General features: G+C 39.3%; 1 long non-coding RNA gene across 2 annotated transcripts; it reads left to right on the forward strand.

The window, feature by feature from the left end:
- The first annotated feature begins 3,917 nt into the window (after nucleotides 1-3,917).
- On the forward strand, nucleotides 3,918-38,716 carry LOC118883217. 2 transcript variants are annotated; one of them, XR_005016970.1, is made up of 4 exons: nucleotides 3,918-4,245; nucleotides 19,467-19,538; nucleotides 19,976-20,084; nucleotides 38,539-38,716. It is a non-coding gene; the product is annotated as an uncharacterized LOC118883217 (long non-coding RNA). The 2 variants fall into 2 exon arrangements; XR_005016971.1 differs by lacking the exon at nucleotides 38,539-38,716 and adding an exon at nucleotides 23,457-25,021.
- The last annotated feature ends 33,373 nt before the right edge of the window (nucleotides 38,717-72,089 follow it).

Below are 72,089 nucleotides of genomic sequence, written 5' to 3' on the forward strand. Positions count from 1 at the left end.
CATGGAAAAGAACCACCAAGGGGAGTTTCGGAAACTAAAAGTCTGTTGATGTACCAGTTGGCGGTACATCCTACCGGGATTGAGAATATGCATTTACGCACTAAGGTCTGCCGTGCACACCTGCCCCCAGCCCGATCCCTGCCCTCTGTGAGGAGACACAAGCCTGCTATTCATCACAGTCTTTGCACGCCATCAAGAATGTGCTGCTGCTCCAGCCCACTGGAACAGGAGGTTGGTTGGCAAAGCCATCAGACACCTGTTGAGGCTGAGTCATCCCTATTCACAGGATGTGCCTCACTGCCTGGGTGTAGAGTGTTCAGTGAAGGCTGAGATCCCTGGCCAGCACACACTGGTGCAGCTGATGCTCTCATTCACTGGCAGCTTTTAGGGGAAACCAGAGAGCCATGGTCTAATTTCACTTGCTCCTCATCTTCTGACAGATGGATGTTCGCAGTGGAGTGGTCATGCACATTCGTTCAGGCTCAGGAGCCTTACAAGGAATTATGCTGGGCTTGAAGGAAATCCACTGTTTCATGGAAATTAAAGTGAGTGGTGCTGGCATTGATACGGTATCTCCTTGGTTCCCTGGCACTTTCTTCCAGCATACCCAGCTTTGCTAGCACAACTACTGAAGCAAAAGTCCAGGCCACTATGTCAATTCCAGAACCAGCAGGTCTTGTAGATTAAATTCATTCCTTAGTCAATAAACTCTTGATCCTAACTGGCACTTTTGTGTTTGTTAAACAAATCCACAGGTATTGAAGGGTTTATAGAAACTGACTGGTCATCAGTATTGGGGTTTCTAGGACACTCTACATAGTTAAGCCTGTCTCCCAATTGCCTCACCAAAATTTCTATTTAGAAGGAGTTTAGGAGCTACAACACACATGGGAGGAGAGGGTAAGATTCTTGAAAATAGTTTCCGATGAGTTTTACATAATACTGAGACAGATGAATTTCTAAAAATGGTGACTGTCTGATGATGACCCAAGTCCTTACTTTACTACTGGCATTGTCTTTCTCTCTTTGGATGCTGAATTTACTGAAACATAGAAATACAAATAAAACAAGAATTGACAAATTCGCCTTGTTCCTGACCAAGCAAGGTTAGAATATGCAGTATGGCTTGGCACTGTATACAAAATGAATCTTTCTTCTTTCCTGCTGAATTAAACTCACCAACCCAGTCACAGATACAGTGGTGGAACTTGCAGGGTGTTCCTCACAGAGGTGCAGTCTACAGTGGTCAGAGCTTACCTCAGGCAGGAGAGTGTCTGGCCTGCAGGCAGGCAGGTAGGTCCCATAAAAGAGATCCAAAAGAAGTCACAACGTGATTCTTTTCAAAGTCTCTAATTTGTCTTATGGAGGGCAGTGCATCAGAGGTAAAGAGAAAGGCAAAAGTTCTTGACTCAATATTTGAAATAGAGCAGAAATATGGGTCAGTGACATTGCTGGGGGAAAAAAAAAATACAGCTCCTTCCTACATTGCCCAGGATTAAATAAAACGGCAGGCATGGTATGGGAGAGTGAGAAAAGCCTTGGATTTGGAACGAGATGAGACTAAAGTTGAATCCTACTTCTATCATTTACCGGCTTTGGATCAATCACTTTATCTCTGTGTGGCTTATATTCTCTTTCTTCCCCCTAAAGAACCGAGGGTGCTGAGATTCCTAGGTCTGTGGTTGAGTTGAGATGCTGTGTGGTTGAGAGTCCTGGCTCTGGAGCAGGAAGGACCTAATTTGGTGAATCCTGCTTTCAGTGTTTTCTGAGCACCAAATTTTACATTTGCAAAATAGAGAATATGTGGGAAGAACTTAAGGCGTAATAACTGCTAAATAAATAATTGTCACCAAAAACACCAAAGAACTGCTGTTTAATCTTACTTAATCATTGCCAAGTTATGGAGTTTAGAGGGTGTGATATTGTGATTTGTAATAAGAAATGTATATTTGGTCTCTTTCTAGCACAGAGCACTTAAAACCCTTGAGATTTCTTAAGTGATGAGAGTGATAAATGTATCTTTTGTTAAGCTAATGAGGTGACATTTGGGATGCCCCTAGATCACCTAAGGTTGGGGGTCGGTCACCAGAGGAACCAACCCTCTGTTTAGCAGGTTGGAACTTTCAGTCCCATTCTCCTAACCTCTGGGGAGGGGAGAGGGGCTGGAGGTTGAATCAATCGCCAATGACCAATGATTAATCAATCATGCCATGTCATGTAATTAAAGCCTCCATAAAACCCCCAAAAAACAGAGTTCAAAGACCTTCTGGGTTGGTGAACACATGGAGATGCAGGGAGAGTGGCACACCTGGAAGGAAGCGTCGTTTCTACAAGGCCATTACACACTCTATTAGCAAAGGAAGTCACAAAAACTTGACCAGATTCAAGGTCAGGAACCAAAGACTCTACCTGGGGGAGTGGCAAGGGTCTAGAAGAGCATGAAAATACTGTTACAACCATTTTTGGAAAATACACTGTGCCATACATGCATATCAGAAGACAAGGGCACTATCATTCTTTCAGGTAGTTGTTCAAGCCCCAAATCAAAATATTATCCTGGGTCTCTGTCTCTTATTTTCACAATCACATTCAATTAATCAGAAAATCCTGTCAACTCCAAACACATTACAGACCTGTCTTCATCTTTAGGACAACCATCCTAGTTCAAGCTGCCATTATGTCCCTCCCTAGATAGCTTTAGTAGCTTCCATCTCCCCTTCTTTTGTTCCTACATTCCATCCTTCGTAAAGCAGCCAGGATAATCATTTCAAGACATGATTCAGATTATATCCCTCCCTGCTGCCAAAATCTCCAATGACAAAGTGGATCACAGTCTAGTGATAAATGGAGCAATTCACCAGGAAGATATAAAAATTCTAAATGTCAATGAATCTAATATCATCAGCACAAAACATGGAAAGCAAATACTGACAAAATTGATTTCACAATTCTATGCTTACAAATGGAGAATTTTTTCATAACCCTTTCAGTAATTCACAGATTGGGCAGAGGGCAAGTATTAATGGCACTTGCCTGAATGGGTTACAGGTAGGCTGAGATGCTCATCCTCCTAGCCAGATGGGCTGTCTCACCTGAACTGTTATAAGTATTTGTAAGCATATTGAAAAAGACCGGGAAGCACTGCCTTAGACCACCTCTCAAACAATGACATGTACCAGAATGTTCACTACAATATTTTGGGAGAGTGAACATTTTGAAATAACTAATCTATCCATTGGCAGTAGAATGGAAAAAAAAAATGTTGTATGTCTACACAATGGATTACATATGTATATTAACATAGATAAATCTTATAAATATAACATTGAGAAAGAAACAGTTGCAGGAAACATGCAATATGATGTTATATATGAAAATGTTAAAAATTCACCACACAATATTGTAATTATTCAAGGATTCATACATATGCTTTAAAAATATAAAGAAAAAAATAAAGACAAGCGTGACAGTAAAAGTCACCAAATTCATGCTAGGAATTATGTATTAGAAGGCTGGAAGTAGAGATGAGAGGAAGAAAATTGTAGTAATGAGATCATGAGGGAAATAAAATGGATTTAGATTATTTTTTAATGTTTTATCTCTTAAGGGGCAATGGTACATAGGTTCTTATTTTACTGTTATTTTTACATATGAAAAATAAAAAGAAAGGAAAGTTTTAGCTCAGAGCTTATAAGCTTTTATAAAAGCACATGCACATATACACAAGCATACATGCATACCTCTTTAGTGGTTTCCCATCAAACTCTTTACTCTGGTTTCCAAAGCACACATTATATGACCTCCGACTTCCTTTCAGACTCAGTATCATATCACTCTCCCCATGCCAGCTTATTCAGGTGCTCTAATAGGTCAACTTCATTCCTGCCTTTGAACATACTTGCTTTCCCTGGTAACTGTCTGCCTGATACCTTACCATTTAGAATTCAGCTTCAATGTCACCTAATTAAACAGCCTCCCTTGAACACGCAAGCCTCCCCTGAACACCCTTGAACACCAAGCTTACCCAAGCTAAGGTAGTTGCTGCCATTCTCATCACTTTACCCTAGTTTACTTCTCCTCATAGTCTATATATTTACTGGAAATGTTTTACTTATTTGATTCCTTCTTGCTTTAACTCCCCTTGTCTAGAACATGAGTTCTATGAGAGCAGGGACCTTATCTGCTTGCATCCAACTGGTCTCCAAGTACCTGGAAGAGGTCTCAGCCATTGAAAGCAAACAATAAGTGAGTATTGAACTGCTAAATGAATGAAGGTTAGAAAACCACAGGGAAAAAATTCAGCGTGCTAGTATTATGTAGTTAGTGTTAGTTTCATATTAAGAAAATTGAAATATTATTTTATTTTAAATTTTAAAAAAGTTTAAATTCTAGTTGACTGTCTTGGCACTGAGATTTTATAAAAAGTGGCTTTAGTTCTGTGAACTTTTATATGTAAATTTGTTGACTTAAAAGACATAGCAGCATGATAAATATGATTAATACTGCTGTATGTTATATATGATTGTTAAGAGAGTAAATCCTAAGAGTTCTCATCACAAGGAAGAGATTTTTTTAATTTTTATTTTATATCTGTATGAGATGGTGAATGTTCACTAAACTTAGTGTGATAATCATTTCATGATGGATGTAAGGCAGATCATTATGCTGTGCACGTTAAACTTATATAATACTGTATGCCAATTATATATCAATAAAACTGGAAGGAAAAAAATTTTAATTTTAACCTGTTTTCAGTATTCACACCATTGTTAATGATATCGATATATATATAAATGCAAATGTTGAGAGACAATGAAAATAAGTAATGATGTTAATGACATTTGAAGTCAAAATTCTCAGTCTATATTCTCAAATTTTTCATTTTATCCTACCAGAAAGTAGGTAAGCTTTCAAAGACTACTGGGGCCATGCCAAAACAACACAAGGGCCATATTAAAAAGTTTGTCACTGGGGTAAATTGTATCCAAATATGGGACACTTTTAGTAAAAGTAAGAATAATAACTGAGCTATACTGAAATACATCTAATATATCAAAATTCATGAGTTCATAATGATACTAAGAAGAAAAAAATCAGCTGTTACCTTTGGAAATGTTACAGCCATATTATGAAAACTGGAAAATAAAGGGAAAGACGAACATTTAATCTGTCCTTCTTGTATGAAACATATTTTAGAGCAACTAAATACTTAATAAAGGAAAATTTTTCTTTCCACGTAAAAAAAAAAAAAAAAAAAGACGCACAAAATAATAGTTGTGAGTTTCAGTTTTACTCAGGGTCTTACTGAGGACTACAACCTGGGAGACAGCCACTCGGTTACCTCTGAGGAAACTGCTCTAAAGAGGCAGCGAAAAAGTCCTTTTATATATGATTTTTGGCTAAGGAGTACATGCATTCAAGCATACATCTTAGTGAAACTTACTGCTAATCACAAAGAACAGATATCTCAAGTTAACGCTTTTAGTGCTTTCCTAGGAATGGGAAGATGCAAGAATCTGGGTTTATTAAAACTGTTCCTGAGATACACCTCTAACCAGCTAAGGGGCTGCTTAGTCAAGGCACAGTGTGCCCCATCCTGTTCTTCATCCTGAACCTCCCCCCTCAGGCAACTGCAGTGGCTTATGACTTAACCCTAGTAGAACTGGGGGGTTCTTTGTCCTTCTTTGTTCACACATTATATAAGGCACTCAACCAGGGCCATCCCAGTCCCCAACCGAGATACATGCACATTGTCCTCGAGAAACACTCATTAGAAAACTATCTGGTACTCAGACCATCCACCCTCTTTATCTTTGGGGAATGTGCCTCTGGTTACTTTTATTTCTCAATGTTTAACAAAGGTAACTCCTACATGAAATATGGAGGTTTTACCTTCAGGAAGGATTCTGTGCTGTAAAATTTGGGGTCCTTAATCTCTACAAAAACACAGACCTACAAGGAGAAAGTAAATGTGTATTACAACTGTATTCCTCTGCCTCCAAGCCACACTTGCAGCCAAGTCATCTAAGAATGATGGTTTATTTTATCCTCAAAACTGTGTTGAAGATTGGATGATCCTACATCCTGAGAGAACGAGAGACACTATCCTATAATAAGTTTTTAGTTAAATAATTTCTCCCTAAAAGCTAACCTCAGTCTTTCAAGTTAGTATTACTCAGCCTCTGTGGACAAACTTCCTGGGTTTAGAAATTGCTCTTCCTATTAGTAGCCGTGTGAGTTTAAGCAAGTTCCTTAACCTCTCTGTGCAAAATGGAGATAGTAATGCTAGTATCCACACCACAGGATTATTATGAAGATTAAAAGAACTACTGTATATAGAGCACTTAGATCAGTGCCCAGAGTACAGTAAATACCACGTAAATGTCAGCAATAAACATTCTTCTCCTATTAACTTTGGGACATTGGCTTTGACCTTTGTGGTAATAAGCAAGAGTTGGTCACCTTCACTCACAGTTTACGTAAGATTCTAAACAACTTGACTAAATCTCTTCTGGCTTTTCTGTTGGTGAACTTGTGGAGATGTGGGGAGAGTGGCATTCTCTGAAAGAGTATAGAAGCTCTGTGTCCTTTCCCCACACCTTGCCTTAGGTATCTCTTTTATCTGGCTGTTCCTGAGTTATATCCTTTTATAATAAACCAGTAATCTAGTGAGTAAATGGGTTTTCTGAGTTCAATGAGCTGCCCTAGCAAATTAATTGAACCCTAGGAGAAGATCATGGAAACTTCTGATTTATAGCCAGTTGGTCAGAAGCACAGGTAATAGCCTGGACTTGCAACTGGGGTCTGAAGTGGGGGGAGGTGGGCAGTCTTGTAGGACTGAACTCTTAACCTGTGGAATCTGAGGCTGTCTACAAGTAGATAATGTGTCAGAACTGTGTTGAATTATACGACACTCAGCTGGTGTCCTGAGAATTGCTTGGTGGTGTGGGAATGCCCACCCACCCCCCTACACACACACACACACACACTGAAATTGGGTCCAGAAAACCGGAAAAACCGCCTTAGGGTATTTCTTCATGGTGTCAACAATAATACTTGAGCACTAACTGTGACTGCATACTTTGTGGTAAAGAATTCCTTTTATATAACTTTTCCAGTGCATCTTCAGTTACTTCAACTAGGGTGGCTAGGGGTACTATACATCTGGTTCTAAACTACCTCTCTACTCTCTCCCCTTCTCACTTCTCCCCTTATACTCTGTGCAATTGAACTGTCCTCGGAAAATAATGTTTCCAGATCATGGGAATTCCCTAATAAAGTTGTATTGAACTGAATTGAAATGCTGAAATGATTATGATATCATACAATTGGGTTTTATTATATAAGCCCAACCACTTCTTTTTTTTTGGTTTTTTTTTTTTTTTTTTTTTTTTACTAATAAGTCCATCATTTTATTGCTTTTTATTTTATTTTTTTTATGTTTGGCCGCACCTCGTGGCTTGCGGGCGGGCTCTTAGTTCCCTGACCGGGGATCAAACCTGCATTCTCCGCAGTAAAAGTACACAGTCCTAACCACTGGACCGCCAGGGAATTCCCTAAGCCCAACCACCTCTGATCTCTGAATCTTTACTAAGCTTTCCCTTTAATTCCAAAGCATTTTTATCTCTAAAACCAGATATGGATGGCAGTTGGAATAGAGAAATTTCTTATGGCTCTGTCCTATTATCATGCATTCTCAAGTTTTTGCAGTTTTAATTAATTACTCACATACTAAACAGTGAACCTTTATTTTGTGCCAGCCTTCAGGTGTACCAGTTCGGAAAGAAAAGTCTTCTCTCTCCTGAGGTTATTTCAAAATCTAGTGGAAGAGACAGATATATGAAGAGAGAGAGAGTGAAAAGAAGATTTTAATGTAGGAAAATAAGTGCTATGGCAGAGATAAACGTAAGGAGTTCATACATCGAGTTCAGAGATCCAGAGGAGGGGCAACTAATCCAGTTTTGGGTTAAAGTAAGATTCGGCTGCCACAGAATACAGAAAGCTTCCCAGTAAAGGTGACACATGCTGAATGTCAAGGATATGGGTAGAAGTAGTCCATACCAACAGAGGTAACATTTCAGACAAGATGAGTTATATGTGAGAAGGCAACTCACTTGGGATCTGCAATAGTTGAAGGATGGATCATTCTATTTCCCTTTTCCAAAGGAGAAAAAAATAGCTCATTATCCATGACAGAGAAGTAACATTCTGAAAATCCATCTGGTTCAAATGCCTAGATTAACAAGCGAACCATAGCCAGTCCCAGAGAAAGAAACTGATTTGCCATTGGAATGCCCCACTTGGTTCCCTACCCAGACTTCCAAACAGAAGCCATTTAACTTCCTCCAACAGGAGACATTCAGTGAGATGATCTGGCTTCACTTCCTTTCCAGGGATAACTTCAGGACCTGGCGTAAGAGGAGCCTGGAAGTTCTGCAGTAAGTCGATTTGGCTGATGGTTCTGTGTAATCAGGTCATTAAGCTTTAGTAACCGGACTCTTACCACAAACCCAGGACCATGCCTCAGGCTCAATTTATAGTGCAGCTTTCCTTCATTCAATTGTTTATTCCACAAATATTTTTTGTCACCATTGATATGCCAGGTACTCTAGTAGGCATGATTGCTACAGTGATAACTAAGTTTTGTTCCCTCTCATTTAGGAAATCACAGTCTCTCTTTGATTCCTCTGAACCTGATGCCTTGTCTTAGTTTCCTAGGCAGTTTCTCTGCAAACTTTTCCAGGCTCTGTTGAGACCTTCTTGAGCTCTCAAATGCCATTCTAGGATTGTGGTTCCTATGGCTAGATCTCTTCGACCTTCTGCCAGCACTCTAACATTGCATTTCACCCATTTATTGCTGATCTTTTCTCTAAGCAATCTGAATTTCCTCTTTTTGTATTTATCCCAGAGGACTTGTCTAGCTTTCAAGTCATGGTCCTCTTCAGGTTATCCCCTCCTACCACAGATCAATACCTGGTCTTGGGGCTCAAGGTCATTGGGTGAGTTAATGAAGATTTGGCATTATTATTTCATTTAACATCTATTTACTGAGCACCTGGTGTGTGACAGGTGTTTGTTACATGCAAACTTCAGTTTCTCCAGATGGAATATTAACATCTGTCCCTTGGGTTGTTATAAGAATTAAATAAGATTATATACTCCTGTTAGGTCAGGTCCCCTAGAAGCAGAGCCTGAGACAGGGATTCATATACAAGTGATTGATTGATGGAGTGCTCTCTGGTAAGAGAATGAAGAAAGCAGGATAGAGAAGGGAAAGGAGCTATACAGAAAGTAGTTTCAGATGAGGTCTAACTATGGCCTAATCTTTTAAGGAGATCAAGAGCATAAACTGCACCACAAAATCCGTCTTGGACTCTTTCCTCAAGTCAGGACTTGAAGGCGAGTGGTGATGGGGGAGATCATAACCTCAGGATCTCCAAGAAGTAGCTGCAGGTAGAGAAAGCTGTAGGTGAAAGCTATGAGCTGAAACACCCACAACACCTGGGGGATGGGTACACCAATCCAACAGGTAAAAGGGATCCCAGGGAACCTGGGTAGGGTACCAACATGATTTGTGATAATAATCTTACAGTGGAGACAGAGAAGGAAACAGGTTATTGTAAATTGGTGGAACTGATAGACATAAGCATAAAAGTGGGAGCTTTCAATGCTATCTGCCAACCAAAGGCGAAGAGCGGCTTCTTGGAGGATGATGTAACTGAATGGAGCTTTGAAGGATAAACAGGAGGTAGCGAGGCAAAATCAAGTGCCACATGTGGTCCTTAAAGGTTTTGACCAAAACCATCATCCAAAATTGACTCCTTTATTTCATAGCCCTACCTGACAGCGAGACAGGTTTCTGTTGTTAAAAATCCAGAACTTGCCTTCCGAGTGTCATTAGGGTGCAGCATGACAAATCAAGATTTGATGTTGTGAAACCAGGGTGAAGTTCACTTCTTCCCAGGCAGTCATCCAAACACTCTGTTCATGCTAACACTCTTCCAGCAGGGCCCAAGAAGGGCATACCACAAATGCGTAGATTGATATCAGCATGTGCTGGGAACAGCTCCAAGCTCAGCTTTCAGCAGTTTGTAAAGATGTCCACGAGGCACAAAGCAAAAGATATAGATTGGCTTGACCCTGGAAGAGGGAACAAACATACTGTTCTTGTAGGGTGTTGCCATTTGATTTTGTTTAGGGGCCTCTTGGGCAAATGCAAGGACTGAGAGCATCTCATGATTCAAAAGGTGGGAATCAGAGTGAGGATATCTTTTTAAAACCCCAGCTATTCTATGGATAAATTTATGGCACTTTAAAAATGAGAGCAAGAAGCAGAGAGATTAAGCTCAATCATCAATGCTTCCGACTGGGGAAAAGGCATTGATTCACCCATGAGATTGCTAATAGCAGGTGTCTTGTGTGACTTATGCCAGCAAACAAAGTTGTTTGGGCCCTAATCCTTTTCCATCTGTTCCATAACAGGGAGAGGAAACAGGAGAGGTTGTGAATAATTCTAGAACTTCAGGATCCTTTTCACCCTGGAATGTGGAAGTCCCACTTCCCCCTCACTGACTTGGTGATCTCTCGAAGATGGTGGGGCTTTCTGGGGAGGCAGGTTACTCCTCAGATGTGGATTCTTTCTCATCTCCTGTGATCTATGCTGATGAAGCTTCCCAGATTTGAAAGGAGACAGGGGGGTGCTAAGCATTGCTCTCAGTAGGGACATAATGGAAAAATCCTTCTGTTCCTCCTTTCCTCTGCTTACATGGAGTTGTGCCCAGGTTTCCTCCTGAAAGAAGCTTCCTGTACCAGCCTGGGCAGAAGTTTTGGGAAGAGCAGAGCTGGAGGACTGCGGCAGAGAGAACAGTAACTTCAGCACACCTACTCTATAGGCATTTTCCGAGTACATTAGTATTTGCCAGACCTGGTGCTTTTTCATGAGTCTGAACTTCCAAGCATATTCCAGAACTTGGGAAGGGACCATTGGTTAAAAATCCATTTTAAAAAAGTATTTTGACTGCTTACACTGTGCCCGCTATTAGCTGAGAAGGGGCTCTAGAAGATTAGGTCTTCTTGATGGCAAAGATTGGCGAAGGTAGTAGGAAGAATACCAAACCCAAATCCATAGTAGGTGTCCAAAGCCCATAGCACTTCCTCTGCCCGCGATCTGCCCATGGATATAAACTGCCTATGAGTCCCTAGGTGGGTTGTTCAACTTCTCTGACCATCAGTTTCTTCACTTGTAGGACAAAGATAATGATATTTGTGCTTCCACCTCTACAAGATTGCTGTATCATATTAGACAACTTTGAAAGTGTGACATAAATGTTGTTTTATTCTTATTATTATGCAAAAAACCATACAAAATACAAGGAGACATATATAGACATACATATTCTAAGTGGTACTTGGTTCTTCAGCAGGTAGGTTACTATGAACTGAGCTCCTGGGGTACTATTTGAGCTGATCCTTGAAGAAGAGAGAGACTGCCAGCAGGTAAAGATAAGAGATAAATGTAGCTCAAGTGAAAGGAAGTATGCGTGTTAGTTTCCTAGGCTGCCTTCTAAAAAAAGTACCACAAAATGAGTGGCTGAAAACAATAGTGATTTATTTGCCCACATTTCAGGAGCTTCCATGTCCCAAACCAAGGCACCAGCCAAACCATGCTGACTCAAGGTTTTAGTTGAGTTGCTGGCAATTCTTGACCATCCTCGGCTTGTAGATGCCGCACTCCGGTCTTTGCCTCCACCAACACGTGGTGTTTCCTTGTGCATCTGTGTTCAAATTTCCCTCATCTTATAAGAGCGCCAGTCATTGGATCAGGGGCCACCCTAATCTTGTATGACCTTATCTTAACTTATTTACATCTCCAAAGACCCTAAGTAAGGTCACATTCATAGGTATCAGAGGTTAGGATTTGAACATATTTGGCAGGGGGCACAACTCAACTTGCAACATTATGTGAACAGAATTCAAAAAGAGGGAGGCACAAGATGCATTCAGAGGAACAGTGAGTAAATTAGGAAAAGAGCAGAAAATGTGTCGAATGAGTGCGGAGCGACAATTCCAGAACTGAATTGCAGTCAACAAACAAGTACCACGCTAGGAGCTGGGAGCATCAAGATGAATAAGACCACATCCTTAGAGACATTTTATGTAGCATGGAACACCTTCCTATATAGAGATAACTATACTCCAGGTGGTCAGGGCTCTCATGGATTGTGACACAGGAGATATATGCTCTGGGAACACAGATTATGCCTCTTCTCTCTTACTCATGACTGAATGTCTAGAACCTAGTTTCTGATACACAGTGGGCACTAAATAAATACTGTTGAATAAATGAATGGACATCTGCTTTTATAGATGAAGAAACCAATTAAGAGAGTAACTTGTTGAAGGAAGCAGATAATGATAGTAAAGCTGGCATAAAACCTGGCCTAATTGGCTTCAGAATCCATGTTCTATTGACTATTTTGCTGTCTGTTTGAATACCTTCTTAGTTCAGGAAAGTTTATCGGCCTGGCCATTGTTGTCTATTTTCCACTGTATGTTGAGGTCAGATAATACATGGTATCTTGACTTCCTGAGACCAAAGGCTAGGTTGTTCATCAGGCATGCCATTTGACAGAGCAGTGGCCTTGATCTGGCTCCACTCCCTCAAATGACATGCTCACTTTCTCCCACAGATGTTAGGCAGAGCCTAGAGGACACAGTGACATTTGGCATCTGCAAAAGGCCATTGTAATTCCTCCGTCACAGGCACTGTCTTTCATCCTTTTAATATCCATTCAGAATAGTGCCACATCCTGACCCTGTGCCGCTGGAGATAAACAGTGTTCAGCAAGATAGGTTTGCCCCCAGGTATTCATTACTGAGTTGGGAGATAAAATGGAATTCAGGTTCATTAGGTAACAAAATCTCAGGATCACAAAGAAACTTAAAGTTCATCTGATTTTATCTGTTTTAAACAATGCTTGAAGCACCACTCCCCCATTACCACTGAACAAACACACGCACATGCACACAGACACAGACAGACAGGCACACACACACACACAAATACACATAGGACTGTCTGCAAGACTCTTCCAAATACTTAGCCCACAGACATAACCACACACAGAATCTTGGCCTTTTCCCTTTGAAGACAAGAATAGAATTCTTTTTGACCTAATAAGAGTAGTTATTATTAGGAGGGAAATTTAATATTCCCCCCAAAAATTTGAACAATAGGCAGATTTACCCAGATTTAGCAGAGGCAGCCAGGAAAAAGAAAAAGGCAAAAAAAACAACAGAGCTTGTTCAGCATAGATAGTAAAAGAGACAAATTAAGAAGAAAGAAATGGTCATTACTTCCAAATACTAAAGAGACATCAAATAAGATTAGGAAGAAAAAGAGAAGAAGAGGAAGGAAGATGTTAGTGTGAATAAACACTCATCCGAACCTGCTCCTTCCTTGGTGAACCTCGTCTTAGCTAATGGTGACTCCATTTAACCCGAGCTCATGCCCCCAGTTAGGAAATCATCCATAACTCCTGTATTTTCCTTACATCTGTAATGCGACCAGTCAGGAAATCTTGTTTTCTCTAACTTCAATATACCGTACACTCATCACCCAAACCCCTCTCGCCACCCACACGGCCACAATCCTCCCCAGACTCCCCATCTTCTCCTTCCTAGACCATGTAGCTGTCTCCCCACTGGGCTCTAGCCTTCCGTTCTGACTCAGCTGCAGCCTGTTTTATACAGCACAGCCAAGCCAGTCCTTGAAAACGTAGATGTTAATATATCACACCTTTACTCAGAACTCCCAACAGTTTTCCAGCACAATTAGAACCGGGTCCATCATTCAAGGCAAGGCCGACAAGACTCCATAATGTGCTCTGGCCCTTGTGTTCCCCCCATTCCGCTTTCCTCCCTGGTCCCCCTGCACCGCCCACTGTGGCTTCCACCACTGAACACACTGCTCTCACCCTCCTCCATCGCGACCCTGGGGCTTGTGTTGTCCATGCTAAATCACACCTCTCCCACGTATCCAAATGGTTCACTCCCACACTGTGTTCAGATCTTAATAATCATGTCATCGCAAACCTCCCCTAAGCACTGAAAAAAGAAAAAATAAGAGCGTCTTTCCCCCATCATTCTCTATTTCCTTATTTTGCTTTATCTTTCATCATAGCACTGATCAGTACCTGCATATATATTTGTATGTAATCTCACACAATTAGGATATCAGCTTATGAGGACAGGTATGTTATCCATTTCGTGTTCACTCATGAAACTCCATTGTCCAGGAACTGCTTGGCAATGATTAGCACAGAGCGATTGCTTAGTGAAACGAAGACTGCGTTTAGGAGCCAACATGCAGTTCTTGACTCTTTTTTTTTTTTTTAACATCTTTATTGGAGTATAATTGCTTTACAATGGTGTGTTAGTTTCTGCTTTATAACAAAGTGAATCAGTTATACATATACATATGTTCCCATACCTCTTCCCTCTTGCGTCTCCCTCCCTCCCACCCTCCTTATCCCACCCCTCTAGGTGTTCACAAAGCACCGAGCTGATCTCCCTGTGCTATGCAGCTGCTTCCCACTAGCTATCGATTTTACATTTGGTAGTGTATATATGTCCATGCCACCCTCTCACTTCGTCCCAGCTTCCCCTTCCCCCCTCCCCGTGTCCTCAAGTCCATTCTCTAGTAGGTCTGTGTCTTTATTCCCGTCCTTCCCCTAGGTTCTTCATGACCTTTTTCTTTTTTTTTTTTTTAGATTCCATATATATGTGTTAGCATACGGTATTTGTTGACTCTTTAACTTCGATCTTAGGTGAGCTTTTCCTTTTCGATGGTGAGAATGTCCCCAGAAGTTACAGAGCTATTTCCTTCCTTTCCAAGAAACTCAGTGGGAAAAAAAGATGTCTTTTTTTTCCCATTTTTTCCAATGTTTGAGTACCATTGGACTAATGGGCCATTTGCTTAGTCCGGAAACAATCTCTGTGGTCAAAAGATGAAATTCACTGATTGGTTAGACCAGATCCTGCTTTCACCACTGGAGGTGGGACTGGTCAATCCCCAAGCCACATGGACTTAGGGAATGGGAGTGCTGTGACTCCCCAAAAGAAAGCAGAGATGTTGCTACCAAGGGGAGATCCAGGTTCTATGAGGTCTAAAACTTAAATTAAGAAAATGAGTATAAAACTGCAAATGCAACATTAATCATAGGGCACTGGAAGTGGCCTGTGTGTGTGTAACAGGCCCCGAAACTGAAAATTATAGCATCACGGCAAGTCTATTTTTGGGAAAGAAAAAGTAAAAAAGAAAACAGACGTCTTCACAAGGAGACTGAAAGGGAAGAAAAAATGTGGACCAGACAGAGAGACCATGCAAGAGGAGGGCTTGATTAGAGACAAAAGAAGGACAACTGTCAATTAGACATGACAAAGCTTCCCTGTCTTCAGCTGAACACTTTTCCTGCTCAATGCAGGAATTTTCAGAGCGATTTCCAGCCAGGAAGAGAGGAATGCGGAATTTGGTCTTAAGCTGTCTGTTCTTACCATTGTCTGCAGCTTGCTCTGAAGTGACTTGTGGAAAGAACAGCTGTGTGTCCCTAGTACAGCTAATCCTTTTGGAAAAAAAAAATAAGTTACATAACATAAATGTGTTTAGCTCAATCTCCGCCTCCCCCATAATTTAAAACATCCCGCAGGATGTCATGTTTGGGTAAGGTGTGAATATTAATGATGAGTCCTAGCACTATACATCCAGTATCTCAACACACGGGGAGAGGGGTCTCGCTTCCTGGGTCATGGATGCTTATCCTGCAATTCTGGGGGAATTGGTGGAGCTGAACATGTACCTAGAAACACAAATGGACTCGGCGCTCAAAGTCTGAGCAGTTCTGTCCTGGTGAGTTCATAAAGTGTTACATTGGTGAACTTGTGTAGGCTGTGAACGTAGTCCTACAGAGGTTGGGTGAGGCTGCAAGGGTATTGATAGGGACCTGGGGGAGAAAGCAAGGAAAAGAACGTGCGTGGGCCAAGTGTGAGGGCTGCACTAAGAACTGGCCCCTGCAATAATGCCTGATGACAAGCACCTTCTACATTTGCTGTGTTTTTCTGAGCTCTTTCAGATTACAGACATTAACGTCACACACTCACGAACAAATAGAGCTCAGAGATCATGTGGGTCAACTTCTTTATGCAATCAAGAATAATCTGAGGTGTCGTGATGGTGGTCCCATGTATGAAGTGTCTGCAATATGCCAGGCAATATGCTCAGTGCTTTCCATGAAATATTTCTAATCCTCAAAACAACCCTCCTCCTAAGATATTATGATGCCACTGTAAAGCAAGCAAGCAAGCAAACAAAAATCTGTCCAGAAGTCACAGGGAGAGTAAATAGTTGACACAGAGTTCAACCTCTCATCTAACCCCAAAGCTCCTGATTTCCATGAGTAATAGATCCTAATAATAGCTTTATTATTATGATTATTATCACTATCTATAATTAGTGAGCTCCACTGTATGCCAGATACTGTGCTAAATGCAATGTGTGTGTGTGTGTGTGTATTTACACATGAGAAGACTGTGACTTTGAAAATCTACCCAAGGTAATTTATCCAAGGTCATTAGTCAATATTTGATATGTGAACCCTTGTTGTTCTGATTCTAGCGATTAGAAATGAAATGCTTTGCTTATATTCACTCACGGGTGATGTTGAGGCTCAAGTGTTCCTGAGGACTTGGTGATGTGGACAGCTGGGCTTTTCATGGCCAGCAGCCTGGCGGCCAGTGCTACAGAATTTATGATAGGGTAGCTTAATGGGGAATGCCTCCCCAGAGGACAATTTTACACTTGCCTGATGATTCCAAAGTAGTTGACTCTGAACCGGACCAGTGGGCCCCTAAACCACGCCATGCCACAGCTACATGTCATGAGCTTTGCTTACTCCATGGTGTTCAAGTAACCACAGCCCTTGGGGGGATGTGTAGCCGATCCCACGAGCTGGCTTCCTTTCCACTCTCTTGACTGTTAGCTCTTCTGTGGTGGCCAGAGAACAGACTGCCTCAGCATTTAGATTCGAAAGTGCACATTAGAGTCCCACGTGTGCTGGCCAAGGCACGCATAGCTCTGCCAGTCTTGTATTTCGTGTTCGTCCAGCTCAGAGACGGCAACTCATCGAAGGCAATGGAGGACTCATTGGACGTCCTGGGTCTGAGGAGTTGATCCATGAAACCCCAGAGAGAAACGTGACATGGTCTGAAGTACAGAACCTTGGCCGATGCTTTTTCAGGAACCTCCCTCCAAAGAGCTGGTTTGAGATAAAAATGGTATCCCACTTGAGAAACCCTTATGTTGGGTCTGGTCAGGGCAAGAGTCCAGGCATTCCAGGAGTCTGTGGAAGAAAAACTAGATTTTCACTTACTTGAGGCGTGGGTTTCAATTCTCATTTCAAAAGAGTCCAAGATGAAAGAACCCTACCAGCTAATTTTAGAGCAAATGGTTTTATCCCCGATTGACTCAAACAGGGAAGAAGAAAGGGAATTGAGAAAAAAAATGGAGATCTTGACTTTAAAACCAACTAGGCCTATGAAGCCGGTGCATGCTATGATTTTATTCTTCAACATTTGAGGTAGAACACTCCATGATTGGTGCTATGCAGTAATTTTGCTAACTCATATGAAAACAAAGCCCCTCGGATGTGCCTGGGCTAACTGATTAACTAACTAGGAGGTGGTATAAAAATCCCTCTGTATCTTTAGACCTGCTTCCTCTTCTCTAAAATTGGAAGATGGAATCAGAGAAAGTTAAGGGAAAAAGGAGCTTAGAAATCATCTCATCCCCAATCCTTAAGAAGCAGAGATGTCTGAAGGTTACAGGATTTGTACAAGGTCATATAGCTAGTTTGTGGCAGGGATCGGACTAAAACTTTGGTGTTCTGAACCAAATTCATTACTTTGGCTTTTTTTCTTTAAACCAAACAGCTTCAGTCCATCTTTTTTCAGAATTCTGCGGCATGATTGGAATAATATATTTAATGAAGTCACTACCATGGAAGATTTGAAAATCTGGATTTTGAAGCACTTTGCAGATGGAAGCAGTATTTGCCACAAACCACAAGATTAGAAGGGTGATACCTCCTCCTCAGCCTTTGGGAGGTCTGGCTCTGGGAAGCCCGGCCACTGCCTCTGGAGAAACCAGGACAGTCAGCCTCAGGCATCAGGGAGAAAGAGCCACCAGCAACTGCCCTCTGACCGCCCTCTCACCCGACACTGCGGTATTGGGGACGGAAAGAAACACAATCCTACCCAGGCTTCTCCATCTTGACTGCGTTGGATCTGAGCTCCCTTTATCTCTCTAGGGCTTAGAGTCTAGGGCCTCTGGGGATGACTGAGGAAAAGATGTTTCCAAAGGATTAGCGGACATGAGAATTGAGAACCAAAGAGGGGCGAGTGTTTCTTCACTTGTTTTTCCCCACCTTCCACTGTAAGGTGGAAATCTGATCAGCAAACTCCCCATAACAAAGTGCCTCCCGCAATGCGCATGCCTGGCCCTGGTTCCTCCAGGTTTACCTTCTGCCTTTTCTCCCTCATGATGTTCCCCTCCTGGGAACTTCATTCTGCTCCTTACAACAGCCCTACTGTACCTTGCTCAAAACTCCTGGGGAGCTCTTGCTCCCTCTGCCTGGAATACTCACCCACCTCCTCCCCAGCACTACCACCAGCATGCAGCTGTCTACACATCACCTCTTCAGAAAAGTCTTCACTGACTACGGGGTCACCGCCCTCCTCTGATCCCCAGGGTGCACTTGTGCTTACCCCTGGCAGAACCGATACCACTGTATTGCTATTATCTATTTAACTTAAGTTTTCTTCAATATACCGTAAACTCCATGAGCTCAGGGGGCAATGTGTGTTTCGTTTAACATTTCGTTCCCAGACCTTAGCACAGTTCTGGGTGTGATATATATATTAGATATATAATATCTAACCCTTGTTAGATATTTAGTGGGTAAATGGATAACACCTGACATTTATTGAATGCTTACTGTTTGACTATCACTGTTTTAAAGGCTTTAAGGTTATTATCATCAATTCTTTCAACAACCTTTGAAGAAAATGTCATTATTATTTCCACTTAGTAGAGGAGGAAACGTAGGCTAGGGGCCTTTAAAAAGTGTCCCTAAAACAACATGATTAGTAGTGGAGAAGGGAATGGAAAGCATGAAGTTTGCCTTGAAAATCCATGCTCTTACTCACTTTATTGCCTGGTTCTCTCATAAACTCTGTGATTTCCCTGGGACTTGGTACAAAGGGAACGCTGTGCTAGAAAGGGTCCCTTTCAGTACTACCATGCTATCTTTGTATGACTTGATGCTGGGGCGTGGGGTGTGGTGGCAGTAGAAACAGATGCTTCTTAAGCATCTTCTAATTGACAGAAATGGGTCTCATGTTTCTGCCTCCAGGCCCTCACTTCAGTGAAGAACTCCCCCAATTCCAGTTCTGATGATTTCTGTGAAGAACAAACTGTTATCAAGGTAGGCCCGGGGCATCGTGTGTCCAGAATTTCCCGATAGTTAACAACAAACTCCATCTTGTTCATAAGAGTTCACCACAAAGAAAACCCCATTGCTTTTATGGTGTTAGTCAGGGCAGAGATTTGGGTCAAATAGGGGTGGAAGTACTTTATAAGAGAGAAAATCAGATTAGTTAGGCCTCTATACACTTTGGCTTTATTTCCTCAAGGTTTGTTGAAACCTCTCCCATTCCTTTCTATCTGACCACTCCTTCCCTATTCACCTGGATGGGACTTGCATGGTAAAGGTGAGACTTTACACAAGCCCAGAAACACCAGGGAACTGAAGCAATCATCCCTGAAAAACAAAACACATGCCCCGAAGAAGCAGACTTCATGGGAGTCAGACAAATCCGGTTGGGTGGATGTGGTAACTTTTGTTTTTTACTCTCTCCCCAGCATGCTTTCCCACCCCCATTCTCCTGGCTCAACATACATCAGGGGAATGAGCTAACTCCTTTTGTACTTCAAGGCCTGGTATCCATCAATTACTGGTGCCATCAAAACCGTAAGTACATAAGAGCTCATTTACTTAATATATATTTATGAACACCGATTTCCTGCCAAGGGTGTCCGTCAACTGATTGGGATGACGGTGCATTTAAATCCTGGGAGACTGGTGCCCAATCAGAATATAATTACAAATCTACGTCCAAGGAAGAATTTCCACAGTCAAGCCTTGGATTCCAATTTTGAGATTTACATTGTTCCTTTTAATTACATACCAACTCTGTGGTATGTAGGTGTGCCAATCTGGATTAAGTCAGACACCAGGTATAGACTTTTTTCACCATTAATATTACTCCTCAGTGTTAAGATAGTTGATATTTTAACAAATATTTTCATAAGAAATATCCTTCTAGATGTCAGACCTGCCCAAAGGTAGAATAACCTGCCTTGAGGAGTAGTGAGCTTCTAGTCACTGGAAGTGTTCAAGCAGAGACTGGATGACTGTTCGGTTGAGATAACTGTACTGGGAATTCCAGCATTAGCCACTTCTTTAGACTGAAATAATGAAACAATCAAGAACTAACAGATTCTGTGTTATATCACGATTTCATTTAGCTGCAAGAAATGCAATGCCTAACAGCAACATAGAGAAATACAAGGTTATATGTTTAATATTTCAAGAAGTCCACAGTTAGGTGGTGGATAAGCTGGTACATTGATGCTATCGGGGACTCGCGAAGTTTCTGTTTTTTTGCTCCATGATCATAAGTCAATAGACCTTATCCTCATGCTTATAATAATGATAAAGTTGTTGATGATGATGATGATAGCATTGACACTTGGTAGTTTTAACCATGTGCCAAAACTGTTCTAATTGCTTTCACGTATTTACTCATGGTTATAAGAGGGCAGTAGTACCACAGACCTCACATACGTGTTCCAGTTAACAAAAAAGGAGTGTGTGTGGGGAGAGAAACTAAAGAGGCAAAAGAAATATTTTATCAGTACAAGTATTTCTAGAAGCCCACCCAAAAGAAGTCTGCTTTAGTTCTACTGGACAAAAGAGTCTCATATGACCATCCTTAGCTGGAAGGAGGCCAAGGGAAGAGGGATCCTGAATGGAGGCTGGGTCAATGCATGAACTGCTCCTTCCACGTGAGGTAAGCCTTTTCACATCCATAATGTCAACTGATCCTTACAACAACTCTATACACTAGATACCAAAGGAAACTGAAGAACACAGAGTTTTAAGTAACTAGTCATTTAGGTATTAATTTCCAAAGCTGAGATGTGAATCCACCTACACTGACCTCAGAAACTGTGCTTCCACACTTGTCACTACAACACAAGGCTACCTCCCTAGATTGCTTTTAGTTCCCCTCCCTCCCTGAAATTCGATAACGGAGATGTGCTAGTCACCTTGAAATAGAAGACGGAGTAGAATTACACGGTGGCAAGCCCAGAGTCAGTTCTTTCCCTGTAATGGCTTTCCATGAATTTGCTGGATCCACCAAAGGTCTAATAAGGTGAATGCTCAATGCCACTTAACCAGGCACAAGTTCAGGCTGGCGCCAGAATGAAGAGCACTCACTGTTCCTGCCACTGCTGAGCGAGGCACAGATTCTCTAGATGAAAAGTCATTCTCTGGGAATAGGTCAGATCTCTTCAAAAGTGCGTTGCACATACCGGGTCATAAGAGGATCACTCATGCAGCCCCAGATTAACATCATATGTAGCAGTTCGGTCACCTGACGGCGATGCTCTTTCCTAGGTTGTTTCATCTGGCTTCCCATGAGTGGCATAAGCACTAGGAAAATCCAGATCACTGTCAGATGGAGACACTCCCTTTTTGGCAGAGGCAGAGGTATCAGCTAGGCTATTCCTGCAGGATTTGTAGGTTAATAAGGCTAAAGGACACGGTGATGACTCTCTGTCTAAAATATTTGCTGTTGCCCTAGAACCACTTCTCCCCATGGGGAGGCAGCACAGCGCAGACATAAGCACAGGCTGACTTGGATTTGAATCCCTGTCCCCCAAGCCCCACAGCCTTAGCTGTGCTATGTAAACTCTCTCAACTCATATGGTTATTTTGAGAATTAAACAAGGTACTACCTTGAAACCACTCAGCAAGGTGGTCAGCTGCATGGAGTGGAGAATCAATAAATGTGGGCTGCGATTCACTATTATTACTGTTGTTGTTGGTTCCATTATTATTTTTCAGAGTAGGTCTTGAGTTTCTTACCATCTGGAGGACAAACCCTGGAAAGATTCCCAGGTATTTCCAAGGTGAACGTGAGGTCCGTGGATATGGATTGCAAGGTTGAGGCACCTAAACCAGTATTTCAGTAATTGAAAATTAAAGCTGGAAGTCTGTTTATGCTGAGGTCCACAGGCTACTGGACCTATGAATACTTGTCCAGAATCTGAAAGATCTTTAAAATTAATTCTCTCTACTAAAATGACCCAGTAGTGGGAGAAACACTCAGGACCAGGTGATAGGGGTCTCAAAAATCAACCCCTGGGTCTGGTCTATTTCTTCCTTAAAAAAAAATGTTATTGCCCCCACTGAGATGAATAACAATATCAACCATTAACCTTTTTTAAAACACTTAGACACTTAACCCTATATTCCGCTGACATTCTAAACCTACATGTATCAGCACACGTGAGTCTCACAGTTAGTTCCTTGCTGTAGGTTCTATTAGCCTTCCTCTGAAAAGAGACAGAGACAGACAGAAATTGAACAACTGGTCCAAGGGTACAAAGCCTGTTAAGGGGCAAAGCCAGGCTTTGGACTCAGTTAGCGATGCTCTAAATGCAGCCCCTCTCTCTGTTTTAGTGCCTTCCGAAGGTAGGATGAGAAGCAGACCTATATGAGCTCCCTCTACTCATCACTCTCTTCTTTACTCACTTCTCTCCAGCCATTTTGGCCTCTCATCATTTCCTAGGACCCATCAAGTTTATTCTCACCACTGGATCTTTGCCCTTCCCTTTTCCTCTAACCTAGAATGAATTCAGGGGTCCCTCAGAGGAGAGAGTGACTCCTGAGAGGGTACATTTGTCACAGAATCCAAACTTTAAAATATAACAAAAACAAAGGAACAAAAATTCTTGTGGGCAGTAGTATAGTATAATGTGCTTGTTTTAAAATAGGAATACATTTCCAGTTCTTAATCCCCCACCTCCCATCTCCCAAAGAAACATAAAAAATCATCTGTAAGCATCCTTTAGGTTATCTATTCATCTCAGTTTGCCCAGGACAGTCCCACTTTATGCCTGTATCCTTTGTGTAATTATTAAGAGCACTCCCTTTCACTCTCAAACAGGTCTCAGTTTAGAAAATATACAGTCACCCTGTTTATAATGGGCATTTCTGTCTCCACTATCAGTTTCCAAAGTAGAGTACCTCATTAGTTGAAATCCTTTCCAGATAGCAAGCAGGAAAAAAGAATACACCTGTTTGTATCCAAGCCTGTGCTTTTCAGAAGTCTAGATGGCTCTATCCTTAAGTGATTGGAAAATCGTTCCAGCTCTGACACCTCTCCACTCACCGCCCACCAGCTATTCTCAACTCTTCTATCAGTTATTGCCTCTACCATGAAGTTGATAACAATGGACTCACATTTACAAGTTTATTTTACACACGTTTCCCTTTTGTATATATACTTTTATTGTTTTCATTTTAAGAAAAAAGATTAAGAGCTAGGTTTTCCTACTTCTTTTTATTGCCCATGGTGTCTAGCACAAAGCTACACACAAACTAGGGACACTATAAACATTGATGGAAAAGACAATATATAGGAAGGAGAGAGAGGGACAAAATATAGAAACAGGGAAGGAAAAAAGGGAGGAAGGGAGGAAGGAAGTTCAAAATATATTCCTGCAACACCAAGACTAAAGGGAAACCAGCAAGTCCCTTATAACAATGACTTGTCTTCATTCAGTGCAAACAGATGCATTCCTAACCGTGGTTATTCTCTGTGCTACTGTGAGCAACGTGCATTTCTAGACCGAAGAGTCCAGGCAGGCTGGACTGTATCAGGGTTCATCTTATATTAGCTACTTAAGACAAGCAATGTGCCTTTCTATTTGGAAAATCTTAGAAGCCCCCCAACTGAATAAAGGATGAAAGGCAATTTGTTTAAAAATAAGGAGTGCTTTCACCAGGGACTGCTTTCTCCAAGAGAACTAAGTTTCTTCACAAACAACTACAACACAGAGGTTCTTTTCTAAACCAAAAGCCTTACTGCTGCCTGAGTCTGTGCCTTCTCTTGACTAGTGTAAGAAAAATAAGGATTTTCCATTTTTTTATAAGTTTGATTTGCAAATAGGATGAGTGTTTATCAGATGAAAAGTGTTGCTTCCCTGTTGATATCAAGTTAAGCATCTCCAATGAAAAAAAAATAGCATCTTTTCTCAAATGTTGATGCTTTGTGTTTATAACAGGGTTCTATATCAGATTGAAAAAACACAAAATTTTGTAATTTATGTCTATTTCTTTATACTACATGAAAAGTGGAGATTTAAGTAAAATCACTTAAATATGATCATCTATTTTTCTCTTTACCCTTCAACCATTAATGAAATTGTTTCTTCATGTAACTCTGATTTTATTAATTCATTTGTATGCATACGAATTGCATTTATTATTTAATGAGTAGTTACTATATGAAACTAACAGTATGTAAGAGCTGGGAAAATAAATAAAAAGACAAAATTCAACACTCCTTCATGATTAAAACACCAAACAAATAGGAATTGAAGGGCACTTACTCAGCCTGATAAAGGCCATCTACAAAAAGCTCATAACTAACAGCACATGCAAGGGTGAAAGAATAGAGTTTTTCCCTCTAAGATCAGGAAAAAGAAAAGGATATCTTCTCTAACTACTTCTATTCAACACTGTGCTATAGGTTCTCATCAGAGCAATTAGGCCAGAAATAAGATAGCCTCCAGATTAGAAAGGGAGAAGTAAAGCTATCTTTATTTGCTCATGAAATAATCTTACATATAGAAAATCCCAAGGAACCCACTAAAAAATTATTAGAATTAATAAATGAGTTCAGCAAGGTTTCAAGATACAAGATCAATATACAAAAGTTAATTATATTTTTATACACTTGTAATAAATGATCCAAAAATGAAATTAGTAAAAAAGAACTCTATCTACAATAGCATTAAAAAAGAATCAAATACATAGAAATAAATCTAACAAAATAAGTGTAAAACTGATATTCTAAAAACTACAAAACATTATTGAAAGAAATTACAGAAGCCCTAAATAATTGGAAAGGTATCTTGCATTCCTGGATTGAAAAACAATATTGCTAATATGGCAATACTCTCCAAACTGATCTACAAATTCAATGCAACCATAAAGAAAATCCCAGCTTATTTCTTTGTATAAATTGATGAACGGATTCTGAAATTCATACGGAATTGCAAGGAGCTCAATAGCCAAAGTAAACCAGGAAAAGAACAATTAGGAAGACTCACATTTTCTAATTTCAAAACATACTACAAAACAATGGTAATCCAGACAGGGTGGTACTGGCACAATACATATAGATCAGTGGAATAGAATTGAGAATTCAAAAATAAATCCATGTGCCTGTGGTCAGCTGATTTTCACCAAGTGTTTCAAAACCATTCAATAGGGAAAGAACAGTCTTTTCAACAGATGGTGCTAGGACAACTGGATAAGCACAGGCAAAAGAATGAAGATAGACCCTGACTTCACACCATACTCAAAAATTAACTTAAAATGTATCAAAACCTAAACGTAAGAGTTTAATCTATAAAAGTCTTTGAAGAAAACATAGACTTAAATCTTCATGACCTTAGGTTAGGCAGTAGTTTCTTAGATACGACATCAAAAGTACAAACAACAAAAGAAAAGAATAGATAAACTGGACATCATCAACGACTCTAGAATAACTAAATCCTGGACTACAGCCTTCTGACAGCCCTGAGACAGAGGACCCAGTTAAGCTGCACTAGGAATCCTGACCCAGATAACAAATATTTGTTTTTTTAAGACGTTTTTAAAGAAATGGGCAAAGGATCTGAATAGACGTTCATCAAAGGAGGATATACAAATGGGCAATAAGCACAGAAAAGATGTCCAACATCCTTAGCCATCAGGGAAATGTAAATCAAAACCACAATGAGACTACTTCACACCCACTAGGATGACTATAATAATTTTAAAAAATAGATAATCACAAGTTTGGAGAGGATACAGAAAATTGGAAGTTCATATACTGCTACTGGAAATATAAAATAGTGCAACCACTTTAGAAAACAGTCTGGCAGCTCCTCAGAAAGTTAAATACAGGGTTACCATATGACTCAGCAATTCCATTTTCAGGTATGTATTCAAGAGAAATAAAAATAAATGTTCACACAAAACCTTGTACACAAATGTCCATACAGCATAATTCATGATAGCCCAAATTGGAAACAACCAAAAAGCTTATCAATAGATAAATGGATAAACAAAATGTGATATATTCATATAATGGAATATAATTCAGCTACATGGATGAACCTTAAAAATATTATGCTAAGTGAAAGAAGCCCACCACCAACGACCCCATATAATATATGATTATGTTTGTATGAAATGTCCAGAAGAGGCAAATCTATAGAGACAGAAAGTAGGTTAATGGTTGTCTGGGGCTGGGAAGAGGAAACTGGGGAGGAGGGCAACGGGAGTGACTACTAAAAAATCTCTTACTTTTGGGGATGATGAAAAAGCTCTAAAATTAATTGTGGTGATGGTTATACAACTCTGTGACTATTTGAAAAACTACTGAACTGCATACTTTAAATGTGTAAATTGTATTGTGTGTGAATTCTCTCTCAATAAAGCTCTTATAAAAAAATAAACAAAGAAGACTTACCATCCCTACATGCAAGGAATTTACATTAGAGAGAAGAAAAACACATCCAGTTGTTCTAAAATATAGGAGAGAGGGAATAGTGGAGATTGTATCATCAAGAACAAAGAGAGACACGATCTAATGCTAACAAAATATGGGACCAAGATGTTATTTTAAAGATTCACAAAAACAACATAGATATGAACAAGTGATTCTTGGGGATGAACCTTAGAGGCATAGAAGGAATTCTTATGTAAAAGAAATGCAAGACTAGAGAGTGTCATACAGAGTGAAAAAAGTCAGAAAGAGAAAAGCAAATATCGTATAATAACACATATATGTGGAATCTAGAAAAACGGTATAGATGATCTTATTTGCACAGCAAAAATAGACAGACGTAGAGAACAAATGTATAGATACCAAGGGGAAAAGGGATGGGGTGGGAGGAATTGGGAGACTAGGATTGACACATAAACATTATTGGTACTATGTATAAAATAGACAATTGATGGGAACATACTGTATAGCACAGGGAACTCTACCTAATGCACTGTGGTAACCTAAATGGGAGGGAAATCCAAACAGGAGGGGATATCTGTATATGTATGGCTGATTCATTTTGTTGTGCAGTGGAGGCTAACACAACAGAGTAAAGTGTAAACACAACCATACACCAATAAAAATTAAAAAAAAAAAAAAAGAAATGCAAGAACATTCCAGGGAGATGTAAAGCTATAAGGAAAGACAGCTTCTGATTCAGAGTTCGACTAAGACCTTTGCTGGCTTTTTCTTTCATTGGTTTTCAAGCACAACAGCACACACTTCAATTATACAACCATACTTTTTATTCAAGTGACTTGGAAATAATCAGAAGATCATTATACTTGAACACAGGTGACATAAACCCACCCACACACACATACACAAGCAAACATATCATTTCTTTTCTGTGGTGAATGATTTTTCTATAAGCAACGTCAGGTATAAATACTGTATGAGAGGCACTAGAAATGAAGACCTGACAGCCAAAGACTTAACTCACAAAGATCCTTTAATCTAGTCAAGAAGAGAGACAAGAAAGCCTGTAATTCAGCGTTCTATGATCAATAACATGTGACTACTACGTAGACCCAGAGCACAGACTCTGAACTGGAGTGGATCAGGGAATCCCCCTAAGGACCATGCTTGAGAGGACCACTGTGGGATGGACGGGTGAGTGTTAGCCAGGAGGATGAAGGATGAGCAGAGCCTGCTGTAGTACATTTAGGGAACTACTTCTAAGTCAGTTTGACTGTCATGGTCAGTGTATTTGGGGGTACGGGATACACTAAAGGAAAGATAAGCCAAGGACAGAATATAAAGCCAAGAATAGTGTGGAAACACTTCCTTAAATAATCACAGCCAGGTGCAGGAGAAAAGAATTCATATACCTAGGTTCTAGCATCAGAATATCCCCTAATCAAACATGGATCTGTAAGGCCTTTCGATCTCAATTTCCTCATATCTAAAATGAGTACTCAAACTGATTACAAGATTTCTTCAGCCTTACAAATTTAGGATCCTGCACATTTGCAGACAGGCCTCTGGCACAGACCTTTAAAACAGAACATTGTATTTATTAGAAGCACACCATTAAAACAACCACCACCACAACAATGCCCTTTTACTTATAAAACAAGTTAAACAAGAATGCAGAATGATTTGAAAACAAAACTGATACTTTCAAGAAACTTAGTTTATTCGTTTTCCTCTTCCCCCCCCACCCCACACTCTGTAAGATATCTTGCCAAGCCTGCTAACCTCTGATGCAGAAATACAGGAGGCCTTTGCTCCTGCAGCACTCTGCTTCAAGTATCAGGGAATGACCCTCTGCCAGACTTTTATGTCCCCATGGAGCCAAGCTCAAACCACAAGCAGAACCAAGCAGAATAGCACGGTAGAACGCTATTGCACTGATGTTAGGCATGGAACTGCCAGGTCAGATCCCATGTTTGAACAGCTGTGTCACGGTTGGAAAAATCACTCTCTCTTTCCCAGCCTGACTGTAGAACTATATAACTATACCTATGATGCATATGTATGTATATATATACACACACACATACACCCACGCATGTATATGTCTATATTTATATCAACTGTGTCTTTTCAGTCTGTACTTCTGATATTTTGATATCTTGGGGGTCTGTGCTGACCCTGGAGGGCTGCCTCATGCAGGGCTAGCAAACAACTGCCCTACAAGTGCATCTTTCATTCAAATTGACCAATCCAGAGCCCATCCTCCTAACCACTTCCTCTATCCAGCTCTTACATTCCACGCCACTCTCCACCTGCCCTAACCACCCCAATACCAGGTACTAGTCAACTAAGGACAGCTCCTACACTCCAAAGCCTGCTGAAATTATTCCAACCTGCTTACCTTGTCTCACCTGCCCATTCCCTCCTGCAGAAGCCACAATAAAGGCTGTGGCCACAATCTCCCCCTCTCCCTCTGCCTCCGGATTGACCTCAACACTTCTTCAGGTGCCCTCTTCTCACTCCATGCTTTTGGATAGGATAACACAAATTTAAACACATCAATTCTCCCCCAAACTAATCTACAAATTTCAAGCAAGCCCAATAAAAATTTAACTTGGATGATTTTTATATACTTGGTAAACCTTAAATGTATATAGACTAAAATTAGCTAAAGTAACCTTAAAAATATTAAAGGGAATATGCTTATTCTTATCAGGTATTAAGACATGCAGCAAGACCATAGTAATAAAAACAGTGTTTTACTGGTATAATAACAGGCAAATTGAATAATGGAAGATAATAAATAGCCCTGAGACAGACTCATTAATATATGAGATCTAAATACATAATAAAGTTGACACAACTAATTATGGGAAAACGACACTTTTTTAGTAGATGGTGTGAGCAAATACTGGTTCCTTTTAGCATGAAAAATGAATCCATATCCTATCTAACACCACAAAAAATTGTGAATTCTAGAATGATTAGAGACATAAATGGGAAAAATAAAACCGTAAATTTAATGGGATTCCCCCCGCCCATGTTTAAAATCAATTAAAAAAATTGATACCTGGAACATAAATTTATCTCCTGCCAATCAACACTACCCCCTCCAAAACAAAACTAGATAAAAGATACAAACAGGCAGTTTACAGAAAACAATAAAAGCAAACAAATACATGATAAGATAGTCAAAATCATTCCTAAACAGAGATTTGCACATTAAAACACAAGGAGATAGTACAATGCACTTATTAGACTAGCTAATTGCAGCTTTCTAGCCCATATTATTTCTCCATCTTTTAGAGGTACAGAGTTTTCTTTATTAAAGTCCATCATTAATAAACTGCATTTTAAGCAGAGCTCAGAGTAAGCTTTCTTAGAAATTTATTATGAAATCATTTCCTTTTCTAAATAAGTTCCCCCTCATTAAACAAAGTTATTAAAGTCTCGATAGAAATGCCTTGGTATAACCATTGGAACTGATTACATGGGCTGTTACTCTGTTCATCACAGTGATGCAAAAAAGGCTGTGCCTAAATAGACATTTCTCCAAAGAAGATATACAGATTGCCAACAAACACATGAAAGGATGTTCAACATCACTAATCATTAGAGAAATGCAAATCAAAACTACAGTGAGGTATCACCTCACACCAGTCAGAATGGCCATCATCAAAAAATCTACAAACAATAAATGCTGGAGTGGGTATGGAGAAAAGGGAACCCTCTTGCATTGTTGGTGGGAATGTAAATTGATACAGCCACTATGGAGAACAGTACGGAGGTTCCTTAAAAAACGAAAAATAGAACTACCATACGACCCAGCAATCCCACTACTGGGCATATACCCTGAGAAAACCATAATTCAAAAAGAGTCATGTACCACAATGTTCATTGCAGCTCTATTTACAATAGCCAGGACATGGAAGCAACCAAAGTGTCCATCAACACATGGATAAAGAAGATATGGCATATGTATACAATGGAATATTACTCAGCCATAAAAAGAAACGAAATTGAGTTATTTGTAGTGAGGTGGATGGACCTAGAGACTGTCATACAGAGTGAAGTAAGTCAGAAAGAGAAAAACAAATACTGTATGCTAACACATATATATGGAATCTAAAAAAAAAAACAAAACAATTGGTTCTGAAGAACCTAGGGGTAGGATAGGAATAAAGACGCCGATGTAGAGAATGGACTTGAGGACATGGGGAGGGGGAAGGGTAAGCTGGGACGAAGTGAGAGAGTGGCATGGACATATATACACTACCAAATGTAAAATAGATAGCTAGTGGGAAGCAGCCGCATAGCACAGGGAGATCAGCTCGGTGCTTTGCGACCACCTAGAGGGGTGGGATAGGGAGGGTGGGAGGGAGGGAGATGCAAGAGGGAGGAGATTTGGGGATATATGTATATGTATAGCTGATTCACTTTGTTATAAAGCAGAAACTAACACACCATTGTAAAGCAGTTACACTTTAATAAAGATGTTAAAAAAAAGAAAAAAGGCTGTGCTATTTGGCTGCGTTTTATGCAACAAGTTAAGGTTCGGTTTGGTGAATCCCATCACATCTTCTTTATTTCCAGCCACACATTAACCTTCCATGAACTTTAACCACTGAAGGTTCACATTATAAGGACTAGTGGACAGAGTTTAACTCAATGCATCCCATTCAATTATTTACTTATTCATTCATTCACTCTTTACTTTATTAACAAATATTGACTGAGGTCCATTCTTAAGCATTGGTTTACATTTTGAGAGTTCAGAATGTGCCTGTCCTCTAGAAGCTTAAAATCCAACATGATTCAAGACTTGGCTCCATGCTTATAAATCGTCACTTAAAACCTGTTTGAGACTGGAGCTTCTCATCTATGTAACTGAAATAAAAATTCCCACCTCACATGGTGATTGTGAGAATTAAACCATGCTGTGTATATACCGTGCTTATTCCAAAACCACAATTTTTCTGCATATCAACTATCTTACCTTTTATCATTCCACTCTCTGAAGGCAAACGGGACAGAAAGAAATAGTCTTCCTTTTTGCCTTGGTGGAGTTAAAAGGCTCTTATTCCATTGTGGAACTTGTAAATTCACGGCTTCTTTGAAAGAGTCTGCATTTTCACTCTGCAAAACCTTACCTGCAGTGTATAGTCTATAAGATTCTTCTTTATGAGTAGCCCCCAAATAGTACAGGATTGTTCAAGAAAAGAATTCTACTTCATTTCAACAATCTCATTATCACCTATTTTGTCACACACACACATACACACTCAACTTGGCATTGCAAAATCCATACATCTAAAAATCATCCTTGGGACTTCCCTGGTGGCACAGTGGTTAAGAATCCGCCTGCCAGTGCAGGGGACACGGATTCGAGCCCTGGTCCAGGAAGATCCCACATGCCGCGGAGCAACTAAGCCCGTGCACCACAGCTACTGAGCCTGCGCTCTAGAGCCCCCGAGCCACAACTACTGAGCCTTTGTGCCACAACTACTGAAGCCCGCGTGCCTAGAGCCCATGCTCCGCATTAGGAGAAGCCACCTCAATGAGAAGCCCATGCACCACAACGAAGAGTAGCCCCCGCTCGCCGCAACTAGAGAAAGCCTGTGCGCAGCAACGAAGACCCAACGCAGCCAAAAATAAATAAATAAAATTAACTAATTAATTAATTAAAAATAAATATTCTTTAAAAAAATCATCCTTACCAGTGTGTGTATGAGGTGTGTGGCCTCTGTTGGGAAGAAGAACCCTAAGTACTTATTTGGTTGTCAACAGAGGGAAGAATGAATGTGAACACTGGCCAGTTTCCTGGTCTCCTCCACAGGCCAATAGTCTTTCAGTGAATACCACAAAAGGAACGCATAGGTGATTAAACACCAGGCTTCACACTCAGAGGATCCTGAGCTCTTGTAGTGTGATTATTTTCCCAGAAGCCCCGTAAAACAGTTTGACTCACGTTTTCCATTTTACAGGTGTTATTTCCTCCAGTTGGATACAGTAACTTCTGTCCCTTCAGCCAAATGTTTGGGTATCCAGATGACTTCAGGTGGAGAAGAAAGCCAAGTTGTTATTGAACATACCATTTTAATGGGGGGAACACCTTGGAAAGTATTACTGCAGATTCCTTTTAGAGAGAGTAGGTAGAACTTGGCCAATTAACAAAGGCAAACAAAAGTTGCAAAGACTGAGGGAGATAGATCTAAAGTGTCTGGAAAGAGGAGGTATTCTGATGAAGTTAAGAACAATTTAATTAGCGAAGTGTTGGAGTGAAAAAACTGAGTCAAAGATGATGTGTCAGTGGTGCTAGAACCCACCAAACCACTCATATAGTGGTTGAACGTATGCAGGTAAACAATCAACTGACTCTTCTATGCATTTGGTCTGCTGGTTTTGGTTTCAGTTTTTCAGGACTGGTCCAATTATAAATGTATGGGAACATCGAACTATGCAACTACAAAGAGAAATATAATTCTGGGGCTATAAAAAGTTGAAATGCCCTTTGAATGCTGATTAAGTTAAAAAATAACTCTGAGAATAGGTAATGCAAGAGTACCAATAAGTAATGTTTCTTTTTTAAATTGTGTCAAAGATGTTTAATTTTTTTATTGCTTTTAGCACATTGTAATGTATGGAATGGAGATCATTTAAAACACTCTTTGAAATGTTTTTGTTTTTTATACCACATAAATATCTGTGTAGTCAACTGACATCTTTTTGCTGTTTAAATTAGATTTTAAGTATAGAGAGCTGAACTTATCATCCTAAACACAATGACCTTATTTATCTCCACAGGTGACACTGGAGTTTAATTTACCTGTTTCCCCAATTCTCTGGTGCCCAGTCCCATTCTCTAGTCCATAGACACTCAATATAAAGCTTTCAATATCTGCCCGTAAATATTAGTATATTCTCATAAAATTCCCGCTGTTGTTTTACATATGTGTTTCAATTTACATAAATGATATAAGATTGTAACTCATCTTTTTCTAACTCTAACACTCTTGTGAGGATTTATCTGTGTGGCTGTGGACATCTAGTTTGTGTTTCTTACTGGAGCCCATAGTTTCTTAGTGGGCATCTATCACTTATGTGTTTCCTTAGGGATTAATCTTGGTTGCCTTCAGTTCCCTGCCACCAAAAATAACACTCAAAAACATGCTTGTACATGGTCCCTTATGAACATTTATAAGAATTGTTCTGGACACATCTCAAGATAATAAAAGCTATTTATGACAAACCCACAGCCAGGATAATACTCAATGGTGAAAAGCTGAAAGCCTTCCCACTAAAATCTGAAACAAGACAAGGATGCCCACTCTCATCACTTCTATTCAACATGGTATTGGAAGCCCTAGCCACAGCAATCTGACAAGAAATAAAAGGTATCCAAATCGGAAGGGAAGAGGTAAAATTGTCATTATATGCAGATAACATGTTACTATGGATAGAAAACCCTAAAGACTCCACACAAAAACTACTAGAACTGATAAACGAATTCAGCAAGGTAGCAGGATACAAGTTTAACATACAGAAATTGGTTGCATTTCTTCACACCAACAATGAAATATCAGAAAAGGAATGTAAACAAACAATTCCTTTTAAAATTGCATCAAAAAAATATAAAATACTTAGGAATAAACCTCACCAAGAAGGTGAAAGAGTTATATGCTGAGAACTATAAAACATTAATAAAGGAAAGTGAAGATGATTCAAAGTAATTGGAAGATATCTCATGTTCTGGGATAGGAAGAATTAATACTATTAAAATGGTCACACTACCCAAAGCAATCTACAGATTTAATGCAATCCCTATCAAATCACCCATGACATTTTTCACAGAATTAGAACAAATAATCCTAAAATTTATACGGAACCATAAAAGACCCAGAATTGCCAAAGCAATCCTGAGGAAAAAGAACAAAGCAGGAAACATAACTCTCCCAGGCTTCAGACAATACTACAAAGTAACAATAATCAAAACAGCATGGTATTGGCACAAAAACAGACATATGGATCAATGGAACAGAATAGAGATCCCAGAAATAAACATAAACCCCACACCTACAGTCAATCTTCAACAAAGGAGGCAAGAATATACAATGGAAAAAGACAGTCTCTTCAGCAAGTGGTGTTGGGAAGCTGGACAGCTGCATGTAAATCAATGAAGGCAGAACACACCCCCACACCATACACAAAAATAAACTCAAAATGGTTTAAAGACTTAATAAGACATGACACCATAAAACTCCTAGAAGAGAACACAGGCAAAACATTTTCTGACATAAATCATATCAGTGTTTTCTTAGGTCAGTCACCTAAGGCAGTAGACATAAAAGCAAAAATAAACAAATGGGACCTAATCAAACTTACAAGCTTTTGTAGAGCAAAGGTAACAATAAACAAAACAAAAAGGCAGACTACAGACTGGGAGAAACTATTTGCAAATGATGTGACTGACAAAGGCTTAATTTTCAAAATATATCAACAGCTCATTCAACTCAACTACAAACTAAAAAACCAAACAACCCAATTGAAAAATGGGCAGAAGACCTAAACAGACATTTCTCTAAAGAAGACACACAGAAGGCACATGAAAAGATGCTCAACATCGCTAATTATTGGAGAAATGCAAGTCAAAACTACAATAAGGTACCACCTCACACCAGTCAGAATAGCCATCGTTAAAAAGTCTACAAGTAACAAATGCTGGAGAGGGTGTGGAGAAAAGGGAACCCTCCTATACTGTTGGTGGGAATGTAAGTTGGTGCAGCCACTATGGAAAACAGTATGGAGGTTCCTCAAAAAATTAAAAACAGAATTGACATATAATCCAGCAGTCTTACTCCTCAGCATATACCTGGACAAAACTATAATTCAAAAAGAGACATGCACCTCTATGTTCATAGCAGCACTATTCACAATAGTCAAGACATGAAAACAACCTAAATGTCCATCAACGGATGAATGGATAAAGAGATATGGTACATATATACAATGGAATACTACTCAGCCATAAAAAAGAATGGAATAATGCCATTTGCAGCAATATGGATGGACTTAGAGATTATCATATTAAATGAAGTAAGTCAGAAAGAGAAAGACAAATACCATATATCACTTATATGTGGAATCTAAAATATGACACAAATGAACCTATCTATAAAACAAAAACAGACTCACAGACATAGAGAACAGACTTGTAGCTGTCAAGCGGGAGGGCGAGGTGGAGTAGGGGAGGGATGGACTGGAAGTTTGGGGTTAGCAGATGCAAACTATTATATATAGAATGGATAAAAAACAAGGTCCTACTGTATCGCACAGGGACCCATATTCAATATCCTGTGACAAACCATAATGGAGAGGAATATAAAAAAGTATGTATAACTGAATCACTTTGCTGTACAGCAGCAAAAATTAATAGAACACTCTAAATCAAATATACTTCAATTAAAAAAAAGAATTATTCTGGAATATATACATAGGATTGGGTTGGTTGGGTCAAAAGGAAAAGAAATACTTGTTTTAGCTAATTATTGCCTACCTGCTTCTCAAAATGATTGTTCCTATTTACTCTTCTTCAACTGTACATAAAAATTCTTGTCCTCTCAAAGTTCTGACAGCAATTGACTGTCCCAACATTTCCATTTTTTGCCATTCTAATGGGTATAAAGTAGTATCTCATTGTGTTAGCACTATTATGTCCAATGAGCTCAAGCACATTTTTATATATTCTTCAGACATTTAGACTTCAGTTTCTATAAATTGTCTGGTCACTTTCCCCATTTTCTTAATGGCTCCCTGCTTCAGCCTGTCAATTTAAATTATATTTTGGATATTAATTCTTTCTTAATTTTAACATTAAAAATATCTTCTCCTAAGATGTCACCCATTTGGTAACATTACCCAAGATATTCTTCTCAAATATAGATCCAGAAATGTGTGTAATCATTCCACACATTTATGGCTCATACATTGGAATCTTAGATTTTCACCACTTTTAAGTCATTTGGTATTTTCATACAAGGTCTATCAGATATACAGTTTATATTTATGTGATAATAGCTAATATTTAGAAACATTTATGATTTTCCAGGTAATTTTAAAAGCATTACACATGTACCAGCATATTTATATCTCCAAACAACCTCCAAACAAATGAGATAACTTTTATTATTCCCATTTGACAAGAGAAAATTGAAGCATCCAGAGATTAAATAATTTGTCCCAAATTAGCCTGAAAGTGAGAGATTTTAGATTTGAACCCATGTTATCTGTGCTTCACAACCCATGCTTTTATATTTAGTTTTTTAATACCAGTGCAGTACATCCTTTCAAGTTAACAATACTGCCTTCCTTCTTCCCTCCCTCCCTCCTACCCTCCCTTACTTGAATTTCTTTCCTCCTTTCTTTCTTTTGTTTTTCTACAAATACTTAAATCCTGACTATGTACTGGATATAAATTACTAGTTGTGAGCACACGGTTGTTACTTAAGTCTGGGTGACGTCACCAAGAAACAGGGCAGGGGGAACCAAGGACTGAGCCCTGGGGCACTCAACATGAAGATGGGGCCAAAGAGCAAAAATGTCTTTGCACAGCCTTCTCCCTGCCCTCCTTACCCCGGTTCCAGGTCCCCTTGGCCCTGAGTGTCCTCCCATCTTGAGGCCCCACAGAATCTCAGTACGTATTACACATTCCTCCAGCAAAATGAGTCCACTGGCAGGCACCCAGGAACACAGAGTCATACATGAGGCTCCCCCAGCCGGCTGGACTTTCTCCAATTGTGGTCATAGGTAGCCACAGAGACAGGCATAAACGCAGGTCCTGGAGACTGGACCAAAGGCATGGTGGGCTGGGAGGGTAGAACCACAGGCATCCTGTACGGGCGCCAACCAGTGACCTCTATTCAAACAGTGCCAAAGGGGGAAAAAAAAAAAAAAAAAAAGGAGCATCATAAAAAGCAGAATGATCCTTTTCTCTCCCTGCACCCTATCTTCTCCCACAGAAATGCATGGCTGATTTTCCAGGAGTCTAAGATTCTTAGTTCATCACTAGATAACACTAATAGTTACAGCTACCACTTCACGTGGAAGCCAGAAAATAATAAGTTATAGGCATCCTACACTCATTATCTTTCAGTTTTATCACATGAAAGGTAGGTGTGATTATTTCTGATTCAGAAATGTTAAGTAATGTACCCCAGGATTACATGCCTAGTAAGCAGCAGAATCAGCACCGAGACTCAGACTTCCCTGATGTCAATACTCATGCTTTTTCTCCTTAAACACAGCACTATTGACAATAATGTTAACAATAAAGCATACCTGTGAGTATTTAATATGTATTGGGCACAGTGTCAAGGGATTTCCACAAATTTTCTCGGTTATTGTGACAACAATCTTAACCGGATCAATTCTTTCCTCCTCTACAACTTTTAAATAATTACTATTTTCGTAAACAGAGGACAGAACTAAGACTAAGATACCTCAGCAACTAGCCCAAGTTCTTAGAAGTAGTAAGATCCAGAGATGGAATCTGAAATCAGACATATGTGACCCTGGACCCACCCAACTCCTGACTCTCTTCTCTCCCTAATGTAGATAGTCTTTGCCGTCTCTGTGGTTCATCCTTAGGGATAAACTTTGACATACTTCCTAACACCAATTGAAAGCAGTGTGTTTCTCAAGGCTCAGACAACATTTAAGATGCAATAGGAGCTTGAATTATCAAATGAGTAAGTATGGTTTTGCCTTCAGAGAACTGTTAAGATTTATCTCCGCAGAGAAAGACAAATATCATATGATATCACTTATATGTGCAATCTTAAAAATGATACAAAGGAACTTATTTACAAAACAGAAATAGACTCAAAGACATAGAAAACAAATGTATGGTTACCAAAGGGGATGGTGGCGGGGCGGAGATAAGTTAGGAGTTTGGAATTAACAGATACACACCACTATATATAAAATAGGCAAACAACAAGGACCTACAGTATAGCACATGAACTCTACTCAATATCTTGTAATAACTTGTAATGGAAAAGAATTACATATATATAATATATATATTTTATATATATGTATAACTGAATCACTTTGCTTTACACTTGAAACTATATATATATGTAACTGAATCACTTTGCTCTACACTTGAAACTAATACAACATTGTAAGTTAACTATACTTCAATAAAAAATAAAATAAATTTGAAAAAGATTTCTCTCTGAAGCTGTATGAGGGTGTAAACTCCTTGTCTGGTTTCTCTTTGTATACCCTCAAGATGCCTGGATTTGTGTTAGCACATAAAAGTTAATAAATAAATATTCTTATGGAAGAAAAGAAGGAAGAATTGGTTAATTAAAATGCTCAAATCTTAAGGACAACTTCCAACCATACTAAGAGGAAGGAGAAGCTGGAGGAGAGTCTCCACCTTGGATAATGACCACAGCCCTCAGTTTAGTAGAAGCTAGTTAAAATGAGAGGTTAAAAGGATGACCACTATGATCTAAACCTCCAATTCCACCCAGAATTGATGACTTTCTAGAGAAGGAGGAAGAGTCAGTATAGCAGTTCTTGGGCTTCTCAGATAGAGTCCTTGGAGCCAGGCCAAGCCAATAAAAGATGGATGGGGGACACATGCTCTTTATAATGTGGTCCATGTGGAAGCCTCAATTCCTAGAAATGCATATTGAATCACTAGAAATTCTAAGACTTCAGGTGACGCTGTGAAACCAATTAATATACCACAGACTCACTACTCACATGTGTGTACACACATGTGCGTACACACATGTGCATGCACACACATACACATGTGGAAGCCACATTTCCTGTCAGAAAGATGAACTCCTCCCAGTTTCCCTCTTGTATTAACCACGGGTTTTATTTTTTGTATTCTGATGCTTTGACATCTGGGGTCTTGCTGATCCTGGAAGGATTGTTCCTCCAGGAATTGCCAGTTCCTGGAGACAGTAAACAACTTGCCCACGAGCATGACTTTCCACCATGAGCCAACCAGTCCAGAGCCATATCCCCAACCACGTGCCTTACTGGGCCCTCCACCATCTACCTGCCCTCATCACCCCAAGGCCAGGTACCAGACAACCAGGGATAGCTTACACCCCAGAGCTCACTGAAATTATTTAAACTAGCCAATCCGAAGTCTGCTCACCCTGTCTTGCCTGTTTCTTTTTAGGGAAACCACAAAATGAAAACGTTTGTCCACAGTTTCCCTCTCTCCCTCTGCCCCCTGACCATCCCTGGTGTTTCCCCAAATGGCCTATGCCATGCTCCTTTCTCTTGGGATCTGTGAGCATAACACACTCTCTTTTCAATGAGTTATCTCCTGATCTGTTGGCCTCATCATACATAAACAATAATTTTAAAAATGTATATTAAAATATCTCTGGACATATTCTTTCCAACCTTAATTTCCTAACAAGAATGCAAGGACTGGCATCATTAAAGAAGGAAAAATTTTCCAAGATGTGCAAGAATATTAGCAAAGGCAGAGTAGAACACTTACTCTTACCTTGGGACAATAAGATGCTGTAAGGAGACACAAGTCAGGGGTCATTCCCACAGAATGAAGGGGAAGGTATAACAATGGTAAAAGCTCCCCTGCCATCGTCCCCCTGAATATGAAGGCCTCGTGACTTCAAGGTCCTTGGCACTTTCTGTGGCATTTATGACTCCATCACTGATTTAGGTTTGCAAGATTATAGGAGGTAGCCCCAAGTTTCTTGCTCCATTGCTTTGAGAACTAACTGGCTAAGCTTTCTTCAGGATGAGTAGCAATATAAGTAAGACTTCTAGGTAATTATGCTTTATCTATTAAAGATAATGTTTTGCCAATTTAGAAAACAATTTAGTCATGAATCGCTAAGTACTTTTAGCAAAGTTTAAAGAAAGAACAATACCTAGGTACGAATTAAAAGGATTCTGGACTACTATGCAATTATTGTCAATAACTGCTTCATCTAACTGGAATGTTTCCAAGAGTCAATATAAAACAGCCCTGACACTTTTTTGTTGGAATTAGTGGGTCACCAGGACTTTGCTTTCTCAACAGATGGAGTGTCAAAAGGTGTAAACATCTGAGCGTGTTGATTAAACCATGAGCTCTAGCATTACCCAGACATGGGGTTGACTAGTGGCACTGTCACTTACTATCTGTATGATCTTGGGTGACATACTTAACCTTTCTCAACCTCAAGTTCCTTACCTATCAAATGAGGATAAATATAGTACCAACTTCAATGCATTGTTATAAGAATTAAACAAGTTAATATATGTGCTCAGCACATTGTCTGGCTCAGTCATTGGCCCCGTAAATGTTGGCTTTCAGTAGATATCACAGACAACCTGCTGGAAGTGCTAAAGAAATGAGCAATTGATATACATTTTCTTAATTATTTTCAAGTTACTTTCTTCTCATTTGGGGTTTTATTCTTAGTAGGACATTCTTATATTTCTTGTATTTCTATTCTTGTATTTCTAAATATTCTTATTCTATTTCCTACTCAAGAGAAGTCTGACTCAAGCAGAATGATGTACTACAATCTCACATATGTCAGGAGGAGAATTCATAACTTCCCTACATGCGTTTAAAGTCCCATTAAGTTCTTTCACAAAATGGAAGTAAATTTGTCTACCTGCTCACTTCCTTCTTAATGCTTCACTTTTGAACCTCAAGTTTAAATGTAATTTAATTTGTACTGATTATAAATGTAATCTTAAGATCACTCAAATCATTGAAAGCAAGCTTCTTAAACAGTTCTGTCTCACCCTCCACCTTTGGAACACCACAAATCATTAAACAGAACAGTTTTCAAACAGACATGCACTGTGGTTTTCTTACATCTTTCTCCAAAGCCTTAGAAAATTACTATTAGTGTCATTCAAGTTGGGAAACTTAGTCATATTTTCTAAACCTTATGGATATGTCCCAGAATGGGAAAGGACGGAGGATAAGTCTTCAACAGCTGGGAGAGGTTTTGTGGATTTCATAGTGGTTGGGAACTCCTAACAAGGAAATATTACACATGGCCTTTGGCAGGAACATATTATAAAATCCAGAGCCTTTTGTTATGGGCTGAGTATTATTCATAATTGTTATTTGATTTGGTCTTCTTCCCGTCTTCTCTTTAGCAGAAGGCTTTTCGCCTTGAAAAATTACAACATTTAAAGGTGCCCCATGTCTCTGATTATATGCTACATAACCTGACAAATATTACTCAAAAAATAAATAAAAAAGCCCATGAGGGAAGTAAAATTTGCAGTAGCAGATGACATTTTTACCAACTAACAGCCAGTTTTTTACTGAGGTAGGTACCTACCCTCCATCAAGTAATGCCAGGAAATGTCCATCATTCCCAGCATATCTCATTCATTCAAATGACATTCATTCATGCCCCGAGCATCCTGATAACTCCAGGAAAGCATCCAAACTCATCTGTGTCTGGCTCCTGCCTGTGTGGTCAGCTCCATCTCACACTGCTTCTCTGCCCTACGAACCCTAAACTCCAGGCATTTACGGTTTTAATGTTTGCAGCTTCTGCAGGTGACAAGTAATCCCAAGCAGCTGATGACACGTCATAATAGGTAAATTTATTGATGCACTAATTTTCATCACACATGCTTCATGTTGGTGACCATAAGGGAATCATTTGGCTGCTGAGTTAGACTAACTGGCTGCCCAGCATATGCCTTTCAGTAGCGCTTTGCCATTTTTCTCTTTATTCCTTTGTATACTCTGCATGGGGTGTATCAATTACATATTGCCACAAAAATGCTGTTCTACAAACAACCACAAACCTTAGTGGCCTAGGACAATAAACATTTGTTTTGCTCTTGTGTCTGTGGGGTTCAGAGGCTGGGGAATGAGCCTTGGTTAATTTCACCTGGGCTTGCACGTAACAGACATGGGTTTCCTGGTAGCACTGTTGCTCTGGTCTAGGCTGTTAGCTGGTCTAGTATGGCCTCAACCAGAACAACCAAAGCAACTTGGTTCTGCTCCACTTGTCCTTCATCCTCCTGAGGGCTAATCCATGTATGTTCTCATAACAATGCAGAGCTACAAAAGCAACCCAAGACCAACCGTGCAAGCAATTTCAGGCCTGTACTTGAATTATGCACACTAACACCCCAATGGCCAAAACAAGTCACATGGACATGCCCAGAGCCAGAGTTAGAGGCACTGCAAAGTTATAAGGCAAGTGGCAAGAATACAGGAAGAGTGAAGAACTGGAGGCATTTTTGCAATCAATATACCCCATGGAAACAATGAATTCCAGAATGGTGCTTGAGAAGACCTCCCTTCTATTCCACTTGAATTCTTGGATAAAGTATACAGTTTTTCACCTCCATGCCCCTGCAATGATAGCCCTGTCCCCAACTCTTCACATTTCTACTCTACCCTGTCCAACACTGTGCCAGTCCCTGGAGGTACAAAGACAGGACAAATAAAACAGTCTCTGATTTTAGGAAGAATACAGTTTATTTGGGCAACTGACATTTACACAGTATTGAGTTGAGTAATACAAATAAAGACAGTAACATAACGCTCAGTCCACGGTAAGAAGGCGTAGAAGATTATGCTGAGATGCCTCCCATCCCTCCAACATACTTCTGAGTTTACCTGAATCTGCCGTGGACAATTCTTGGGTCTGACGGTTTCCCATCTCAAGCATCTATAGCTCTCTGCTTCTCTATCTGAGAGCTTTCTTCCATATCAATGGAAGTTTGTACCAGTGCATGTAGATAAAACCCAGAAGCACTACGAATTTAACATCCCAATAGAAAATCCTCAGTCAGTGAGACAAGAGTCAATGGACAAATACCCCAGCTTCCCATCCCTCATTGTGATAATTCTAAGTCATGTTCTACAGAGTTCCTCAGTGAGATTCCAGCAGTGGCCCCCAGAAATAGTCACTCATAAATGTACTCTGTTTTTCTACCCTTCCCATCTCTCTTTCTCCAATCACGTATTGGGCATCTTGTGATCATCTCCCATATAAATTACTTGCCCTGAAGTCCTTATCACAGGGTCTGCTTTTCAGGAGAACCCAAAGACAGGCAATAATGTTAGTTAGCTATAATTACTATGAAGCCCAATATGCAAAAGTAGAGAAATTCTCAAGGAGCATAGAAAAAGGGAGGGTTCTGAACCCTTACCATTTCTTTGTTTAGACTCTACATACCTATGTTCTATGCTATTCACCTGTGAGCTTCACATACCCGAATAGGTAAAGCTGTTTCCTGAATGGTTCCTACAGTTACATCATTTGACAGGATCGGGCAAAGGAAGGAGGTGGAGAAAACAGGCACCAAAAACAATCCTCCTTTGTCTAAATAATAGCCTGAGTAATAGCCTTTGCAGTATAATATGAGGTAGCTATATATCAATGTCCAAAATTTTTTCAACAGGGATTAATTTCTTTAGATAAGCATTGCCCTACATCCATGAGCACTTTTTGCAAAATTCAACTATAGACAAAACAAGCAGCAGTGTAGGACAGTGGAACATGTATCTTTGAAGGCAGAAGGACCTAGAATCAAGCCTTGGCCCTACTCTTCACCAGTTCTGTGGCTTTTAGCAAGCCAGTGCCTCAATTTCTTCGTCTGCAAAATGGGATTAGTAACCTCTAATTTACAGGCTTATTATCAGTATTAAATAAAATAGCAACAATAAACCTCCAGGCACTATACCTGACATATAATAGATACTCATTAAGTTTTATCCATTACTAATTCAGAGTCAAACAAACATGGGTTTGAATTTCAGTCCTACAGCTAAGTGGCTAGATGACTAGAGAGCAATATGTCATCGTGATTAATAACTCAAGCTTTGAAGCCAGGTGGATTTAGGTTTAAATCTATTTACTACCATGTGCAAATTATGTGACCTCAAGCAAGTTCTTACACATTTCTGGGCCTAGTTACCCCATTTTTGCAATGGAAATAATGACATGCTGTAATTCATCTATTCTAAAATATATTTTTAATTAATCTCTGATATCAGAATACATCTTACAATTAATGGCATATCATAGTATAATTGGCAGCATTTTACTTTATGAGTGATACATAAAGAATGCCACACTTTGCAATTAACGTTGTCTTAGATACACTGAAATATGGCTTTACTTAATATGAAAGGTTGTGCACGTTAAATAAGATGGTGCTTTAAAATGTTAGCTTCTAATAAATACTCAATAAAAGTAAACTATTACATAGCTTAGCTTCTTAATATCCTTTATCAGTTTTCAGCTTCTCATTTATAAAGATTCAAACAATAACACCAATCATAGGAGGGGTTAAATCATCCAACACAGGACCTGCCAGGAAAGTTAAGCGTCCGGTCATTGTTGATTCTTGTGTTCATCACTGGCTTGGGTGGCAAGCCATTGAAAAAGACTATGGCCAAATTAAGAGGGAGACAAATTTGTTGGAAGGTTAAAGGGTATCTCATAGAACTGATGGGAAATGTAGAGACTCAGGCTTGGAAAATGACAGGAATTGGAGTAGCTCCAGACCCAGCATCAGGACATACAACACACTTATATTGGCTGAACACTCAGGAGAGGCCACCACCTCTAACATCAATACCATCCCCATCTCCATGGCCCCAGCCAATGTCACTGTTACTACCACTAGGATGGCACTACTGGCAATGCTGCTGTTATGATCTCATCTTGACTGGTTCATGCCTTTGGCAGCAAGACTCTCATTGGCTGACTTAGGCCACAACTTGCTTCCTGATTATGCTGGAGGACTGCTCATGTGAGCCAGCAGAGAGAACTGGGCCATGAGAACCACTTTTGTGCCAGATCATATACATGATGATATAGGGGTCAGTCTCCACCAGGGATGTTTTTCAGAAAGGAATGGGATCATGAACAGCTAAAACACTAAAAGCAACAACAGCCATATCATAAATTTCCACTAGATCGCTTCTTCTAAAATATGCCCTCAAACTAGGCCATTGATTCAGTTTTCTCCCAATGAGAATATCGGAAAGTTAAAAAAAATTACACAAAGACTTAGAAAGCATAGCGAAGCACCAATACGTATTCTACAAACACAGAAGTCTCTGGAAAATGTAAAGACAGCCTGTACTTCAGGAGTTAGGGTGCTGGGGAGCTACAAAGTTGAGATGAGCAGGACAGTAGGAGGTGTCAATTATGATTTCCCAAACCTCCCTAAATCTCCCGATAGGAGATAGAACTGGAGGGAAAGGCCTCATTTGAGCCTATACAATCATGGTTTGAAGGGTTTTCTATCAAGAGAACGTAGCAAGGTAGCTGGTGGACTTGATAGAATTAAGAAACTTGTTCAAGGACCTGCCAGGAGTTCAGCCCAAGACACCTCTGCCTTGGCAAGTGTGTGTCTTTTAATTTCACCCTGATGCTAGTGCTGAACACACACACACACACACACACACAAACACACGCACACTTAAATGGTAGGTTTCTTGGCCATCGTCCTCTATTGTAACCACTTTGAAACCTCGCAGCTCTCCCTAGAACCTCTTTGAAGGGAGGTAAAGATCAGAAAATTCCAGAAAGGACCATGTTATAGGCCCACTTAGGCTTCTCCATGCATAGAGAAGAGGAAACAGCGTCCTTCAGTGACAAGAACACAGACTTGAAAACAAAACACATCTGGCTCCAAATCCGACCTCAGCTATAGGACCTTGGGGTAGACTTCTGTTCCTCTGACTCCTGCTATACTTACAGAGAGGATACTAGCCATTCTGCAAGGATTTGATAGGATTGGAGAGAAAGCATTTTAAGTACCTAATGCATATATATGCCGACGTTTCTTCCATGTACTGTAAATCGTGTAACTATCTTTTTTATTTTACGTATTTTGTTTTTGTTTTTTAGTGACCATTGGGATGCTTAAAATTAATTTATGGCACTTTCCTAACAAACGTGAAGGCCATTCTGAATCTGTTTTCCCCCTTTTTTGACTTTTATTCTTATTCTTTACTTTTGATCAACTTGTGATACCTTGCTGTATTTTAAGGATGCTTTCTTAAAACACCCCTGCAACAGTCAATACATTACCATCACTATGAGAGATCCAGAAACTTCCATGTAAATAATTAACAACTTAGAAAGGGGAAGTTGAATTGAGCACTACTGGTAGAAGTATCTTTTCATTGGGCACTGATTTAATCCATTGTTTTTAAGTTTTTGGAAACTGTACTGATATAGTAATGTCAATTACCACACATAATTATACTCAGAGACTGCAGCCAACAATTTTGGCTGGGGATGCATACTCTTTCTTCCTGGATATCTAAGAGAATAAACTTTAGGAAACCCAAGGGAGATGTTCTTTCCTCCATCAATGGGGCTTCACACGGCATTCCTCCCTCCCCTGAGACTTTCCCATCCTGAGGTCTAATCTCCCTCCCTCAAGGGGCTTTGCAAGCTGGGCAGTTGACTAGAACCTTTCAGCCTCCCTAGCAAGGGACTCAGTTTCAAACCTCTGTTACTTCTGTTCTTTCCGTGTTCCTGTTTATTGATCCCATTGAATATGTGATTTTATTGTAAACCAAATGAAAAACTTTTATAAATGAGATGTAAATAACCAAAATTCAAAAGATTTCATTGTTATTATTCCTGGTGTCATAAGTTGTCCAGCCACTTAATAGGGTGCTGTTTTTCTCTGAGGAAGAAGACACAATCACAGATATTAATGCAAAATTGAGGAAAAAAAATAAATTATAACTTTAAGTAACTTTTAGGTATAATTAACTTTAAATATTCAATATGTTTCAGACTTGGGAAAAATCGTATATTCTCTGCTGGAGAACAGGGGCCCTTGATTGATCTTCTTACATCTGGGAAAAACAACAAATTTTCTAAATAATTCTCTCATTCATTAAAAAAAAAAAAAAAAAGAGTAGTAAAAGGGAAACAGATGCAGTGTCCTAGTTGCCAGGCACTGTATAGGCACTTCACATATGTTGTCTCATTTAAACTCCAAAACAAACCCCCCAAAAGAAGATATCTTTACAGAATGAGCAAATCGAGCCTCAGAAAGGTTAAGTGATGTGCCCATGGTCACACAGCTGGTAAGTGGAAAGCTGAGAGTTAAGCTCAGTTTAGTGTCACCTCAAAGTCCAAGCTCCTCCCCTAAGACAGGTTTGTACAGACTAATAAGTACCACATGAAATGCAGAGAGATGCTCTAGATTTCCCCAAATCCCAGAGCACAGCAGAAAATAAATGAAAAAATGCACAGACTTCCAGGCACCCACAGCAAGCAGGAAATCATACTTTCCCGTGAGCTGGGCTTGCCAAAGAGCATTTCGTGAGGGCCTGCCTGCCAGTGTCCATTTGGGCGGTGTGTCCTCCAGACCCCACCTATCCCTCGTAAAGTCATGATTTACTAAAGGTCTAGTGTTCAGCCCCTTTATGTAGCACGGTTGGAATCCAGAATTAGGGGAGGCACTTCTCAAGCAAGAGACTGCCAGAAGCTTCCAGCCCCTGCATCTACAATTTTGTCTTTGCGATTTTTTACTGAGGTATTTCAGTGGAAAATAACCCCAGCACAGCACATTGGCAGGTTATGTGCAAGAATCTCCCGCCTGGTGCCAGGGGTGAGTGCTTACGTGTATGCATAACATTCACATTTCCAGCACAACTCAAGTGCAGTTCAATACCTGTAAGGGTTCCTTGTAACACTGAAGCTGTTGTAGGGAGAGTCAGGAGGTGTGCCTCTCTCCAGCCCAGGCACTTTATATATGTTGCTTTGAAGCTTTGGAAACTGGAAAATCAATCACCTTTATGACTGGGGTCACTTGTGCCAGAGTCAGAGCCTTCCTGAAAGAGGCTTTTCTCACCCAGAGACAGCGTCTATGTCCCCATCCACAGCCTCCTTGCAGAATGGAAAAGTGAGGAAACAGGTCCCCAGCTTTGGACTACCACCTTCAGAGGCAGCTCCTCTTGATTCAGTTTATCTTTAGCAGCTTCTGAAGAGGGTATTGTGACCAAGGGTCTCCAGCAGCTCAGCTGGATTCTGAACCCCTGGTAATGTAACAACTCCCATCAATGATTCCTCTTACAGTGCGAAAGAACTACTTTCAACCAAGCATCCATCATACACCAGGCACTTGATTTAATTCCCACAACCCTCTGAGATGATAGTATAGGCATCTTTAGGCATGAGAAATTAAAGTGGCCAAGGGGTCAAAACCGAAGTTAAGAATGGTCCCAAGGCATTCTGACTCACAGTCCAGTATTCTTCCTGCTACATCACACTAACTTGACTCATTCACTTTCACACACTCAATCACTCTTTTATGAACTCATTTAATACACGTCATTTGCGTGCCCGTTATATGCTACATATGATGCTAAGCACTGAGGTACAGCAGTGAGCAAGACAGACTTAAGTTCTCACTGAGGCTACAAAGAACTTGGGAGAGAAATATAGTGAACAAAGAATTACAGTTGTGTAGAATGCTGAGGCAGTGCAATATTAAATTTGTGTAAACATATAGCAAAGACATACTAGTCTTGGGGGGATGAGTGGAGTCACAGAAAAATTCTCCGAATAAATGAGGCCTGAAAGATGGGTATGAGTCAACCAAGTGAAGATGAGCAGTGTGGGCAAAAGGAAACACTCCCCAGAGAAAAACGCATGTGCAAAGGCCCCCAGGCCTAAAAGAGTTTGTGCTGTTCAAGAAACTAGAAGAAGTTTAATTCGGTGGGAGTGTCTCCTGATTGCTCCAAATCACATCAACTTTCCTAATAAATGTTATCCAATAGACTCCTCATCTAACGAGAAAAAAAGAAGATGGGGATTCAGATCGGAAGTCACTTTCCTGAATGCCATTTTGTTTAGAGTGGCCTCTGTGTGAATAGCATCTAAGACCAGGGAAAAGAGTGACTTCAGGCTCAGAAAGCAGATGACAATTCCCATCAAGTCACTAGAAAGGGAATGAAAATAAAGGTAAGCTCCCCACACCCCACTCCCGTCTCATTTATTACCATTATTTTAGCCACCACATTGGCCCGACTATTAGTCTCCCCTTAACTCCAGAATGGATGGCATTGAAAGTTCATTTTTGATGTGCCATATATCAGATACCCTAATGGATAGGAACCCCCGCCCCAAAACCTAAAAGGAAGTTAACTGTTTTCTGTGGATCATCCTCTACCCTCTAATATGACGTTATCTTCCTCCTGTCGTTCCTGGGTCCTAGGAAAATGATAATGCATTTGCCTTCACTTCCATTAATCCAAAACTCCATTCTAGAAGGGAATTGGTAGGAAGGAAATTAACATTTACTGGGCACCTGCTATGTAACAATCGCCATTTAATTTAATCCTATAAGGCAGATGTAATAATTCCATTTTCAGATGAGAAAAATGAGGGCTTGAAAAGTACATGATTTGCTTACAATTACACAATAAAAGCAAGAGGAAAGACTTGAACCTATTTTGCTCTGAAGCTCACGTGTGGCTTTAGGACGAAGGACATTTAAAGGCAATTCCTAAGTGTAACTGCCCAGCCTTGAAATCTAGCTGCATGTGGAACTGATTTCCCTCCTTAGAGATCTGTCTTTAGGTGAGTTGCCAGCAGGACATCTGAAACTCAAGTATGTAAAATGGGTCCAGTGATGTTTTAGTGAGGGATCCAAATAGACTGAACACATATAATGAAAACATGGTTGGAAAATTTGACTTTCAGGGCAACACGAAATCTTATGGGAAAAGATTCTATTTTCAATTGTACAGAACTCCAATGGTTAACTTCATAATTACTTTAAAAAAAGAGAAGCAAATGAGCATACATGACAAAATTCCCTGGGGAGATAAATCTCCTTTGTTTGCATAAACCATCATGGTGAAATTAAAAGATGGTAGATCTCAGACTTGGTCAAACTTGGCTTTTAATTCTGCCTGTGCTATTTCCCAGATGAGTCATATGAACACATTACTGAACTTTCCTGAGCTTCTGTCTGTTCTTTTGTACATTGGTGATAAAAATAGCAAAATGAGGTAATACGAGTTTTAAAAACAGCAGCACATAGTAGGCTAGGAGGCATTCAATAGATGCTCGTCTTGTCTTTCCCCTTCCAATAAACTCATCATATATATTGATTTATGCTTTCACTGTGATAATTCCCATAATTACAAAAATATCTAGCACTCACATATCATGGTAGCATTTGTAAAGTGTTTGCAAGCTTACTATCTTATTCAATCATGACAACAACTGTTTTGATATAGGTACCATGGCTTTACCCAAATTTTACAAATGAGGGAACTAAGTCTGGAAAGGCAACATGACCTGAGAATGGTCAAGAACAAGAGCTCTTGGACCCCACTGCTGGGTCTGAATACCAGGTCGTGCTCTACGACCTTAGGCAAACTATGTAATCACTCTGTGACGCAGTTAACTCATCTTTAAAACTGAGAATAATAACAGGATTTATTTCACAATGTTGTGAGGATAAAATAAATTACTACAGTTATGTACATCCTCAGAACAATAAGTACTCAATTAATGTTGTATATTATTTTTCTCTGTAAAAGTGTAGTTACGTCTTAGGTGTTTGGGAGGATAAAATAAGGCAATAAATAAATTCATACATGTAAAGTATTTAGATTCATTCCTGACATATAGTAAGGGCTCAGCAAGTATTACTTGCTATTATTGTCCCATGTGATTCAGATGGTAAGTAGAAAACATTGGTTTTGAATGAGAGTCCTTGGAAGTTAAAGCTAGGGAAAGAATTGAGGAAACTGACAGTGGAAGCCCTGTTACGTGCCAAGCACAGCGCAAACGTCTTTGCAGGCTTGCTTACACTATTTTCCCAAGAATCTTGAGAGAGACACAGAGCCATAACAGAGATTTTAGAGGTTCAGATACATTTTCCCTACAGTTTCTAATCCTCAAACAAGAAAAAGACAGGTTGCTTTATTAACTTCCTGTAATAAAGATGTGTAAAGGGAGGCTCAGGAATTACTGCCCCACCTGCTTCGCTTACTTGATGCTCCTCATAACAGTAAGTCTGGTTCCCACCATCTTCCAGGTCTCCAGCCCCACTCGCTGCAATCATGACAGAAGAGCACAGGCTTCTTTTCTATGTAAATCAAGCTTTGACTTCCTGACTCCAGTGTATCTGGGAGACAAACCCCCTGCTCTTTCTAGGAGCCTTCACTCAGGGAGCACTCACTCCAAACAGAGGTTGGAAACTGGGCCAGGCGGAAGCCTCGGAGTAAAAGGTGTTTTTGTCAGATGGAATCCACTGAAGCCAGGATTTTGTTGCTTTTGACAGGAAGCCTAATTAGCCTTTACCTCTTTAACCACAACGTCCTCCTGAAGTACGGAGAGGAAATTCACCACCAGCGCTCAGAGCCACATGGAAGAAATTAATGTCTGCCTTCACCAATCCTCTTTCAAGGCACAATAGTAAATATGCATTATATTTAACAATCATGTTTCCCTGGAGCTAAGCATGGGTTTCAGTGAAAATAAATGCTCTGTAATGTGTCTCAGAATGCTACCCTGGAATTGCAAACAGAAAGTCTGGTGCCCTCAACCATGGCAGAATGAACTGCATAATGACAAGGAGAGGGATCAATAAATAGGGCTTGATTTGTTATCTGGGATTTATAATTCATCTCTGCTTGCAGAATGGAAGCTTGATTAGGTGTGAAGATCACTTCCCAAGTTTGGCTGTTTTCCAGTCTTTGGTGCTGGCTGAGACAGAGGCCAGGGGTTATATAAGGCACGGAGGAAACGGCATTGATTAGTGTCCTGGCTGTATCATGGACCTACTGCACACTCAATGTTTGTATCATGGCAACATTCATTTAGTTCATCTTATGTATTTGTAATATATGTTCATCATAGTTTATTCATATATATCCATGATATATGGTTTATTCTTTCATACATAGTTTATTCATATAGGTAAATATATATTTGTATATATATATGTGTTTATGAACATATATTTATATTTACTGTGTGTATGTGTATATATATCCTTGGATGTGGGAAAGAGTTATAGAGGTTAGTTGTTTATTTATAGCCTCATGAAGTCACTGGTGAAGTCATTGCTTGCTAGAGCAAAAAAAGGAAACTCAAATAGATCATCTAAGTGGAGGGGTTTTTCAAATGCAGTCCCCAAAGGCCTGGGTTTCTGTAAAGGAGCTGCAGAAAGATATGCATTTAGATGGATGTGTATCTAAATTTGAATCTCAGTCATGTCACTGGCTAACTCTGTAACCCTGAGCAAGACATCTGCCTCTGTACAATGGGGATGATAATAGTAACTACATTATAGGGATGTCATGAGTCTTACATGAGTTGTTGCATGTATTTACCACAGAGCTGGGAATATAGTAAGGACTTAATGAATGTTCGCTATTACTATGTATCTACACCTCTATTTCTCTCTCTATGACCATGATTAAATATCAATATCCTTGGAAGATTATGCTTGAAAAAAAACTTCTCCCAGTTTTCTAAGAGATTTTCAAAAACGTATTAATCTAGTCTAATATGCTCTAGTATATATGTAAGGAAGATTAAGTTCAGAAAGTGGAGGTGACTGTGTCAAGGTCATAGAAAGGCTGTAGCCTATTGAAAAGAGGAAGGTCTCAGGAAAGATTTGGCCTGGTTGGTTCAACCAAGGCTCACTGGGACTGGTTAAGAGGTTATTGAATAAAGGTGAATCGAATTTAGTCCATATACTGACACCAGCCTCCACTCACATATGGAAGCACACAAACACAGAAACCCCACACAAACTCACTCATACACACACACACACACTCACCCCTACAAACACATACTCACATACACAAACATGTACACATACACTGACTAATTCACATGCAAACACACACACGATCTGGGTGCAGAGCCTCGGTAAACTATTTTTCACTTCCATCTTGTCCTCTGTAAACTTTTAGGCATATCTGTCACCGGATTGCTCTTGTTTTGGGTGGTGGGACAACTCTACCAAACCAGTCAGTGTGCCCAGTGCGCCCCTCCCCAACTCTGCCCAACCCATCTATTGAGCTTTCACTATACTAAGCTGTTTACAAGCATTACTTCCTTTAATCCTGATCAAGTAGATAGTAGTCACTAATGCTTTTTCTATAGGCAGGGCAACTCAAACTCATAAAAGTTAAGCAACCTGCCCAAATCTCAGGACTACTAGTTGACCATACAAGGATTTAAAACCAGTTTTGTGTCACTCCAAAGCCCATGCTCTATTCCAGAATTTCTTAAGTTGAGATCTCAATCCATTAATTGATCAAGGGTACTCAATTAAATGGGTTTCAACCAGCATCTACAATAATAGAAACAGAATGGAAGAAAAAACATAAGGGTGCATCACACACTGTGAAAGTATTATTTTGTAAAACTTGTCTACATATGCATGTGTTTGTGTGTTTGGGATAGGTACATAAAGTAGATTTTGAACTAAGTCTCAATCAGAAAAGTTTGAAAGGTAGCATCTTATTCATCTGTACTGCCAGGGACAGTCCAGTCATTCAGTGCCAAGCTTCCCGGGAACCCTCCAGGCAGAATAAATGGCTTCCGCATGTGTGTTCCCACAGCACCATGTACATTTCTATCTTACAACCCTACTCAAATTGCACTTTGGTTTTCTCCCCAAAGGGTGGCCATGTGTGTATGGAGGTCTTCCTCCTGTGCCTTTCCTCTTTACCTCTCCATGCCTCATGCAGCACCGTGGAGAGATGGACACCTGAAGAGTGTTTACTGCTTTCAATTTGACAGAATTGAAAACTGAGCCATGTAAGAGCTGAATGCTCTGGTTTTTGAATCTCCTAGATTTCTCTTTTATGGCCTAGCTTGAGATCATTTCACTCTTCCTTAGCACCTACAGCAAGAACAGGCTGAAGAAGAAAAGGAGAAAAAAGAAAAGGCAAAAGAGAAAGAGAGTAATGTTTAGAATTAATAATTTGGATAAGACTCCAAAAAGAAGAGAAACTCAGGACTATTTACTAAATATATGTTTTGATATAAAGGAGATATGAATGTATTTCATCCAAATGATCACAGGCCCACCGTCAAAAGCTAATAATTAATAGCTGAATGTAATTGGGTATATCCAGAGGAAGGACACTTGAGCTATTAACATGGAGAAAAAAAAAATGAGAACTTTCCACCCCCTCTTCCTGTGCTGTCCTTTGGCCAGCAGAGAAAGCCAGGATAAACACTGCCTCCTGAGGCTAGAGAGGGTTTGACTGTAATTTTTTGGTTGTTTATTGTTGTTTTACTACTCTCTATTTTCACACGCTTTGGCCAAAGGGAAACGGAAATGCTGAGTCCTGAGTGTTCATTCTCATGAGAAGAAACCACGACAAACCCTGATAGAGCCAGAAACCCCTGGGGTCATATTTTCCCTTGCTCCATGTGGGAGGAACATGCTTGATGACCGGGTACATCTTCTCAGATGAACAAAGAGTTCTTAATTTGGAACCAATGTTGACCAACCAGGCTTTGGAAAACAAAGCATTTTCTCACTTGGTTGCTGACATAATCCACAGGGCTGACATGAGTTCACTGTACCAACTTCTCAGAGAAAGTCACTTACGCAGTCTTCTATTGTCTATTTGTCTATTATTATTATTAATCACAGTATCATTTCATTCTCTACCTTTATTATTTAAGGGGCTCTGATTCTACGCTCCAAGGTTAGGTCTGTGAGCCTTGTCAGAGCTCAGAGGGTAACACGGAGTCAGGGCAGAGGGGTGGGACTGGGGTAGATCCTGTGGTCTGTGGAATATGGTTAGGAATAGAAAAATGGACCTTTTGTGACATACAATGCTGCAAGTTTAGAGAATTTAATCAAATTAAATTTCAGATAAAATTACAGAGAAAGCATTTTCATTCAAGTCTCAAATCCTTCATTATTTTAATCTATGGACTGGGATTCTTTTTTAAGAAAAATGTACTGGTCTGAAATAAATCTGTGATGGCCTCGGAAATGTAATGGTGTCAGAGCACATCCTTCCTTCCATCTCCCATTGCAGTGAGTCACTACCTCCTCATCCAGGTTGACCTTTCCCCTCCTATCTTTTTTTTGGCCACGCTGTGCAGCATGTAGGATCTTAGTTCCCTGACCGGAGACTGAACCTGCACCCCCTGCAGTGGAAGCGTAGAGTCTTAACCACTGGACTCCTTCCTTCCATCTCCCATTGCAGTGAGTCACTACCTCCTCATCCAGGTTGACCTTTCCCCTCCTATCTTTTTTTTTTCTGGCCATGCTGTGCAACATGTAGGATCTTAGTTCCCTGACCAGGGATTGAACTGGCACCCCCTGCAGTGAAAGTGCGGAGTCTTAACCACTGGACTGCCAGGGAAGCCCTTCCCCTCCTATCTTGATCATTAATTTCTTAGTTCAGCCTCTATACTCTTTCAGATACTTTTCCCAGTTGTCTCCGGACAAAAGACAGGAGGAAAAGGAAAAGAGTCCTCATGGCCATTGACAGTGTGATGGTTAACAATTAAATTGTATGCTAATTAGGTTTATAGGATATTTGAGGCTATTAAAAAGAAAATATTAGAGCTATATCTTTGAACCAGGAAAGTGGCCCATGATAAATTCAGAGGGAAAAGTAAGCTTCAGAATAGTTGTTTAGTATGGTCCTATTATTATAAAAACAAATAGCCTCCCATATACTTTATGTATGTATATATATGCATATAACCTGGATGTTACATTTGACGACCCTTGAAGTAGGAAATTGGATTGATGGAGAGTATAAAAGGATATGGAGTGTTACTGTGGAAGATAAGTGTCTTTGGGTGTGTGAGTATGCTTGTGTGTATTTAAGTTTAAAGGGACTATAAAATCAGACCCCTAATTTCAACTAAACATACATGTGTTTAGGAAGGAGATTAGAAGTAATATATATATACATAATAATAATTGCTGTGCTAGAGAGGCAGAGTCTGAATGTTATTTTTTTCCTCCATTTTCCTTTTTGTTTGAAATGCAGTTTTACCACTTTTATGATATATAGATGAATGATAAATAAAATATATATATAGATGAGAAAGAGAGAGAGAGCTTTAAGTAAGGATTAACTGTACAACTATAGACATACTCCTAATGTGTCTAGGACTCAATTTACCCATTTGCAATATGAGGTAGTAGGCTAAAATGTCTCCATATTTCCATTTTCCTGGGATGATTCCTGATTCTATGGATGACTGCCGTGTATCATAGGTCTTCGCTGATTCTACACTAATTCTATATTATATCCCTTGATATACAGATGCCCCTGTATATCAAGGGAGAAAAATGTCATAGACACGTATACTCATCGAATACGAATGTTGCATGGAATACTTAAGGTATTTTAGAGAAACACTCAAGTCATAGTTAGAACATACACCACTAGTCTTTAAAAAAACTTGTGAAGCTGATTGGTTTGTACATGCCATAGATACAGAGAGACCATAATTATAACTGTATTGCCTTTGTCATAGACTGTGGCCACAGCTCTAATAGATACCTTAGCATCAACATGTTGATAACTGTTGGGAGTTGATGTAAAGCAATTAAGCCTTTGGAGTATGGATCTCACTACGTATTTCTCCTGTTTGAACCCTCCTGGTCATCTTCAGCTAGTTTTACTATAAAATGCAATGTCTTGTTTATGCTTATAACTTCAGGCCCCAGTATTCAATGGCATGAAAGTTACAGTGAATTTCTTATGGTTCCTCAAACTTTGTCAAACCTCTATGCTTCTGCATATATTACTCACTCAGCCCAGACTGCCTTCCACATTCTTTTCAGAACTGGTAAACTTCTACCCTTTAATAAGTAGGAAGAGTATAAAGCAGACAATCAAACTTCTATTTATTCTTGAATGCTTGATGAAATGTAACCTTGTCTTTAAAACCATTCCTGAGCTCATCCCTCTCTCCATTCCCAACCAAGTCCCTGCTCTTATTCTATCCAGCATTTTGTTATTGAACTATTTGCCCATTTCCTCCACTCTGCTGGGAGCTCCTTAAGGGAAGAAGCTATCTTTGTTCTGTCACTTCTAGATCAGTGCCTAACATATACCAGGTACTCAAGAATATGCTTTCAAAAGAATATGCATATACAAATATACGTAATGAGATTAAATGTCATATATATTTAAGTGATATATATTTAATTAATTTATATACATGTATAAAATCATTGAAAGAAAGCAAGCAAAATAAAACCAAAAAAAAAAAATCTACAAACACAGATATTTCTGAAATATAGTAAATAAACTAGATATTTATTAGGTTAATTCAATGCATGGTCCAAAGCCCATACTAGCTGACTTTCTGCCCAAGAGGAACAGAGGAGTTGAAATAAGTGCAGTTTTTGGAATAACGTTCTGCCTATTTGGCTTTTGTAAGAATCCTCAAGTCTGGCTGGACAATTATGGTGTCTTAGGAGTGTGTAATGATTTTCCCTGCCCCCAGCACTCATCAACCCACAGTGTGAAACAATTCTTAGCCATCATGATTTCCTCACAGTTTAATGGGCTTTTGGGGAGAAGGCTTTCATGTCATTGTTAAGTCCCATCTTTATCTTCTTCCCACCCAAGATTTAGACAAGAAAACAGGCTCTGCTAGTGTATCTGTGTCCATGACCTCCATGTCCTGTGATTGAAGGCCCCCCCCACCCCAAGACCGCATTGTCAGAGCCCTTCTCCCGCTGCAGACCAAATCATTCCCTCACCAGGCAAAGAAGAGAGAAGCACTGCTGGATGCCAGATTCAGTTCTCAAATCATTAGCAAGACAAAAAAAAAAAAAGGAGAATTTTTGCCTTTATAGCTAACTCCTCCAAGTAATCATTCTAGGGTATTGGCGATTCAGATTGGGAATGGAATTGTTTCTCTTAAATGGAAGTTAAAGTAAGATTAGTCTCTGGACAGCAGACCTGAAATTCAACCCTGTAGAGTGGGAATGCTCTGTCCTCAACCAGGAGAGCAATGCGGAAGCTAAAATAAGATTGCCAACTTTTGCATGTTTTGAGGGGGAAAAAAAAAATCAATATTTAATTGTGATCATTGATTTCTTTTAATTTTAAAAAATATATGCAACATTGAAAGCATGAACGTGCATACATTCTCAACTCCTTTTTGTCCGTAAATATTTTTATATTGACGTGTATATTTATTTATTTAAATTTCAACTTACTTCAAAACGGACAATATTTACAGTGACGTGATTTTAAAAATAGAGACGAGCAAAGGATAAATGGGAAATGAAGACAGAAAAAAGTGAAAAAGTCCTAGAACCAGACATGTAATTCACATACAAACTATATGCCATAGGATGTCAAATGTTTCAGAAAAATAAGTGTCTCTGGGTCTCAGTTTCCTAGCATTTAACATAGAGAGGCAAATGTGAAAAGTGTGAAAATCTTGGCTCTTAGCAGATAAAAGGAAATCAATTGCCCAAAAGAACCACACCTATTCTAGATATTGAGATTTGAGAGTAATGTCTCTCACCTCCTAGAGGTGACTATGTACCTGAGCCAGGTTTACGACAACACGTACTTAATGAAAGAAGAAAGATGTTTGCAGTTTCTTCTCCATCAGGACACGGAAAAAAAGCAAAATACCAAAAGGTCATCTCTTCTTAAGTAGTTTATTGTGACAGTGGACAGTGCCTGGTGCTTAAAAAGAAAATCCATACACTGCTAGAACCATTATCCTGTCCCATTTAGCAAAAAAATAAAATAATTAAATTTAAAAATATCATGGGAAAAATAAATGTTCTTTCATTTATTCACTCGTTTGTTAAACAGTTATGAGCTGCTTCTCTGTGGTTCACAATATTACACAAATAATTTTTTTTCTACTGATCTCACTCTTTCTCAAATTCAATTATTGTAAAAATGTGAAGACTCGAGCAAATTTGGAAACATTTATTTCACAGTATCTAAGATGCATAGGGTACAATAGACAACCCTCAAAGCCTCTTCCAATTCAAACATTCTATGATGTTGAATGTTAAATAAAATAGCTGGCAAAAAACTGAGTAAGCAGAACAAAGAAGTGTGTCTTGAGGGTAGAATTGAACAGGATTTCCTTGGATAGAATCAGTTTACACAGTACAGAAAGAGAAAAATGGCATAGTTCATCCTATTGCCTAGTATATTCCCGTTTTTAATCAATCCTCTGCAAATTTACAGATTATTTTGCCTCAGAAACTAAAACTATGTCTAACATGACAGCCAGTGAAAAAGCCTAAGCCTTTTGGAGTCTGAGAGACCTGGATGGAATTCTAGCCTTTTCATATAATAACTATGTGATTTTGGCAATTTATTTAATCTCTGCAAAATAACAACATATACCTCAATTGTTATGAATAATAAGTAACAATGAAAAGTCCCTAGTGTTTTATACAAGGGATATTTTTTATTTTATTTTACTTTTAAATTTTTTTATACAGCAGGTTCTTATTAGTCATCCATTTTATATACATCAGTGTACACATGTCAATCCCAATCACCCAATTCATCCCACCACCACCACCACCACCCCCGCTTTCCCCCCCTTGGTGTCCATACGTTTGTTCTCTACATCTGTATCTCTATTTCTGCTCTGCAAACCTGTTCATCTGTACCATTTTTCTAGATTCCACAAATACGCATTAATATACAATATTTGTTTTTCTCTTTCTGACTTACTTCACTCTGTATGACAGTCTCTAGATCCATCCACGTCTCAACAAATGACTCAATTTTGTTCCTTTTTATGGCCGAGTAATGTTCCATTGTATATATGTACCACATCTTCTTTATCCATTCGTCTGTCGATGGGCATTTAGGTTGCTTCCATGACCTGGCTATTGTAAATAGGGCTGCAATGAACATTGGGGTACACGTGTCTTTTTCAAATATGGTGTTCTCAGGGTATATGCCCAGTAGTGGGATTGCTGGGTCATATGATAATTCTATTTTTAGTTTTTTAAGGAACCTCCATACTGTTCTCCATAGTGGCTGTATCAACCACCAACAGTGCAAAAAGGTGCCCTTTTCTCCGCACCCTCTCCAGCATTTGTTGTAGACTTTCTGATGATGCCCATTCTAACCAGTGTGAGGTGATACCTCACTGTAGTTTTGATTTGCATTTCTTTAATAATTAGTGATGCTGAGCAGCTTTTCATGTGCCTCTTGGCCATCTGTATGTCTTCTATGGAGAAATGTCTATTTAGGTCTTCTGTCCATTTTTTAATTCAGTTGTTTTCTTCATATTGAGCTGCATGAGCTGTTTATATATTTTGGAGATTAATCCTTTGTCCGTTGATTCATTTGCAAATATTTTCTCCCATTCTGAGGGTCGTCTTTTCATCTTCTTTATAGTTTCCTTTGCTGTGCAAAGGCTTTTAAGTTTCATTAGGTCCCATTTGTTTATTTTTGTTTTTATTTCCATTACTCTACAGGGGTGTCATAAAAGATCTTGCTGTGATATATGTCAGAGTGTTCTTCCTATGATTTCCTCTAAGAGTTTTATAGTGTCCGGTCTTACATTTAGGTCTTTAATCCATTTTGAGTTTATTTTTGTGTGTGGTGTTAGGGAGTGTCCTAATTTCATTCTTTTACATGTAGCTGCTCCAGTTTTCCCAGCACCACTTACTGAAGAAACTGTCTTTTCTCCACTGTATATCATTGCCTCCTTTGTCATAGATTAGTTGACCGTAGGTGCGTGGGTTTATCTCTGGGCTTTCTATCCTGTTCCATTGATCTATATTTCTTGTTTTGTGCCAGTACCATACTGTCTTGATTACTGCAGCTCTGTAGTACAGTCTGAAGTCAGGGAATCTGACTCCTCCAGCTCCGTTTTTTTTCCCTCAAGATTGCTTTCGCTATTTGGGGTCTTTTGTGTCTCCATACAAATTTTAAGATTTTTTGTTCTAGTTCTGTACAAAATGCCATTGGTAATTTGATAGGGATTGCATTGAATCTGTAGATTGCTTTGGGTAGTATAGTCATTTTCACAATATTGATGGTTCCAATCCAAGAACATGATATATCTCTCCATCTGTTTATGTCATCTTTAATTTCTTTCATCAGTGTCTTACAGTGTTCTGAGTACAGGTCTTTTACCTCCTTAGGTAGGTTTATTCCTAGGTTTTTTATTCTTTTTGTTGCAATGGTGAATGGGATTGTTTCCTTAATTTCTCTTTCTGATCTTTCGTTGCTAGTGTATAAGAATGCAAGAGATTTCTGTGCCTTAATTTTGTATCCTGCTACTTTACCAAATTCATTGATTAGCTGTAGTAGTTTTCTGGTGGCATCTTTAAGATTCTCTACATATAGTATCATGTCATCTGCAAACAGTGACAGTTTTACTACCACTTTTCCAATTTGTATTGCTTTTATTTTTTTCTTCTCTGATTGCTGTGGCTAGGACTTCCAAAACTATGTAGAATAAAAGTGGCAAGAGTGGACACCCTTCTCTTGTTCCTGATCTTAGACGAAATGCTTTAAGTTTTTCACCATTGAGAATGATGTTTGCTGTGGGTTTGTCGTATATGGCCTTTATTATGTTGAGGTAGGTTCCCTGTATGCCCACTTTCTGGAGAGTTTTTAATCATAAATGGGTGTTGAATTTTGTCAAAAGCTTTTTCTGCATCTAATGAGATGATCATATGATTTTTCTTCTTCAATTTGTTAATATGGTGTATCACACTAATTGATTTGCATATATTGAAGAATCCTTGCATCCCTGGGATAAATCCCACTTGATCATGGTGTATGATCTTTTTAATGTGTTGTTGTATTCTATTTACTAGTATTTTGCTGAGGATTTTTGAGTCTATGTTCATCACTGATATTGGTCTGTAATTTTTTTTTTTTGGAGTGTCTTTGTCTGGTTTCAGTATCAGGTTGATGGTGGCCTCGTAGAATGCATTTGGGAGTGTTCCTTCCTCTGCAATTTTTTGGAAAAGTTTGCGAAGGATGGATGTTAACTCTTCTTACTGTTTGATAGAATTCACCTGTGAAGCCATCTGGTCCTATACTTTTGTTTGTTGGAATATTTTTAATCACAGTTTCAATTTCATTACTTGTGACTGGTCTGTTCATATTTTCTGTTTCTTCCTGGTTCAGTCTTGGAACGTTATACCTTTCTAAGAATTTGTCCATTTCTTCCGGTTTGTCCATTTTATTGGCATAGAGTTGCTTGTTGTAGTCTCTTATGATGCTTTGTATTTCTGTGGTGTCTGTTGTAACTTCTCCTTTTTCAATTCTAATTTCATTGATTTGAATCCTCTCTTTTTCTTGATGAGTCTGGCTAAAGGTTTATCAATTTTGTTTATCTTCTCAAAGAACCAGCTGTTAGTTTTATTGATATTTGCTATCATTTCCTTCATTTCTTTTTCATTTATTTCTGATCTGATCTTTATGATTTCTTTCCTTCTGCTAACTTTGGGGTTTTTTGTTCTTCTTTCTCTAATTGCTTTAGGTGTGAGGTTACATTGTTTATTTGAGATTTTTCTTGTTTCTTGAGGTAGGATTGTATTGCTATAAACTTCCCTCTTAGAACTGCTTTTGCTGCATCCCATAGGTTTTGGATCATACTGTTCTCATTGTCATTTGTCTCTAGGAATTTTTTGACGTACTCTTTTATTTCTTCAGTGGTTATTTAGTAACATATTTGGTTATTTAGTAACGTATTGTTTAGCCTCCATGTGTTTGTGTTTTTTCCCTGCAATTGATTTCTAATCACATAGTGTTGTGGTCAGAAAAGATGCTTGATATGATTCTAATTTTCTTAAATTTACTGAGGCTTGATTTGTGACCCAAGATGTGATCTATCCTGGAGAATGTTCTGTGCGCACTTGAGAAGAAAGTGTAATCTGCTGTTTTGGGATGGGATGTCCTATAAATATCAATTAAATCTATCTGGTCTATTGTGTCATTTAAAGCTTGTGTGTTTCCTTATTAATTTTCTGTCTGGATGACCTGTCCATTGGTGTAAGTGAGGTTTGAAAGTCCCCCACTATTACTGTGTTACTGTCAATTTCCTCATTTATAGCTGTTAGCATTTGCCTTATGCATTGAGGTGCGCCTATGTTGGGTGCATATATATTCATAATTGTTATATTTTATTCTTGGATTGATCCCTTGATCATTATGTGGTGTCCATCCTTCCTTGTCTCTTGTAACATTCTTTATTTTAAAGTCTATTTTATCTGATATGAGTATTGCTACTCCAGCTTTTGATTTCCATTTGCATGGAATATCTTTTTCCATCCCCTCACTTTCAGTCTGTATGTGTCCCTAGGTCTGAAGTGGGTCTCTTGTAGACAGCATATATATGGGTCTTATTTTTGTATCCATTCAGCGACCCTGTGTCTTTTGGATGGAGCATTTAATCCATTCACATCTAAGGTAACTATCAATATGTATGTTCCTATTACCATTTTCTTAATTGTTTTGGGTTTGTTTTTGTAGGTCCTTTTCTTCTCTTGTTTCTCCCACTTAGAGTAGTTCCTTTCAGATTTGTGGTAGAGCTTTTTTGGTGGTGCTGAATTCTCTTAGCTTTTGCTTGTCTGTAAAGCTTTTGATTTCTCCATCAAATCTGAATGAGATCCTTGCTGGGTAGAGTAATACTGGCTGTAGGTTCTTCCCTTTCATTGCTTTAAATATATTGTGCCACTCCCTTCTGGCTTGTACAGTTTCTGCTGAGAAATCAGCTGTTAACCTTAGGGGAGTTCCCTTGTATGTTATTTGTCATCTTTCCCTTGTTGCTTTTAATAATTTTTCTTTGTCTTTAATATTTGTCAGTTTGATTACTATGTGTCTCAGCGTGTTCCTCCTTGGGTTTATCCTGCCTTGGACTCTCTGCACTTCCTGGACTTGGGTGGCTATTTCTTTTCCCATGCTAGGGAAGTTTTCAACTATAATCTTTGCAAATATTTTCTCGGGTCCTTTCTCTCTCTCTTCTCCTTCTGGGACCTCTATAATGTGAATGTTGGTGCATTTAATGCTGTCCCAGAGGTCTCTTAGGCTGTCTTCATTTCTTTTCACTCTTTTTTCTGTTCCGTGGCAGTGAATTCCACCATTCTGTCTTCAGGTCACTTATCCGTTCTTCTGCCTCAGTTATTCTGCTATTGATTCCTTCTAGTGTATTTTTCATTCCAGTTATTGTATGTTCATCTCTGTTTGTTTGTTCTTTAATTCTTCTAGGTCTTTGTTAAACATTTCTTGCATCTTCTCAATCTTTGCTTCCATTCTATTTCTGAGGTCCTGGATCATCTTCAGTGTCATTATTCTGAATTTTTTTTCTGGAAGGTTGCCTATCTCCACTTCATTTAGTTGTTTTTCTGGGGTTTTATCTTGTTCCTTCATCTGGTACATAGTCCTCTGCCTTTTCATCTTATCTATCTTTCTGTGAATGTGGTTTTTGTTCCACAGGCTGCAGGATTGTAGTTCTTCCTGCTTCTGCTGTCTGTCCTCTGGTGGATGAGGCTATCTAAGAGGCTTGTGCAAGCTTCCTGATGGGGGGGACTGTTGGTGGGTAGAGCTGACTGTTGCTCTGGTGGGCAGAGCTCAGTAAAACTTTAACCCGTTTGCCTGCGGATGGGTGGGGCTGAGTTCCCTCCCTGTTGGTTGTTTGGCCTGAGGCAACCAAGCATTAGAGCCTACAGGCTCTTAGGTGGGGCTAAAGGCGGACTCCAGGAGGGCTCATGCCAAGGAGAACTTCCCAGAACTTCTGCTGCCAGTGTCCTTGTCCCTGTGGTGGGCCACAGCCACCTCCCACCTCTGCAGGAGACCCTCCAACACTATCAGGTAGTTCTGGTTCAGTCTCCTATGGGGTCACTGCTCCTTCCCCCTGGGTCCTGATGCACACACTACTTTGTGTGTGCCCTCCGAGAGTGGAGTCTGCTTCCTCCAGTCCTGTTGAAGTCTTGCAATCAAATCCCTCTAGCCTTCAAAGTCTGATTCTCTGGGAATTCCTCCTTCCATTGCCAGACTCCCAGTTTGGGAAGCCTGAGGTGGGGTTCAGAACCCTCACTCCAGTGGGTGGACTTCTGTGGTATAATTGTTCTCCAGTTTTTGTATCACCCACCTAGCAGTTATGGGATTTGATTTTATTGTGATTGCACCCCTCCTACAATCTCATTGTGGCTTCTCCTTTGTCTTTGGATGTGAGGTATCTTTTTTGGTGAGTTCCAGTGTCTTCCTGTTGATGATTGTTATAAAGGGGCATTTTCAACAGATGTTTGTTTCCCTCCTCTTATAGAAGTTTTATTCTTATAAATAACAAAGCTGATGTACATTTAAGCCTCATTGCCTAATTACATTCTCTAAATCTCCTTGTAAGTAGTTAGAATAAATTGTAAAATTAAGAATACATGTAAACAAATGGAAACCCCATGCTGTTTCACAGCAAAGGCCCTTGATTTTAGCTTCTGGAACTGTAGTCCTTGTTAGTTCCTGGAACAGTTTGCCACAGAGACATTTTGACCCACGCGATATCACTTTCAGCAGAACAAAGATGCTTATGTACTGTACAGTATTTTAGCATTTGATGCTGGGAGCAACGTTTAAGAGTTCTGAATATACATGAATATCCTAACTTCACTTAACAACATCTCCTTTGAAAAGGTGAACTTGATATGCTTTTAAATTTCATGCCCTTGGGTCTAGTTAAGATGGCATCCCTGAATGGAACACATTTAAAATGTACTCCATAAAGGGCAAAAGTTGGGCTTGTATTCTTCTCCTCCCCTTTCTTCCTCCTCTTCCCCCTTTTCCTCCTCCTCCTCCTGCTCTTCCTATTCCTCCTTCTTTTCCCCCCTCTTCTTGACAGAAAAGATTTTCTCAATGGAAAGCACTTTAAGGAAATTCTTGCTTAAAAAGATGATTTTTACAAAGAAAAATGAGTCAACAAGAAAAAATTAAAATTTTAGGAAAAAATAACCTCATTAGAAATGAAAGACTTCTAGACAAAGGCAACTACTTTTATTAACAGTGATGAAATTATTAAAAAAAAGTTAACAGTCAGGACTGCCTTACTGTGATGAAACTTGTACACTGCTTATGTCATGGAAAGCCATATAACTCCTTAGGTAAATAGCAGGGGAACTAATATTATGAGCTAAGAAGCCATTCATAGTCTTTGACCCAATAATTATGAATCTAGGAATTGCTTCTATTTATTTTTTTGGAGACTGCCAACTGTGTACCTAAAATTATGTCAGGTGCTTGACCTACAAAGATGAATAAGGCAACACCTGTTTCAAAATACTCATCAGACAAAATGACTTTAAAATAAAGGCTGTTACAAGGAACAAAGAAGGACACTACATAATGATCAAGGGATCAATCCAAGAAGAAGATATAACAAATGCAAGTATATATGAACTAAACATAGGAGCACCTCAATATATAAGGCACATGCTAACAGCTATAAAAGGAGAAACTGACAGTAACACAATAATAGAGGGGGACTTTAACAGCCCACTTACATCAATGGACAGATCATCCAGACAGAAAATCAATAAGGAAACACAGGCCTTAAATGACACATTAGACCAAAAGGAATTGATATTTATACAGCATTCTATCCAAAAGCAGCAGAATACACATTCTTCTCAAGTTCATATGGAGCATTCACTAGGATAGATCACATGCTGGGCCACAAAGCAAGCCTTGGTAAATTTAAGAAAATTTAAATAATATCAAGCATCTTTTCCAACCACAATGCTATGAGATTGGAAATCAACTAAAAGAAAAAAACTGGAAAAAACACAAACATGTGGAGGCTAAACAATATGCTACTAAACAACCAATGGATCACTGAAGAAATCGAAGAGGAAATCTAAAAATACACAGAGACAAATGAAAATGAAAGCACAATGATCCAAAACCTATGGGATGCAGCAAAAGCAGTTCTAAGAGGAAAGTTTACAGTAATACAATCTTACCTCAGGAAACAAGAAAAATCTCAAATAAACAACCTAACCTTACACCTAAAGCAACTTGAGAAAGAAAAACAAATAAAATCCAAAGTTAGTAGAAAGAAAGAAATTGTAAAGATCAGAGCATTAATAAATGAAATAGAGATGAAGAAGACAATAGGAAAGATCAATGAAACTAAAACCTGGCTCTTTGAAAACAAACAAAATTGATAAACCTTTCACCAGACTAATCAAGAAAAAAAAGGAAGAGGACTCAAATCAATAAACTTAGAAATGAAAAAGGAGAAGTTACAACTGACACCACAGAAATACAAAGGATTAAAAGAGACTACTACAAGCAACTATATGCCAATAAAATGGACAACCTAGAAGAAATGGACAAATTCTTAGAAAGTTACAATCTCCTAAGACTGAACCAGGAAGAAATAGAAAACATGAACAGGCCAATCATAAGTACTAAAACTGAAACTGTGATTTAAAAACTACCAACAAACAAAAGTCCAGGACCAGAGGGCTTCACAGGCAAATTCTACCAAACATTTAGAGAAGAGTTAACACCTATCTTTCTGAAACTATTCCAAAAAACTGCAGAGGAAGGAACACTCCCAAACTCATTCTGAGTCCACCATCACCCTGATACCAAAACCAAAGACACTACAAAAGAAGAAAATTACAGGCCAATATCACTGATGAACATAGACTCAAAAATCCTCAACAAAATACTAGCAATCCAAATCCAACAATACAGTAAAAGGATCAATACAGTAAAAAGGATCATGATCAAGTGGGATTTATCCCAGTGATGCAAGGATTCTTCAACGTACATAAATCAATCAATGTGATACACCACATTAACAAACTGAAGAATAAAAACCATATGATTATCTCAATAGATGCAGAAAAAGCTTTTGACAAAATTCAACACCATTTATGATAAAAAAAACTCTCCAGAAAGTGGGCATAGAGGGAACCTACCTCAACATAATAAAGGCCATATGTGACAAACCCACAGCAAACATCATTCTCAATGGTGAAAAACTGAAAGCATTTCGTCTAAGATCAGGAACAAGAGAAGGGTGTCCACTCTTGCCACTTTTATTCAACATAGTTTTGGAAGTCCTAGCCACAGCAATCAGAGAAGAAAAAGAAATAAAAAGAATCCAAACTGGAAAAGAAGTAAACCTGTCATTGTTTGCAGATGACATGATAGTATACATAAAAATCCTAAAGATGCTACTAGAAAACTACTAGAGCTCAATGAATTTGGTAAAGTTGCAGGATACAAAATTAATGCAGAGAAATATCTTGTATCCCTATACACTAACAACAAACCATCCAAGAAAGAAATTAAGAAAAAAGTCCCATCTCTTGTTTGCATTTTTTTGTCCTATCTAAAGAATATTGTATGTTCTTCAGAAATTTAGTTTTCTAAAAATCACCTGTAAAAGCCAGTTTTGAAATATAAGCCAAAGATAGTTTAGGAGCATGCAGAGGAGATAGCTAGAATAGGAATGAAAAACCCTGGGAAAGTCATTTTATTTCTCTAGGTTTCTGATCCAGAAAATGAGAGTGATTACGTCTGTCTGACATTAAATGTGTTCTTTGGATAGTAACCAACTTAAAAAAAAAAAAAATGAAGACTAGTGTTTTGAAGTCATTGGGACACTAGAACAGGAAATCTAAAATCTGCAAACATACCATAATCAGAGAAAATATTCTGTCCAACTGTCCCTTAGCTAAGGAGTCACAGATATGAGGAAGTAGGACACGGAATGAATGTGATTTCAATGAAGACACTGAAAAAGATTTAGGTGTATGCTTGATAAGGTATGCAATACCATGATAGACATTTCTGGCAATATAAGATCTATGGATCCTCATAGAGTAAATGTCAAAAAAATTAAAAAAAAAAAAAAGTAAATTTATACTGCCCTGTATTATAGGTTTATTGAAAATTATAAACTCATTTTTCTTCCCCACCGTACAATGATGGCTTTAGGGACAAAATTATGCCATTATTTATCAGTTAACCTGAGTTGTATAATGCTGCCTTTGTCCCATAGAAGGCTTCCATTAAATGTTTCTTAAAGGAAAAAAAGAAGAAGGAAAGATGGGAGGAAGGAGGGAAGGAGAGAATGAAGGGAGAAACGTGAGTGAAAAGAAAGAAGGAGAGGACGGAGGGAGCAAGAATGGAAGAATTAAGAAAGGCAATAGCTAGCTAGTGGGAAGCAGCCACATAGCACAGGGAGATCAGCTCGGTGCTTTGTGACCACCTAGAGGGGTGGGATAGGGAGGGTGGGAGGGAGACGCAAGAGGGAGGAGATATGGGGATATATGTATATGTATAGCTGATTCACTTTGTTATAAAGCAGAAACTAACACACCATTGTAAAGCAGTTATACTCCAATAAAGATGTTTAAAAAAAAAAAAAAGAAAGGCAGCCTAAAAGAGGTGTTCTTCTTCTGGATTCGATGTACACAGGAGAAAGAAGAGCTGCCGTCAGGTCGTGGCGCAGCAGGAGGAGGAAACTGGAAAAGTATTTCTGGCCACAGATACAGCAGATGGCCGCAGGCAGGGTAGTCAATATTACACTACAGGGAAATTTCAAAGATCATTGACCTAAATCCTTATGGTTCCTGAACTTCAGAGCAGGGATGTTCATGAAATTGTTTTTTCAAAGTGTAAGGAGATATAAAAGTAAGAGGGCTTATGACTGAAATAAATTTTCAGAGTATAAAATGGTCCCATTTTCTTATAACCAGGAAACTAGTCTGAACCCCTCTTGTCTGCACCCAGTGGAATGACTACAGCTTTCCTCTCCAAATCCCTTTCAATTTGCTTTCTAATGTAAATTACCCACTCAACTCAAACCCTTTGGTATGTGGCTCAAAACTGACTACTGTCATCTAGCAATGACCTTCTCCCGCTTCTAAACAGCAAAAAACCCTCTTGACCCCTCCAACAGCCTGCAACCACTCCCTGAACTTCTCACCGTCTCAAAAAGGCCATCTTCTGTTGTTCCTTGTAGAGGAACCCTCTGCCTGGGATGCCTGACCACTGACTCCCTTCTCCCTCAGAGAACCAGCGAACTGCTTCTCATTCATCCACCCTGTATTCAGCCTGTAATCCTTCTGAAAAGACTTCCTTAATTCTCCAGCAAAATACCCTCTTCCTCTTCTGAGTATCAATAGAGCTTTGGTCAATTGATGTGCTTTTGAACAAGTAAGTGGAATAACAAGTGGGTGAAAAAATAAAACAAGGAAGGAAGCCCATCTTTTGCGAAATCAGAACTGTGGCCATTTTTTAATAGTGAAACACAACTTTATTAGAAGTTTTAATAAGAATATAAACATAACAAACCCAAGTTATGATATTATATATTTCTGTTCTGGGAAGTACATGAAATGTGAAACAAACTTTAAATGTAATGCACTACTCAGTAATGCATGAACCTGAAACACATCCATCTTGTAAATTCTGATCCCATGTATACCTCTGGTTAAGTCTTAGCTTACCATTACTGCTAGTTCTCTTTGCACTTGCATCACCAAAAAACAGTACTTTTTAAAACTTTGACACCTCATAATTTTGTTGAAAAAAGTACGGATGTCTTTGCTCCACGGTTGTACAACTTTCACATTTTTAGATTTATAAACACCAGTTAGATCTGGACTTTGGATTTGAGGGATTTGTCATGGATTCACAATGTCGCTTGGGTGACCTCGGGCAGATTATCTCACCTCTCTACAACCTTAGGGTCCTCTCATTTAAAATGGGGAAAATAATAGTATCTGACAAATAGAGTTTATTTCTCTCCCTTCTTTTCTTTTTATCTTTTTAAGTTCAGAGATCTATATACTAGGCACTGTGCTCTGTGCTTTCCATGTAGAAACTCATTTATCCTGGCCAACAGCTCTATGTGTTGAGTCAGAAAATGCATGGGAAGTGCTTGTCATGATGCCTAACACATAAAGAATATTCCTTGTATACTGGCCATTGTTCACTTTCATTGATCCTTTTTAATTTAGACTAGAAGACAGTGATGGTGAGACAAAGTTTCTCTAGTCACATCCTCATTTCAAGGATGAAAGTGGGGCAGAAGGACAACGATGCCCTAATGGTAGGTAACAGACTGAGATCCTCATCTTCTGACATTGGTCGAGTTCCCTTTCCAATATGTACCTTTTCTGGTCTGAAGCTA

The sequence above is a fragment of the Balaenoptera musculus genome, chromosome 17 (genome assembly GCF_009873245.2).
Source record: "Balaenoptera musculus isolate JJ_BM4_2016_0621 chromosome 17, mBalMus1.pri.v3, whole genome shotgun sequence".
Lineage (NCBI taxonomy): Eukaryota > Metazoa > Chordata > Mammalia > Artiodactyla > Balaenopteridae > Balaenoptera > Balaenoptera musculus.